The sequence below is a fragment of the Lactuca virosa genome, chromosome 7 (genome assembly GCF_052849685.1).
Source record: "Lactuca virosa cultivar CGN04683 chromosome 7, Lactuca_virosa_CGN04683_v6, whole genome shotgun sequence".
Classification (NCBI taxonomy): domain Eukaryota; kingdom Viridiplantae; phylum Streptophyta; class Magnoliopsida; order Asterales; family Asteraceae; genus Lactuca; species Lactuca virosa.
In genome coordinates, this window is record NC_136432.1 from 181,502,508 (window position 1) to 181,574,596 (window position 72,089).

Genomic DNA, 72,089 nt, shown 5'->3' on the forward strand with positions numbered 1-72,089 from the left:
GGGTTCATTTGTGCTCAAGACTCCAATTGACACCCGGCGATCCTATATCGATCTTTCATTCAAGTTACTCACTGCAGGTGAGTTCATACCCCTTAATCAACCTTTTAAATGATTTTAAATGCTTTTAGGGGGAATACAAGTTGAAACATTCTAGCCATTGTTTTAATCACATATGATTAATGACTAGAACAAACATAAAGATTTACTATTACTTTCAAGTTGTTATCAAACTTATGGATTTCAAGCATTTCAAAACCTTTTATTAAACTCTTCTAACTGCTAAAACTGTTTTCAAATTCTTTTAAACTTACATTCTTGCCAAACTCATATCTATACAATTATATTTATATAAGTAAGGTTTGAAGGACTTAGGACTGATAGCTCACCTTATTTCTTGTTCCTTGTTTGGTTGTGGACTTAGGGTATCCTGTTATTTGTCCGAATGTCGTTGAAATCTTAGTTACATATCGTATATACATGTGTGGATATAAAAGCTTTTACTACAGTTCAGTACCTTTGTGTAACAAAGGCATACCAACAACATTTCTATTTAACTATAATAGGTATAGTTAAGGGATTACTACTCACTATTACTATTACAACGACACATATGAGATTCAGCACAGTTATGAGTCATTACATACACATTATAATGAGAAACCATACTATACGCTATAGAAAGGAATATACTATATACTAGCAAAGAGAAAGCATCACTACACTAGGGTTTACTACACAAACATTTGAACACTATAAACAAAATATGACATACTACTTCTCGATACGACACTTCATTGTGGTATCACTTTGTAACCAGAGTCTCCTGGAGGGAGAGCGAGCATTGTGTGTATAGATCTATACGGGACAGACACTCCCACACCCTGACTGCTAGCTACAGTCCCAACCGATAAGGCCAATGGTTGACAGAATGTTACCTCACTACATATGACACCGGAGGGTCATCAGTTATTCAGCCGTCGATCAGCATGGTTACATACAAGTTCACATTCAAACCTTTAATTAACCAATTAAGAATTAAAGGCAAAACAGACTTTTCGAGGCGTATTGTTTATTTAATACCACCTGGAGTCTGCATTTTCATTTTCTTTAGACTCCCCGAGGTGTACTGTACATTTTAGTACTACCTGGAGTCTGTATTTCATCATCTTATAACCAGCAGTGTCACTGCTGAGGTAAAACGTTATTTTGCTATGACATTTACTTTGTGATCATGTCACTACACATTTAAGTAAACTGTATTTTCATAATGATAGTTAAACTTGGGAAAATACTCACTTTTGCGCGGAACAAAAATACAGAACATTGGTGCCTTGGTAGAAGGCTACTTTTAGTAGAAAATATAGGATTTTCTAGGAGATACTATTACTCACTGCAAACATTTACATTGAGAACTTACAAACATTTTCTTCAAACTTACAAGTGTTTCCATATAAACAATGACATTAAACACTTATGAACTCACCCGCATTTTATGCTGATACTTTCTTTCAAAATAACTTGTTTTCTCAGGGAACCAGTAAGGCAGGTATACCCATGCAACCTTTGAAGGACGAAGTGGATCCAAGACTCGTCTTTATTTTGATTGTACATTTTTGGTGTCATTTAAAACTTACAAAAGAACACAATTGTACTTAACTATTATATTAATGCAATGGATGTTGTTGCTTGTCTTTACTATTATGCTTTGTTATGATATTGTACATGACGTCCTCCACCCGAGAACGTTTCCGCCGTTCCGGTTTTGGGGTGTGACAATTGACTTGTATCTTGTCGAGAGGTACAACAAGAGTGTCATTGGATAGACATCTTTTGAGATTTGACACGTGAAAAACATCGTGTACATTGCTTAGCTCTTGAGGTAACTTGAGTTGGTATGCGACATAACTAATTCTTTCTAGAATTTCAAAAGGTCCTATATACCGTGGGTTTAGTTTGACTCGTTTCCCGAAAACGAATTACGGCTTTCCAAGGAGAGACCTTTAACATTACTCTATCTCGAACTTGGAATTCCAAAGGCTTACGTCTTACGTCAGCATAGCTCTTTTGACGATCACGTGCTGCCTTTAATCGATCCTTAATTTGCACGATCTTTTGAGTTGTCTCGTGGATTATTTCTGGCTCGGCACATAAGGTATCACCTATATGTTCTCTGGCCAATTATGTGTCTCCAACTTCTCAGTGCAAAAACTACAGCTCCCAATTCAAGGTCATAGGTAGTGTAATTATTCTCATGCACCTTAAGTTTTCAAGATGTGTAAGCAATAACTTTTCCTCTTTGCATCAACACACATCCCAATCCTTGATTTGATGCGTCACAGTATATGACTAAATCTTCTGTCCCAATCTGGGAGGGATAGGATTGGTGCACTACACAACATTTTCTTTAGTTTCTGAAAAGCAGTTTCTTGTTTGTCTTCCCAGTTAAACTTCATATCTTTCTGGGTTAGTGTTGTAAGTGGCTTGACTATTTTGGAGAAATTCTCTATGAATCTACGGTAATAGCCAGCAAGTCCTAAGAATTGACGCACTTCTGTTGGTGTCTTTGGTGCTTCCCAATTCCTTATTGCTTCAACCTTGGATGGGTCAACATGAATTCCTTCGTTGCTAACTACATGACCTAAAAATTGTACTTCTCTAATCCAAAACTCACATTCGTAGAATTTGGCGTACAACTTTTCTTTTCTTAGTAGTTCCAAGATTATTTGCAAGTGTTGACCGTGTTCTTCCTTGGTTCGTGAATATATCAATATATCAATCGATAACTACTATCACGAATTTATCCAAGTACGGTTTGCAAACACTATTCATGAGGTCCTTGAACATTGTTGGAGTGTTGGTCAATCCAAAGGCATAAATAAGAACTCTTAATGACCATACCGAGTCCTAAATTTTGTTTTCGGAACATCGTCTTCTTCTACTCCGAGTTGATGGTATCCTGATCTAAGATCTATCTTTAATCTTCGAGAATCTTCAGGTGTTTTAGTCTATCAAACACCGTATCCAATTTTAGTTGTGCATTGGTCTAACCATAATTAAACATAGGTGACCAGTCTACGTTTAGTCGTGGTTCGTCCCATGTATAATAAAACTCGACTAAGTAGTTTGACCTAAAATAGTGTGTTGTATAGTTATCGAGGGTTTGGGTTTTCTATATTTTTTTGGTTTATACATGTGTTCTCATCGTGGGACTGAGTTCATACATAACTCTATATCTTTGTGTTTGTTGTATTCACGGGTATTATTAATTAATGTTTGTTACTTCAAGTCTAGTTGATAAGGCACCGACCAGTCAGGACAATCGGTGGGCAGGATCATTTTAGCATATAGCCGTTCTGAAATCCAGCAACCCAACGCGACATGTCTATCTTGTCACTGCTCCCGTAAGTAGTCCCTTAGTAATATAATTAATAATACTTTATATTGTAGGCTAAGGGATATACCTAAACCTAACAGAGTAAGCCCTAAACTATAGTCGTGCTTTCCTAAGAAAGTACTAATTCATTATAGTTAATAGCTATGATACCAATCTGTCACACCCCGGCCGTCGACGGAAACACCGGGCGGTGTAACGTCATTTCTTGTATCATAGTTATCGACTTCCTGAAAAGACATGCATTTAAAATACGTCAACATAAAGTTGGTGAGTTAACAGGTTTTGACTCTTAGTAAAAATAGTACTATTTCCGAGTTCAAAAAGTATAGAACATAGTTTGAAAATATTATTCTGACTCATACTTGTTTCTATATAGTATATATAGATCCTAGGTATAATGGTTTACTTAGTAGTATACCTATGAGTTTCATATACTATGCATATAGGTGTTTTTAATTCCATACAAACAAAGGTTGCTACGTATAAATCTTATTTCAATTCTATACGAGTAAAAACAGCTACGTATAAATCTTTTTTCAATTCTATACGACTATGTAGGCTAGTTATAGTTGTCTACTTAATATACAAGTAGTATACCTACCAGTTTCTTGTACTTAGAGTATAAGTGTTTGGTAAACTTATACTTAACATTAATACTTGTATAACGACAAAGTATAATGCTTCTAACAATTTGCTACCATGAGTCCATAACTGCGGCTGTACGACTTAGTTTTATACTTGTGGTTATTGTTACAAGGATCACACCTTGTGGTAGTTACAAGGATCACACCTTGTGGTAGTTTCCGCACGCTTCATCGACGTCGGAAGGTAGTAAATTAGGCAAGTTCGTCACCCCGCCAAATATTGGTTGTAGCTAACAACCACGGGTGGGGTTGTCACGCTCACACAGGATTAACAGATAAAGGTCAGAGGACTTTCACTAAGATCCCCAATCTTAGTTGATGAATACAATAACTCATGTAGACTTTGTCGGCTTCCTATAGGTCTAACAGCAAAAAAAAAATTCGTGTCTAAAACCCTAAGTTACTAGACTATGCTTTTAAACATTACTCCTAAGTTCGCAATACTTTAGGCAGTACAACAAATATAATTTGAGGAAAAAAACCATGTTTTATCTTAACATAAAACCAATAATAACAACATATAACATACGAGGTTTTATCTTGACATAAAACCAATAACAACAACATATAACATACCTGGTTTTATCTTGACATAAAACCAACAATAACAACATGCTTATCAATTAACATATAGAACTTCCGAGTATAACTCTGGAACTATATCGCACATAACATATATATAGAACTCCCAAGTATAACTCAGGGTCTACATTAGTATAATATTATGCTAACAAGTTTACGATAATTGTATGTTTTCAAAATATCAGATTCGAAATAACTATATCCCGGTTAATATAACTATCTATGTTGATACGAACATACTATCATATAGACATAATATTAACTTAAATACAATATTTAGAATGCGTTTTCCCCCGAAAACATTTAAAAGTGGGGCCGTGAAACTCACCCTAGTAGCGTGATCTATAGAATCTAAATGGACAGAGGCTCGTCGTTGTCAGGCTCAGGAAGGGAAACGGCCTTCGAAAACGAGAGAGAAAGAAAGTAGAAGGTGTAAGGATTGAATGAAGTTTGATCGCTATTTATAGGCTGTTCTGGGCCCATTCACATCGTGAACATGATAGGTTCACGTCGTGAACTTCCATGAGTCACCCCGTAGCATTAACACGTGTTTTCTAGCCCCGATTAGTGTCCCTGACACGTTTCACGTCGTGAACTTCATGTTCACATCGTGACTTAAGGCGGCTAGGGTTTCTGCCACGTGTCATGTCCTTAGACAGCTGCATCTTCGGAAGGTCATAACTTTTGCATACGAGCTCCGTTTTTGACGTTTTTTATATCCACGCGTAGGTATTTCTGAGTACTACAACTTTCTTTCAGACTCCAATAGCTAATTCTAAGTCTATTTTAAATTCATATTTGTTATAGATATTTATAGTGTTAGGGTTTATCATAACTTCGTCACGCGAAGTCAGATTTAGACGTTCTCTATTTTTTTAGAATCGTATGGACGTATACTTTGAGTTGTATCATAAATTATGTATGAAAGTTCATACTTTAACATAAATTACATAGTAAGTTTATCACATTACTAGTTTAACAAAATCACATTACATGATTGGCATAATCATATGTGATTGTTATTGACCTATTTTGACTGGTGTTACATATTGCACCATTGGATTCTAATGATATGTTCATCAAAAGTCAAAGTGAGGAAACTTTAAGTCAACCATCTTTATCTTATTGATTTCACATCAAATTCTTATTTTTGCCAAATTGTTGATTTAAGTTCTAGTTTAATTCTAGTTTTAATTTAAGTATTTCAAAAAGATCAAAACCCCCATTTTTATTTTATTGTCATTTTACAAGTACTTTTGCAAAGAGATTTTCTATAGAGTTATAAATTGAACCAATCTCCGTGGATTGACCCCTTTACCACTATACACTATTTTAGTGTAAAAGATTTAGGGTTATTTATTTTTGTTGGCCTCGACAACCACCAAATTTTGGCGCCGTTGCCGGGGATTGGTTTATTTTTAATCAATTTGTTTCTCTATGCCCAGATCTCAACGTACAGGTGCTTTGATTTATAATTCGGAAATTGAAAAAGAAGCAAGTCGTTTGGCGAAGGAAAAGAGAATAGAACGTGGTCAAACTTCAAATCCTCACAGGGATCCGGAGGTTGAACCCGCTTCATCAAGTGACACGGAACCCGATTCTAGTCCCGACCCTCGCCAAGAAATTCCTGAAACACCACCTCTACAACAAAATCCACCCATTATTGAACCAATTGTAATGGCGGACGGAGGAGAAGCTCCCGAAAGAACTTTGAGGCAAATGATGGAAACTGATGTTACACAAACTCCAACCGGTATCAATTACCCTGTTTTGGAAGGAGGTTCGGAATTGAAGTCAAGTCTAGTCCATCACCTTCCAACTTTTCATGGATTGGAGAATGAAGACCCTCATAAACATTTGAAGATGTTCCATATTATTTTCACTAGTATCAAGCCACAAGGGTCAACCGACGCCACATACACTTTCCGCCGCCCGACCCTCCGATTTAGGTCATTTCCGCTCTTTCCTTAAACATTGAGGACAATGCTTGTTCTTAAGCTTGGGGTGGGGCATTTCCTTTTGCTTTTACTTTTTCATGCATTTTTTAGTTAGGTTGCATTTCATTTTAGTTTTAAGCTAATTTGCATTCATTTTATTTATTTATTTTTTCAAAAATTCCAAAAAGTTTTTATTTTCTTCTTTTCTACTTTCTATTTTTTGCATAACATTTAGCTTAGGGCATTAGCATTCATGCATTTTTGTTATATGTTTATTCTCACCCCCCTTGGATGTCATGGAACATGTTCACAGTTATTGTATCATTATTGGTCCAGGATCTTGTTGCTATCTCACCCATCGAATCGGGACCACTAGCTGCAGCTTGGGACTTCATACTTGGGATCAGATGCTGGAAGCTTAAAGGGGTAAATGATCATGACCAGGTAGTTTCATGAAGAATTATGCATGCAATACTAACAATTGCAGGATATACTATAGCAATGGATGTTCTTAGCCTTGCGGTCACTACCGCCGAGAGGATCACACTTGATCATGTTTGAACCATTAGGATGAAGCATTGGTGCTTGTCCCCGAGTAGAATCCATATCCAGTCTTTTTACATCACCATATTCTTTTTGCGATTTACTTAGGATTTTAGAGAGTCTTAGCCCACATTTGGGCATTTTCATTATTTTTGAAAAATCGCAAGTTTGAAAAGGAGCTTACATCTTTACGCTCCACACATGGTCATTTTCACATTTAGACCATTTGGATTATATTATTACCCCCCCCCCCTCGGTTCCACTTACATACTCTTGGGAACCAAATTTTGAGTCAAAAAGTTTTCTTGATAAAAAGCAAAAATTCAATATGTTAGTGAATTACCTTCAAGTTTACTAGTATATGTTAAAAAAAAAAAACTCAAGCAAATTCCAAGCGGCGATTATCTTAGATGGGTAACCGGTTCAATTATTGAACAAACTTTCCTACATTTTGGTCACCCGACGTTTGATATTCATTTATTTAGGTATGTTTTATTGTATATAGATCGACTTGTTTTTCGCAAATTAGTGATGTTAGGGAGACTGTTGAGTCGGATACTACGAGAGGTTTGGGCCAACACTAAGGTGTTGTTTGTTTTTTCTGATGCAAAATGTCTGCAGTCTGCGGACCACATCTATAGACCTCTGCAGTAGAAGAGGTGGACCAAACGTCTACAGTCTGAAAAAAGAAGACTGTTTATTTTTTTTAACATCTGCGGGATACTAAAATAAACTGAAATCTAAATAAACTGATTTTTTCAAATTTCAAAGTGATTTTTTAATATTTTTATGACTCTGTTATAATAATTAACGAATCTAGATCAACTTTTATGTATTATTGTATAAAAAATAAAAATAAAAATGGTATGAATTAACGTATATATTTGATAAAAACCAACAACTTTGGTTGCAAAGTTATAACTAAACATTATAATTAGTGATCAAAGAATTTGATACATAACTGGATGGAAATAAACTTCAATTTTTTCAATTAAATCCATTAAAAACGTATCATAAATATTTTCTCGAGAAATTGACGATACTGTATTAAATAATGTTTTACAAAATTTGGCAAAAAAATATACGCATATATTATGATTTTTTTTCATATTTATATAAACAACTTCAACGACTATTATTGTAATAAATCTTTATTTATAAATTTGTCAAAAATATCATGTTTGTATCGTCGAACGTTTTTTTTAAGTTTTGTAATATTTTTTTTCAAATTGTTTATCATTAATAAAGTTGGAAAAAATATAAATTAAAAAAAAACTTAAAAAAATAAAGATATTTATGTTTTTTTTAGGCTAGAAGATGTCTGAAGATGTTAGAAGACTCTGGTCCACATCTGCGCCAAGAAGAGGGCGCACAGACATTTTTAGGTCTGCAGTCTTCAAAAAAACAAACAGTCTGTGAAGGTTAATGTCTGCGCGTGGTCTGCGCGGCACAGACAGAAGAGGTCACGCAGATCTGCAAGCAAAAAACAAACACTACCTAAATGAACTGATTCCTACAATGTCACACCCCAAAACCGAGAACGGCGGAATACGTTCTGGGGTGGAGGACGTCATGTACAGTATCATAACAAAGCATAATAGTAAAGACAAGCAACAACATCCATTGCATTAAGATAATAATTGTAATACAAACGTGTTCAGTACAAATGTTAGACACCTAAAATACAATCAAAATAAAGTGGAGTCTTATGTGTGCTCCGCCTTCTCAAAAGCTGCATCCGTACCTGTCTACTGATGACCTGAGAATACAAGTTATTTTGAAAACGTTTATCAGCATAAAGTTGGTGAGTTCATAAGTATTTAGTGTCATTTCCTGTATAAAAATATTCACAATTATATATTGTAAAAGAAAGTTTCGGTGTTCGAAAATAGTATGAGCCCTAGAAAACCCTATGTTTTCCAGAAAAAGTAGTATTCACCAAGACCCGGTGGTTTGTTTGTTCCTTTGGTAATGTACAAGTTTTCCCAGTAGTTATCAGTTTGAAAATATAGTTTTAGACTTTATTCATGTATAGTAATGAGAAAAATGTTTTACCCCAACAGTATCACTGTCGGCCATATGTAATGAAATGCAGGCTCCAGGTAGTATTAAATGTACAATACTCCTCAGGGAGTCTGTTGCCTTTAATTCTTAAAGTATTAATTAAAGGTTTGAATGTGAACTCGTACGTAACCATGCTGATTGACGATCGAATCCCTTTGACCCTCCGAGTCATATGTAGATGTGACATTTTGTCACCCCTGGGCCTAGACGGCTCGGACTGTAGCTAGCAGTCGGGATGTGGGAGTGTCTGTCCCGTATAGATCTATACACATAATGCCCGCTCTCCCTCCAGGAGACTCTGGTTACGCGGTGATAGCACAAAGATGTGTCGTATCGAGAAATAGTATGTCACATTCTATTTTAGTAAGTTCTCTTGTATAGTATGTAGTGTTCTCTTTGTATAGTACTTAATGTTCTCCTAGTATAGTATATAGTGTTCTCTTGTATAGTACATAGCATATATTGACTCACAACTGAACTGACTCTAGTAGTTGTCATGGCAATAGTAGTAGTGAGTAGTATCCCTTAACTATACCCATTATAGTTAAATAGTATTGTTGGTTGCATGTCTTTGATATCCAAAGGCATTGAACTGATATGAAAACTTTTATATCTGACACAAATATATAAGATATATAACTAAGAATTCAACGAGAGTCGGACTAATAACAAAATACCCTAAGCCCACAATCAAACAAGAACAGGAAATAAGGTGAGCTATTAGTCCTAAGTCCTTCAAGTCTTACTTATATAAATATATTGGTGTAGATATGGTTTGAGAATAAAAATAGTTTAAACGAATTTTGGAAAATAGTTTTATAGTGATTTACACGAAAATGAATTTGGTAAGCATTTGAAAAAAGTTTAATTGGCAATATAGTTGAAAGTATAGAAAATCCCTTTTTGGTGGTAAAAACAGTTAATAGTGTAGAAAATCCTTTTGGTTGCAAGTTATAATTCACATGCGATTGTTACTATAACTTATTTGGTTCAACTTGTATTCCCCCCCCCCCCATAAAACAGTTAAAAACATTTAAAAAGGTTCATTTAGGGGTATGAACTCACCTGTAGTGAGTGAAGTGGATGGAAACGCCGGGTAGGATGCTAGGTGTCAAGTGAGGACTTGAACACACACACGGATCCTATGTAACATGTAGTGATGTATAAAGTATCTAATTAGTTGTGTAATCGCTAATTAAGGGAGTAAAGGCACTTTAATGTATGAAAACACTTTGTTTCAAGTGTTAGGAGTGCTAAAGGTTGTATCTAGGAGTGTATGGCCTCACTATGGAGTTTACACCTCACTTGGCCACACTTAAGTGTGTTTACGTTTGGGAGACCATTTCCCCCATGAGTTTACGGCCGTAAACTCATGGAAATGGTGAGTTTGTGTGTCTAAAGGTCTCATGCATCACAAGGAAGGCTCCTAGGATCAATTCGAGGGCTTGGGAAGTGATTAGGGTTCAATTGGGTACTCCCTTGGAGTTTACGGTCCTCGGACCACTCCTTGGGAGTTTACGGTCGTAAACTCTAGGGTTTACGGCCGTAAACCCTTGACCACTTCAACCATTTCATGTTTTGGGGTCCTAAGCTCATCTACACTAGTTTCAAGTTCATTAAACAAGCTAAGGAAGGGTTTAGGGGCATCAAAACACCATTTGAGGTGTTTACGGTTTTGGGTTTACGGTTCTTGAATGTTCAAGAACCGTAAACTCAAGTTTATGGCCAAAAGTCACGATTTTGGGTTCCTTAGTTCATGCATGCAAGTATCTAAGCTATATCTAAGCCTTAGAGAAGGTTTGGAAGTGTTTTGGGGCTTCAAAACCCGCATATAGGAGTTCACGGTTTTGGGAGGCTCCCCAAACCGTAAACACATGCATGTTGAGGCATTTGGATGATCCAACTCGAAATAGCATGAATACTAAGCTAGAAAATTTCGTTAGGAAGATTACCTTTGATTTTTGAGGCTTGAAAGTGGTGTTCTTGAGCCAAACCCGATTTTAGAGAGAGAAAGTAGAGAGAGAAAGCTCCAAGGTGGGAAAAGGCTCTAAAGGTGGACACTCCTCCTTTATATATGGCTGCCTAGTGGGGACCCACCATACACTGTCGTTTAAACGGAGCTAAATGTTTTTACCCGGTAAACTAACCGTAACCCGACTTAGATGCTTTTATTCCGTCATTAAATATATATTATTTTAATAACTCACAATGAATTATTTTAATAAATAAAAGTTAACGGAAAATTTTAATAGAACTAACTTTTATTAACGGAAACGGGTTACAGTGACGGAGTAAATTTCGGGTTGTCACATCATCCCCCCGTTAGAGGGAATTTCGTCCCGAAATTCAGAATTCAAGCGGTTACGTTATTACAACACAACTAAGCAAAGAGATGAGGATAGTTAAGTTTCATTTGATCCTCGCGCTCCCAAGTGAACTTTGGTCCTCGTTTGGCGTCCCAACGAACCTTCACAATCGGGATGCGGCTTTGCTTCGTTCGTTTGACCTCTCGGTCCATGATCTCCACAGGTTCTTCCACGAAGTTGAGGCTCTCATTGATCTCGATTTCATCGAGTGGAATTATGAGAGTCTCTCCGGATAGGCACTTTTTCAAGTTCGAGACGTGGAAGGTATGATGCACATTACTAAGTTCGCGGGGTAGATTGAGTTTGTAAGCTACGGGGCCGATTCTAGCGAGAATCTCAAAAGGACCTATGTATCTTGGATTCAGCTTTCCGCGCTTTCCGAAGCGTATCAAGCCTTTCCAGGGTGAGACTTTCAAAAGGACTCGGTCTCCCACCTGGAATTCCAAGGGTTTCCTCCGTTTGTCTGCGTAGCTTTTATGTCGGTCTCTCGAGGCTTTAAGTCGTGCTCGGATTTGTACGATCTTTTCGGTGGTTTCGCGGATGATTTCTGGACCGGTGAGAGTGCTGTCAGGAACTCGTCCCTTAGCTAATTGAGTGTCGCCTACCTCGGCCCAGCACAGAGGGGATCTGCACTTCCGGCCGTATAGGGCTTCGAATGGGGCAGCTTTGATGCTTGTGTGATAACTGTTGTTGTAGGAAAACTCGACTAGGGGTAAGTGGGTATCCCACGCCTTACCAAAGTCGATTACACAGGCTCGCAGCATATCCTCCAAGGTTTGAATAGTTCTCTCACTTTGTCCATCGGTTTGAGGATGGTATGATGTGCTCATATCCAGCTTAGTTCCAAGAGCCTTATGTAGTGACTGCCAGAACCTCGAGGTGAACCTGCTATCCCGATCGGAAATAATGGACACAGGTACACCGTGCAGTCGGACTACCTCTTGGATGTAAATTCGCGTAAGTCTCATTGAAATTTTCCTTGATAGGAAGGAAGTGGGCGGATTTGGTTAGCCGGTCGACAATTACCCAAATGGTGTCGTACCCACTCGGAGATTTGGGCAATTTGGTAATGAAATCCATAGTAATTCTCTCCCACTTCCATTCAGGTATCTCTGGCTGTTGGAGAAGACCCGAGGGTTTCTGGTATTCGACCTTGACCTTAGCGCAAGTAAGGCACTTATTCACGAAGGTAGCGATTTCCGCTTTCATGTTAGGCCACCAGTACGATTTCTTGAGATCCAGGTACATCTTATCTGAACCTGGGTGAATGGAATATCGAGTGTTGTGCGCTTCTTTCATGACCAAGTCTCTGAAGCCACCGTGTCGCGGTGTCCAGATCCGGTCCATGAGGTAGTAAGCTCCGTCATCCTTGACTACCAGATTCTTATCCATTCCTCGCAGGGACTCTCCCGCCACATTTTCCGGTTTCAAAGCTTCAAGCTGTGCTCCCTTAATTTGTGCGGGTAGATGCGAATGGATAGTCATGGTTAGGGACTTGACTCTTCGCCCAGAATATTCCTTCCGACTTAGGGCTTCTGCTACTACATTGGCTCTACCCGGGTGGTAACGAATTTCACATTCGTAGTCATTGAGTAGCTCGACCCACCGTCGTTGTCTCATGTTGAGCTCCTTCTGGTTGAAGATGTGTTGGAGGCTTTTGTGGTCGGTATAGATGGTGCTCTTTGTACCATACAGATAGTGTCTCCATATCTTTAGGGCGAACACGACCGCTCCTAGCTCGAGGTCGTGCGTGGTGTAGTTGACTTCGTGTGTCTTCAGCTGTCTTGAGGCGTAGGCGATGACCTTACCTCGTTGCATCAGAACACAGCCGAGCCCCTGATTGGATGCATCGCAATATACTACGAAGTTTTCTGTCCCTTCGGGGAGGGACAGTATCGGTGCGGTGCACAAGGCTCGCTTCAGGGTTCGGAATGCCTTCTCTTGTTTTTCTTCCCAGTCAATGGCCACGCCTTTCTGGGTCAATGCCGTAAGAGGCTTCGCAATCCGAGAGAAATTCTGAATGAATCTTCGGTAGTAGCCAGCGAGGCCCAGAAATTTGCGAATTTCTGTAGGCGTCTTCGGTGCTGACCAGTTCTCAATAGCTTTAATCTTGGATGGGTCCACGTGGATTCCTTCTTTGCTAACCACGTGTCCTAAGAATTCGACTCTTCGGATCCAAAATTCGCACTTTGAGAACTTTGCGTAAAGCTTCTCCGATCGTAGAGTTTCTAGGACCTGTCGCAGATGATCGCTATGCTCTTCCTCACTTCTAGAGTAGATAAGTATATCATCAATGAAGACGATGACGAACTGATCCAAGTAAGGACGGCATACTCTATTCATCAAGTCCATGAAGACTGCGGGCGCATTGGTTAGTCCGAACGGCATCACTACGAACTCGTAGTGCCCGTAACGAGTCCGGAAGGCTGTCTTCGGAACATCCTCCTCGAGCACTCGCAACTGGTGATACCCGGACCTTAGATCAATTTTGGAAAAGTAACTCGCCCCTTGCAGTTGATCAAATAAATCGTCTATACGAGGAAGGGAATAACGGTTCTTGATTGTCAGCTTGTTGAGTTCTCTGTAGTCGATGCACATGCGGAACGATCCGTCTTTCTTCTTTACGAACAAGACTGGTGCTCCCCAGGGTGAGAAGCTTGGTCTTATAAAGCCCTTGCTGAGCAGTTCGTTAAGTTGGCCGGATAGTTCTTGCATCTCAGCAGGCGCTAGACGATAGGGCGATTTAGCTACGGGGGTAGCTCCTGGAATTAAATCGATTCTGAACTCGACTTGACGTTTGGGAGGTAGGCCTGGCAGTTCCTCTGGAAAGATGTCAGGGAAGTCGCACACGACGGGGAAATCTTTGAGTTCTTTCGTTTTCTGGCTCGTGTCGACAACGTGTGCAAGGAATGCGCGATATTCCTTGCGCAAGTATTTCTGAGCTTGAATGCTCGAGATGATGCGAAGGCTCGTACTGGGTTTGTCTCCGTAGATCATCAATGTTTCATTGTTGGGCAAGTTCAAACGGATGGCTTTGTCGAAACACAGGATGTCGGTATGATGGAGACTCAACCAGTCCATGCCTATGATGACATCAAAGCTCTTGATCGCTACTGGTATGAGATCGATAGGAAACGAATGATTATCTAGCGTGAGGGTACAACCTATGTAGATTTCGTTAGAACTTTCCGTCTTGCCGTTAGCCATTTCTACGACGAAGGTTTCTTTCAGTGATTGTGGTGATTGTTTGAGTAAGTGTTTAAAGTTTTGATTTACGAAACTTCTTTCTGCCCCACTATCGAATAGAATACAAGCATAATAGTTATCGAGAAGGAACGTACCCGTGACTACGGTGGGGTCTGCTACAGCCTCATTATGGCCAATAGCAAGTAGTCTACCTGCTCCTCCCGCGTTGCCAGCCTTTGGACAATTCCTTTTGAAATGTCCGACTTCGCCACAGCCATAGCAGGCCTGGCTCGTTCCCGAACTGGGAATTTGGGAAATAGGTTTGGGAGGTGCTCTGCAGAACCGGATGGTGTGGCCCTTCCGGTCGCAATTGGTGCAGTGCATTTCACGGCATGGGCCGTTATGATGGAAGGCGCACTTATCGCACTTGGGTAGATTCCCCGCATATGTTTTGGTGGGCACAGGGGCAGTAGGAGTGGTGGCAGCATGGACAGCCACCATTTGCTGGTTACTGGAAGAGGATTTGACTGATTTACCCTTCTTTCGATCTCCCCGTTTTCTCTTGTTGTCGGAGGCGTGAGTTGGAGCAGTAGTGATGGTTGTAGTTGTTGATAGAGCACGGGGAACTTCATGATCGATAAGCATTTGGGCCAACTCCTTGGCACTTTCAAATGTCGTTGGTCTTGATGATAGAACGTTCCCACGATACGGAGGCACTAGGCCCCCGATGTATCGCTCAATCTTCTTGGCTTTCGAGGGGATCATGTTAGGGCATAGGGCTACCAGCTCGCAGTACCGGGTTGTGTAAGCTACTATATCGGAACCCTGCATTTTGAGATTCCAGAGTTCCTCCTCCAATTTCTGAATTTCTCCCTTTGGGCAGTACTCTGTCATCATTAGGTCTTTCAGTGTATCCCAACCCATGGCGTTAGCTGCTACCAGGGAGAGTGCTTTGACATGGCCATTCCACCATGTTAGGGCCCTTTGGGTAAGGGTACAAGTAGCAAACTTTATCTTGCTCCCTTCGGGGCAGGAGCACATTTCGAATACTGCTTCGGTTCTTTCGAACCATTGGGTTAGGGCGAGGATTCCCCCGGTCCCGTTGAAGTAGGTAGGCTTGCAACTGATGAAATCTTTGTAGGTGCATTCCCGAGCACGGGGGTGGGTTTCACCCTGGCTAGAGTTAGTTCCCAGTCCACCTCCACTGGCACCACCAGAATTGACTTGCGCCAGAGCGGCGGTCACGGCTGCAGTCACGGCTGTTTGGAACAACACCGGGTCAAACCGCGGAGGAACCGGCGGTGTAGGTGGTAGGGGTGGAGCTCGAGTTGCGGGGGTTCTCCTGGTTGGACGCTTGCGAGGCGGCATCCTGTACTGAAAGATTACGAAAATGATGACAATAGTAAGAATTGGTTTGTAAACAGGATAAGAGTGTTTCTTGGACTAAATCTCTATAGTCCGAAAAACAAAAGGGGAATGTACTACTAGGTTAGGGACACCCAAAAGCACAACTTCCCCATCGATTAGATACTGCCAATATTACTGGTATTACTGATGTATAATGAGTTCGGGAAAGAAAATGACCTAGCAGGAGGTCTTACATCAAACCATCAAGGAAAAATGTTGGCAGTTTAGTAGTCTGGCTAGAGTACTTCCAAAGTTAGGAATGTTTACAGGCATGTACTCTATTGACTATAGAAAGAAGGCTATTCCTTAATCAAAAGAGAGGGATGAGTTGGTCATCTTTTACTGGCGACGGGGATCCTTTGGGGCAAACCCTAAGATCAGCCAGTTGGCGCACAACTCCCTGAAGATGTCGCTCGTGCGTCCTCTGACGTGCTCGGAGTTCCACGGCTTCCGCTCGGGATGCGGTGATGCCATTTACGCGAGAATGGGGAAAGAAATTGATAGGCGCGCTAATCTAGATTACCTATAAGATGATCGTTATTAGTCGACCCAATATTTGCATAGTGCATACCAATTACATGTAATCGAAGCAGAATAGACCTTCGAATAAGTGACCCTAACTCCAAGCCCACAATCAAACAAGAACAGGAAATGAAGCAAATGTCACAGATTCTAAGTCTATAACACCTTAGTCACATGTAACCGTGGTGTATCCACTTAGCAACTATTGCCCTACTAGTAACGACCCTTTTAGTTCTCACATATGTTGTAACTAGAATGTAGAATACTCCTATAGTATTCTTGTTCTGATGTTCTTGTAGCAGTATTGGTAAGTTTTAGACTTGTTGCAACACCACAACCATTCTTAGGCACATGCTAGCCACTCCTAGGAAAATGTAGTTGATCAGGCTACATCCGCCTAGTTTTGGCCATATGTCTCTAAGCCTAACTGTGATGTTCAACAATCTTAATACTTTTGTTCTGTTCTAGTATGATACTGACCCTTTGTATGAATGAATGTATATATATACTTAGTTAAATATTTTATTATTTAAAAGTATATATTCTTGTCCAGAGTGTTTTAGTCCCGATGTGTTTATAGTTTGTATATCTTTTATGGGTTGATATACTTGATTCACTATAAACAGTGCTCTGATACCAATCTGTCACACCCCAAAACCGAGAACGGCGGAATACGTTCTGGGGTGGAGGACGTCATGTACAGTATCATAACAAAGCATAATAGTAAAGACAAGCAACAACATCCATTGCATTAAGATAATAATTGTAATACAAACGTGTTCAGTACAAATGTTAGACACCTAAAATACAATCAAAATAAAGTGGAGTCTTATGTGTGCTCCGCCTTCTCAAAAGTTGCATCGTACCTGTCTACTGATGACCTGAGAATACAAGTTATTTTGAAAACGTTTATCAGCATAAAGCTGGTGAGTTCATAAGTATTTAGTGTCATTTCCTGTATAAAAATATTCACAATTATACATTGTAAAAGAAAGTTTCGGTGTTCGAAAATAGTATGAGCCCTAGAAAACCCTATGTTTTCCAGAAAAAGTAGTCTTCACCAAGACCCGGTGGTTTGTTTGTTCCTTTGGTAATGTACAAGTTTTCCCAGTAGTTATCAGTTTGAAAATATAGTTTTAGACTTTATTCATGTATAGTAATGAGAAAAATGTTTTACCCCAACAGTATCACTGTCGGCCATATGTAATGAAATGCAGGCTCCAGGTAGTATTAAATGTACAATACTCCTCAGGGAGTCTGTTGCCTTTAATTCTTAAAGTATTAATTAAAGGTTTGAATGTGAACTCGTACGTAACCATGTTGATTGACGATCGAATCCCTTTGACCCTCCGAGTCATATATAGATGTGACATTTTGTCACCCCTGGGCCTAGACGGCTCGGACTGTAGCTAGCAGTCGGGATGTGGGAGTGTCTGTCCCGTATAGATCTATACACATAATGCCCGCTCTCCCTCCAGGAGACTCTGGTTACGCGGTGATAGCACAAAGATGTGTCGTATCGAGAAATAGTATGTCACATTCTATTTTAGTAAGTTCTCTTGTATAGTATGTAGTGTTCTCTTTGTATAGTACTTAATGTTCTCCTAGTATAGTATATAGTGTTCTCTTGTATAGTACATAGCATATATTGACTCACAACTGAACTGACTCTAGTAGTTGTCATGGCAATAGTAGTAGTGAGTAGTATCCCTTAACTATACCCATTATAGTTAAATAGTATTATTGGTTGCATGTCTTTGATATCCAAAGGCATTGAACTGATATGAAAACTTTTATATCTGACACAAATATATAAGATATATAACTAAGAATTCAATGAGAGTCGGACTAATAACAAAATACCCTAAGCCCACAATCAAACAAGAACAGGAAATAAGGTGAGCTATTAGTCCTAAGTCCTTCAAGTCTTACTTATATAAATATATTGGTGTAGATATGGTTTGAGAATAAAAATAGTTTAAACGAATTTTGGAAAATAGTTTTATAGTGATTTACACGAAAATGAATTTGGTAAGCATTTGAAAACAGTTTAATTGGCAATATAGTTGAAAGTATAGAAAATCCCTTTTTGGTGGTAAAAACAGTTAATAGTGTAGAAAATCCTTTTGGTTGCAAGTTATAATTCACATGCGATTGTTACTATAACTTATTTGGTTCAACTTGTATTCCCCCCCCCCCCCATAAAACAGTTAAAAACATTTAAAAAGGTTCATTTAGGGGTATGAACTCACCTGTAGTGAGTGAAGTGGATGGAAACGCCGGGTAGGATGCTAGGTGTCAAGTGAGGACTTGAACACACACACGGATCCTATGTAACATGTAGTGATGTATAAAGTATCTAATTAGTTGTGTAATCGCTAATTAAGGGAGTAAAGGCACTTTAATGTATGAAAACACTTTGTTTCAAGTGTTAGGAGTGCTAAAGGTTGTATCTAGGAGTGTATGGCCTCACTATGGAGTTTACACCTCACTTGGCCACACTTAAGTGTGTTTACGTTTGGGAGACCATTTCCCCCATGAGTTTACGGCCGTAAACTCATGGAAATGGTGAGTTTGTGTGTCTAAAGGTCTCATGCATCACAAGGAAGGCTCCTAGGATCAATTCGAGGGCTTGGGAAGTGATTAGGGTTCAATTGGGTACTCCCTTGGAGTTTACGGTCCTCGGACCACTCCTTGGGAGTTTACGGTCGTAAACTCTAGGGTTTACGGCCGTAAACCCTTGACTACTTCAACCATTTCATGTTTTGGGGTCCTAAGCTCATCTACACTAGTTTCAAGTTCATTAAACAAGCTAAGGAAGGGTTTAGGGGCATCAAAACACCATTTGAGGTGTTTACGGTTTTGGGTTTACGGTTCTTGAATGTTCAAGAACCGTAAACTCAAGTTTATGGCCAAAAGTCACGATTTTGGGTTCCTTAGTTCATGCATGCAAGTATCTAAGCTATATCTAAGCCTTAGAGAAGGTTTGGAAGTGTTTTGGGGCTTCAAAACCCGCATATAGGAGTTCACGGTTTTGGGAGGCTCCCCAAACCGTAAACACATGCATGTTGAGGCATTTGGATGATCCAACTCGAAATAGCATGAATACTAAGCTAGAAAATTTCGTTAGGAAGATTACCTTTGATTTTTGAGGCTTGAAAGTGGTGTTCTTGAGCCAAACCCGATTTTAGAGAGAGAAAGTAGAGAGAGAAAGCTCCAAGGTGGGAAAAGGCTCTAAAGGTGGACACTCCTCCTTTATATATGGCTGCCTAGTGGGGACCCACCATACACTGTCGTTTAAACGGAGCTAAATGTTTTTACCCGGTAAACTAACCGTAACCCGACTTAGATGCTTTTATTCCGTCATTAAATATATATTATTTTAATAACTCACAATGAATTATTTTAATAAATAAAAGTTAACGGAAAATTTTAATAGAACTAACTTTTATTAACGGAAACGGGTTACAGTGACGGAGTAAATTTCGGGTTGTCACATACAATGGTGCCCGAGCGATGAAACCCAATCACTTTTGAGAGTGGCCAACAGACGTGAGATCATGCAACTTTCGTGATAAGAGTGTGCACTTAAAGAAAAGCTCCACTCGAGCCCATCCAGCTGCTTTCTCCCTACTACAGATGTTCTTCATTGTATGCATGTTCCATTGGGGCTGCGACTGACCATCCCTCCTTACTCACCTAAAGGAGTTGTCCTAGCTGTGGTTTATGGTCCCATTGTCATCGGATGAAAAAGTAATGATATAATAGCAAGATCAATTTTGACCATGTTGACTAATGGTGATAAGGTTATGCGGTTCTATCCATTCTTTTTATTTTTCTTAGGATAGTTCATCCCGAGTTCATTTTAGTCTTGTCTTACTTGAGGACAAGTAAGGTTTAAGCTTGGGGTGAATTGATAGCTTCATTTTATTTACTTCTTTTAATAGTTTATTTTAGCACATTTCATTCGCATTTTAGTTAATTTCCATGCATATTTTCCTTTTTGTTATTTTATGACCATTTCGGGTACTTTCTAGTTTCTTGAGCATTATTGTAGATTTTTGGAGACTAGCGGAGCGGGATTTTTGGGAGGCGATTGGAGTTGAAGGGCAATGGGGATTTCGAGCTTGATGGCTATGGAGGTGATTCATGGAGTGGGCTTGTCAATTGCTTGAAGGCTTGGAAGATTTGAATTTTAAATTTGCAAGGCGCGGAAGGATTTTCGAGTGTGCGGAGATCGATAATTGGGAGTTTTTGGAAGCTATGAGTGATTTGGAGAAGGCAAATTGGGCTCAAATTGAAAAAATCTTGAAGAAAAATGGGCTAGAGGCTGATTAGACTCGAACTGGGCCAATGGAATAGTTGTGGGGGCCCAAGACTTGAAGAAGCCCAAAATCTGTCACACCTCACGCGGCCTGCGTAAGGTTTCCACACGGCCCGCGTGGATTCCTGAAGGGGCAATTTTGGGATTTTGTTTTGAGCTCTATATTGGGAAGGTTGGTGTGCCTCTTTTATCTTATCTTGAACATCCAATTTTGACACATTCTCTCTGGAGTTTTGGAGGACTTTGAAGACCAAAAACCTTGAAGAACTTCATCTTTTCATCTCTTGATTCTTATCAAATGTTTGGTACAATCTTATCTAACTTTGTTTTCTTGAGTTTAGCCATGCTTGGCTAAACAAATCTTGGTTGACTTTTGTTGAATCCATTGAACTTTTGTTGAATGTTGAAGATTCCATGAACTTGTGTTTGAATCTTTATGAGAATGTTTTGAGTTTTAACATCTTGTCACTACTTATATGTTTTTATTCATGAGTTTAAATGTGTTTGTGGTGATTAGTTGGCTTATTTCTTTATTAAGTAAATGATCTCCAAATTAGCAAGCAACAAGTGATTTTTGTGTTGGTTTTACTTCATACAATCATAAAAACATTTTCTCCAACATGGTAGTGGAAGTTTTTGACTCCTCTTGGATTTGGTGACTTTTTGGTTCTTAATGCTAGTTGACTTTCACTAATTACATGCTTAATGGAAATTGTGACTTTGACTAAGGAAATTGTTATGAGCTTCTCTAACCATTTTAGCAATTAAGAAAAGTCTAGGTAATCTCAAGCTTCTTGGATTACTATAGCCAAATTAAGGGTTTAAAACAAGTATTGCACCATTGGATTCTAATGATATGTTCATCAAAAGTCAAAGTGAGGAAACCTTAAGTCAACCATCTTTCTCTTATTGATTTCACATCAAATTCTTATTTTTGCCAAATTGTTCATTTAAGTTCTAGTTTAATTCTAGTTTTAATTTAAGTATTTCAAAAAGATCAAAACCCCATTTTTATTTTATTGTCATTTTAGAAGTACTTTTGCAAAGAGATTTTCCATAGAGTTATAAATTGAACTAATCTCCGTGGATCGGCCCCTTTACCACTATACACTATTTTAGTGTAAAAGATTTAGGGTTATTTATTGTTGTTGGCCTCGACAACCACCATACATGCAAACCTATGTGCTTTGGATCTTTGTTTTCTCTATTATACATGCATACATTCAAAACTCCAAAGCATCATCCTAACTAGCATATTATGAAGCAACTATACTACAAAAGTCTAGTTAGATGACATACCTTTTGATGGAGCTTGAAGTCTTGAACCTTTAAGAGCTTAGTGCCCCAAGTGTTGCACCTCAAATGGTTCACACAACACCACCAACAATTGGAATAACTTAAGAGAAGGTTATTTGGTTCACCCTTTATGAAATTCGGCTACCCTCTTTTTGTGTATGCACTAGTGCCAATTTCATGAACCATGGGGTCCTTTATATAGTGTGGCGCATTAGGTTTACACCATGTAAACCCATGACTTTCCATTTCCTTCATGATCCATGGGTTTTAACCTCCATGGAGTATCCATGGGTTAAGCCCAACATGAAGGACAATGGATCACAAGCCCACATATATAAGAATGAATGATTTACATAATCAATCCCCATATATTTAATTAGTCTCTTTTGATCACAAAATTAATTCCAAATTAATTCTTGATCAATACTAATTAAATAATATGATTTCATATTAATATATTAGAACTTATAATATATTAATATAAATCATAAATAACCTTTTCTCATTTGTCTATCCAATTGTTCTGATGCCATGCAACCCAAATGGACCATGCTACTCTCGGGTCGAATACATACCAATAATAGTTATGGGCTTAGACATCTAATCCAACAGTTCTATCATGTTCTCAATCCTCTTTCTAATGGAGGGGCAGATTTCCAAGTCCCACTTTTTCCCTTTAAGCTTTTGATTGTACATCCTCTCCATCACGTACACCTTGATTTCTTCCAGCATTGTTATTATGGGTTTCTTTTGGGCTTCTAGGATTGCTGCATTGAAAGATTCAGATATACCGTTCTCCAAGACATCGCAACACCTCTCGGGTTCAAAGAATGCCCTATACCATGTATTCGGGTCTCTTTCTATCAGGTGTTTATAAGCTTCTATGGACATTGCACGAATATCCCTCATGTAAGAGTGAAAAGTAGAGTCAATTGTAGCCTTGGAAGCTCTCCAAATTAACTTCCTAAACTCGACACCCGTGAACCACTTCTTCTAAAGTTAGAGAAGATGTGTCGGGGATAATTCCTATGCTCGCATGATGGTTCCCTTTCTTTAACAGCCACCATCAAACCATACAAGGTGAAAATATTAGAGTTTTAAATTACATAAAAAAAATATATAAATTACTAAGTAAAAGTAAACTAAAACACACCTTATGCTGGTCCAAAATAGTAGTAAGACTCGTACCATCTCCCATCTCAATGTCCTGAAGTAGAAGATCTATGAACAACTCCCAAGTTTCCTTGTTTTCTATTGCCACAACAGCCCATGCCAGAGGGTACATTTGGTTGTTTGCGTCCCTACCAACAGCTGTTAACAACTCACCTCTACAAATACCCTTCAAAAAATAGCCATCAACACCGATCACCCTTCTACATCCTTCAATCCAGCCATCCTTGACAGGCTTCAGGCAAACATACATCCTTTTGAAGTAGTGTGTACCATCATGCATATGATTTGTCTCAATTATGACTATTGAACTAGGATTAGCTCTCAATAACTCAACACCATAAGACCATAGTTTCTCATAATCGGTTACCAAAGTGCCTGAAATCTCATCTAGTGCATAGTACTTGGCATTTCTACACTGCCCAAGACTTACCTTCAGACCAAAGTTTTTCCTAACTACTTCTGCTATTTTTCTATAGCTAAAACGAGGCATTTCCAAAATGTCAAGTATTAACATTTTTCCAATCCACTTATAAGTGACAAGATACCCTAATTTTTGTTGTCTAGTACAATTATGTTAATCAATTAGTGACTTTATCTTAAATGAATTCTCTTTATTCATGGGAGTAGCGCATAGTCTAAAAGGGCATGATGGCTTCCCTTTTTCATTTTTACTGCACCGCACTAACAGCTTAGTTGACTCATTTTTTCATACCACAATGCATAACCCTTAGACACAACATAATTTGTTAACATGTGTTTCAGTTCGTCTCGATTAGAGAATCTTATACCTAATTCAGGCTTCATTGTGTCCCATTTTTGGTTAGGATCGTGAATAAGATGTTTCTTTTTACCTTAGCAACAGCTTCTTCTTCCATCCCCCCATTTGGAATAAGATTCGTCTAGGACAAAAAATGATCAATATATTCTGATCACTGGATGTCCTCATCATCAGCTTCATGGTCCACCGATAGATCATCTAACAATACCGAGTCCACGTTATCTTCACATGTATCACTACCATTGTCCCCTTCTTCAGCTTTCTCTTCTTCAATCCAATCCAGTATGGGCTTGTGATAGTCATCAATGTAGATGCTGATTTGATTATTGTCATCATTAAACCCAACATCAAGGAGCCTTACGTAATCATCTTCATCCCTGAGCTCCTTCAACCCATCTAAGAGGAACTGATTTCTAAGACAGTAATACACATCCCAACATCTATTGTTGATCAATTTTCGGAGGTAGGTCTTGAACTCCTTGAAATTCATGTTACATAAATCTAACCCCGTAACATATACTTTTTGAGGATGGAAGTAAACGACGGGGTTAAGAGAAAAAAAAATACCTTTGTTGTAGACATCAATGTTAAGGGAGTCACCATCTGTTGACATGCTTGTTGCATACTCATCGAACACTCCTTCACTTTCTGTAAAACCAATTTCACATTCACCTTCTGTAGAAACAATTTCATACTGGTGTAGAAAACGATTTCACCCTTGTGTAATAAACGATTTCACCTCCTGTAAGAACCCTAGATCGCCTTTGTTCCGTTCCGATTTCACTTCGTTGGGTAATTTTAGTGAGTGTGTGGGTTCCAATTTCACCTTTGTTGGATAATTCTAGTGAGTGTGTGGCATTTTTAATTCCACATAATAAAAATAATAAGCCATGCCATCTTTTAACTTTGGTTGACTTTTATTAACCGGTAAACAAATACATTTAATCCACAGATGCCGATTGCCTTTAACGACAATTGAAAAAAATCATAACTTAGTTTGACTTTTTTAGACAAAACGTCAATTTCATTGTTGTTTATTGAACAACAAAACATAATTGGTGTTTTTTGAACAATTTGGAAAGTTCGTTGGTCTTTTAAGTCATTTTCTCAAGTTTTTTTTTTATATATATACATGTGCAATCTGTTGTGATTTTCTGATTTTGACCTAAAAGAAAACATATTGAGAAAAATCAAACATCTCAATCGGTTTATGACCTTTAGATTATCTTAAACAAGTTTGAACCATCTATTACTCTTTAATCGTAGAAATAAATTAATTAAAATTTGTCGAACACGTACAAGGCTGGAAAATTTAAAAGGCAATATACATAACTTATGTAACATAAGTATAAAATTCATACCCAGACTCTGTAAGATTCCCATATGACCACTTGACCAGACAATTGAAGGCCACGAAAGTAGTAAGTAATGTGTACAAACAAGAAGTTAGATAAAAATCTCTTATCCAAGTTAGACATGCCACATGTGCTAACCTCATTGGAACAAAAGATCCCAAACCTCATCTCCGAATTCAGGTTGCCTCAACACAAACCACAAACTCACCTACCCCACACCCTTCACCCTCCCCTTATGTTTCCCCTCTCCCTTCTCCTAATGCAGCCACACACGATCATCTAATCTTCTCAAGGAAAATGGCTACACAGGCTTTGGTCTCATCGTCTTCGCTCACCTCCTCCGTGGAGTCTGCTAGGCAAATCCTAGCAGCCAGGCCACTTCACACAACATCTTCAAGAAAGGTCTCCTTTGTTGTCAAAGCTGCTTCCACCCCTCCTGTTAAGGTACACCCTTTTCTCCTATATATTACTGAATAAAATTAGATCGATTGTTGTCAAATGATGTTTTATGACATGGGTTTTTGGTGTTATGATGTGTTCTTCCTCATATTTGTGTGTGAGTTTGATCATGACTTGATGGGTTATCGTATGTCTACCAGCAAGGAGCTAACAGACAGTTGTGGTTTGCATCCAAGCAATCTCTCTCTTACCTTGATGGAAGGTAATTTCATCGTTCCAACAAAAGAAAGATACAGTTTTTCTTTTGAAGTCAAAGATAAGTGTTACCAACTTAAAAGATAGGCATGAATTGTAGTGGTTTTTGAGAAAAAATAAATAAATATATAATATAACAACTAGAAAGCGAAGAAGTCTTGATCAAACAAGTTCTTTTTCACCTGAGACTTTGAATTTTACAGTCTCCCAGGCGACTTTGGGTTCGACCCACTTGGTCTCTCAGACCCAGAAGGGACCGGAGGATTCATCGAACCCAAGTGGCTAGCATACGGCGAGGTTATCAATGGACGTTTCGCCATGTTGGGTGCAGCTGGCGCCATTGCACCAGAGATCTTCGGCAAGCTTGGGCTCATCCCACCGGAAACCGCCCTCCCTTGGTTCAAGACCGGTGTCATTCCCCCAGCCGGAACATACAACTACTGGGCAGACCCTTTCACCCTATTTGTATTGGAAATGGCGTTGATGGGTTTCGCAGAGCATAGAAGACTCCAAGACTGGTATAACCCAGGGTCAATGGGGAAGCAATACTTCTTGGGGTTGGAGAAAGGTTTTTCAGGGTCGGGTGACCCGGCATACCCAGGTGGGCCGTTCTTTAACCCACTCGGGTTCGGGAAAGATGAGAAGTCAATGAAGGAACTGAAGCTAAAAGAAATCAAGAACGGAAGATTGGCTATGTTAGCAATCTTGGGTTACTTCATTCAGGGTTTGGTGACCGGGGTTGGACCTTTCCAGAACCTGCTGGACCATTTGGCTGATCCTGTCAACAACAATGTCTTGACTAGCCTCAAGTTCCACTAGACTCCATTTTCTTTCCTATATCATATGTAATATCATGTGCAGATCTATTTCTTCGGAATACTATTATTAATTTGTAACAAAATTAATGATATATAACGGAAACCTTGTTGCTACTAAATAAGCCCTACTTACATTATATGCTTGTGTTGGAAAATATAGGATCAATTGTATGCTCAAATCAGTGAAGCCAAACTTGGTTTTTGGGGCTGTGGAAATTAGGGGAAAAAGAGGCTGTATTCTGTAGCCAAAAACTGATTTTTACTCTTTAATTTATAGTTTTCTTTTACAATAAGAAATTAAAGACTAGAGATAATCAACTACAAATCTAGCCTATAGCGCCCCCCCCCCCCCCCCCCCCCCCCCAAATACTTAAGAACCCCTTCTTTTAGAATGCAAGAGATGATCAAGTACATCCAAGGTTGTAGAACTCGCTACTCGGTACCTGCTCGGCCGATTGGGGAGTAGGGAGTACTCGGATTCGGTAATTCATGTAGAAACATTTTTAGGAAAATTATATATGTCAAAATCATAAGTTAAAATCATAATTTGATTGAAATATATAACAAAATTAGATACATGTGAATACATAAAAACTGAAATACACACAAATGTCTCACTTCATAAATAATTACTGAAAATTTAAGATATATATGTAGTAATAATCACATGTGTGTGTTAAATAATAAATCATTAAGTGTATTATACATATTAATCTTGAAATTATTGATTTTTTTCTCTTTTTATGACAATTTTGACCGAGTTGGCCGAGTTTGACCGAGTAGGCCCGAGTAATACCGAGTAGGCCCGAGTTAAAGAGATGTTGACCGATTTTTGACCGATTTTTGACTGAGTTTGACTTAATCCGAGTTTTTTTGCCGAGTTCACATTACTCGCCTCGGTGGAGGGCCGATTCCGAGTAATCGGCCGAGTAGGCCGAGTTTTGCAACACTGAGTACATCCCCCTCCCTCTTTACACCGGACCAATTTAGGTGTTTATTATGTTGAACATGGTTAACATGTGCAAAAATCTTGGTATGCTTGATGATCTTTCCATTTGACATGTTTTACTGCAGTTTGCCTACGTTCAACAGACTCATGTATGAAGTGAAAAGAGATATCAATGTGTTTTCTTCGACCATGAAACACAAGATTTTTCCTCAACGAAATTGTCGACACAGAAAGTAAATGGCATAATAGAATGTCATGTTAATTCCTTCACGAGGTTTCCAATCCAAATGGCTTGGTACTGTCGTTGCTGCCATGAACTCAACTTCAAACGTGCATAAAAGAACAATCTTGTTTGGATAGGCAATTGATAAATCACACAGAACATGTAATTAAAGATGCAAAGAAAATAAGGAATTCAAGAAGTTAAAGTGGTTCACTCGATCAAATTTAATCGAGCCATGTCTACCGACAAACTAGAGAAATTTTATTGATAATGTCCATCACACAAACTTTGTACATTATGGTTGCAATCGTATACATAATATATATTTACGAAAACGCTTATCCTAAAATTGCTTTTGGTATGGGCCCACGAGCCCATGATGTCGCCATTGATATGGCCCGTAGGTAGTGCACCACAGTTGAGGTGTGCCAATTATTGCAACTTTTTCATCGATCACCATAACTTTTCTGTCGAGAATTACATCTATGGTGCCAAGTAACATGGACCTTGTTTAGGACACCGTAGCTTGCAACACAATTGCACCCCCATGCGTAGTCTCAGTAGCGACAATTAAGAAGATCATACTTCATAAATCAACAATCTCTCACGTGGAGGCTATCAACAAATTTGCTACCATCTAAGCTCTATAACCTTATTTCCCTTTAATTTGTGTCCTTCTCTTCAAGTATATTGAAGACCGTTTGAAGCCATACATAACTTCAACTTCTGTATCTTCATTAACTTGGTAAACTTGTTAGCTTGATTCTTTGTATCAAGGATCTTCTTCAAGTTTAGAGTATTCTACTTATCAAATTGTTAATGAGATGATACCTCATCTAAATATGTTTCATTTTACGGTGATGTCAAAGGAAAGATCATGCTCCACAACTCAATGAGTTTTTTAGATTGCAAATGTGATCGTGTTCCTTTTGAGGTAAAAAAGCATCATACTTATATGTTCATTACCAACAATGTTGCATCAAAGATCATTATTGGTAAACCGACCAAGTATTTGATTTCTCGACCTTTTCAATTTTAAGCCCATACATAACACTTATTGTTTACATACGGTAAGATACAATTTTCAACGAGGAAATGCGAAGTTGTCTAATGTATCATAAAACAACATGCAATTCTAATAAAAAAATAAAAGTTCGGTAAAGTATTTGTGGTTGGACATATATGTTTTATAGTTGTCTAAATTTGATGGATTTGATTGTTGGGGTGTATGGTTTTCAGGAAGATATTTACAAATTTACATTGAGGTGCATTATGGTTGATGTAGAGTTAAATTCTACATGTGGTGTAAAAACCAAAATAGTTCCCCTTTTAATGATATCACACATATTGTCTAGATGAAAGAATAATGATTAAGTGATAACTTAATGGACTAATCAACATCACAAGAACGACTATGACATGTCTTAAAACCTAAAGAAAAACTATTTACAATATCTAATTTCATCATGGGTAAATCATCTTTTGAATATCATACCATAAGCCATAAGGGTTAAGCCATATTTCCTCGGACCATGCCACCATGGTAGGCTTTCCTTATGGAAGGTGGGAATTGTGCCAGTCCTAGAAATGCCCAATTTGGTCTCTTTCAAGTTTCCAACATTTGTAATCTTTAGATATTAGTTTCTTAGAACAATTTTAAGGTGTCATATTTGTCATAGTATTAATCCATTGAAATCCTTTACTACTTGTTCTAGTTGTACGATCCAAATTCAAATGGCAATAGTGATAATGACTGCAAGTTTTTCTTATGCATACACTCTAACAATGTTCCATTTGTACAATACATCAAGTCCAATAATGCAAGAAAAAAAAATGATAGTGTCTTGCAAGTTGCAATGCATCCTTTTCCTACCCAAACCACATGAATGTAAGTCACATGTGAAATTTAGTAAGGCTATGGGCTATGGTCACAAGATGTTCACTAGAAAAGTGATGTCACATATGCACCACATCATCTCCACTACATGTTCACTAGCTCTTGGAAATGGTTACAACTACACCTTATTTATCCTTTTTTTTTGCCATTACATTACTTAAAACAGAATTTAAAAAACATTACTTAAAAAACATAGAAATTTAAAAAACTAAATTACTAAAAAAACATAAAAAGTAGAAATTTAAAACCTAAATTATTAAAAAAAACATAAGAAACATAGAAAATATTACTCGTTGTCATTATCGTCCTCGTCGTCATCGTCGTTCTCATCATCCACGTACTCATTCTTACCGCCGTTGTTATTATTGTGTTGTTCGAATTGCCTTTGCTATATGTGCTCAGTCAAATCGTGACGTAGATTGTGATGTGTTTCATTATTTTGTATTTCCAAAAGCCTTATGAAGTATGCTGGACTGGCGACTTGTATTACTGCAGGTAGATTAAGTATATCGTTTGGACTATACGTACACATAGCCATACCCTCTTCTTCTATTATCATGTTATGTAAAATAACACAAACTTTCATCACCTTCAACATTTTTACCCTATCCCATGATCGTGTCGGATGTTTGATTAGGTGTCACTTTTGTTTGAAGACTCCAAATGCCCGTTCCACATCCTTCCTTGCAGATTCCTATGCTAACTTGAACAATTTTCGTTTTTCATCACATGGATATGAGTATGACTTGACAAACGTGGTGTAATCTTGATATATCCCATCACCAAGGTAATACCCATATTTATATTCATTTCCATTTATAACGTATGACAAATTTGGTGTTTTACCCTACAAAATGTCGTTTAATAACGAAGATGCTCCAAGCACATTCAAGTCGTTGTTTGACCCCGTTATACCAAAAAATGCATTCCAAAACCATAGGTCCTGTGAAACAACTGCTTCTAGTATAATAGTCGGCACGCCGTGATCACCTTGCGTGAATTGACATCGCCCATGCATTGGAACAATTTTCCCACACCCAATGTGTATAATGAAGACTACCAAGCATGCCTGGAAATCCATGTTTAGCTTTATGTGCGACATACAACTGTTCGCCATCACTTCTAGTCGGATTTTACAAGTATATGTCACCACAAAACTCTATAACATACTAAAAAAAAGATATTAAGATTCTCGACTCGCCCGCACAGACATTTTCAAATATTCATTTGAACCGTCTATGGTTATTTCGTATGCCAATTGTCTAAGAGTTGTTGTTCATTTTTGAAATGTAGTAAAACCACCCTCTAGCATCCCATCTCAATTGAAAAAACTCATAATTTTGTTTGTCAAATCTATAGCTATACGTAAGAATAAATTTCTACTAATACGAAAACGATCTTCAAATTATGATAGGTCGTATATAGGTGATGTTTGAAATTAAAAAAGAATTTTTTTATTATTATTAATGTTAACAATCCCAAATTGAATGCCCCAAACGGTTGAAATTTGAATAGCCAATCAAATCGTTGGTGAAGGTCCCTGACCAGCTCCAATCCGCACCACACTTATTCCCATTGGGGGGGGGGGGGGTGTTCACGCGTGAACAACCCCTCCACCTAGATCTTTACGCGCAAAGATACCCCCATACCCGATGGCCTAACAAGCATACTTAATGGTAGAATTTAGTAAGGTCACTACGTTTCCCTTGATATGTGCAATGTCGGATGTTGAACATAAGTGATAATATTTCTCAATCTAAGTTGAATATTTAAGACAAGTTTCACTATCATTGAGCGAGTAAATTACACGAATGGTCCCTATGGTTTAGGTTAATTTGCACGTTTGGTCCCTAACTTATTTTTTTTAACTCGGAAGGTCCCTACTGTTTGTTTTTGTTACACACTTGATCGCTGTCCTACCTAAAAAGACTATTTTGCCCTTGATTTTTAATTTATTTAAAAAAAACACACCTTCAACCCCACCTCTCTCACCTTACCTTACTTACCCCACTATTTTTTCTTATTTAAATAATAGTCTTTTTAGGTAAGACATGGACCAAATGCGTAAGAAAAACAAACAGTAGGGACCAAATGCGTAACAAAAACAAACAATAGGGACTTTCTGAGTTAAAAAAATAAGTTAGGGACCAAGCGCGCAAATTACCCTAAACCATAGGGCCATTCGTGTAATTTACTCTCATTGAGCACATCCATGCATTTTCTTTGGTTTCAATCAACAAGGGACCCTAAAGACATCTCTTCTGCATGAAGAATAAATTACTTCTTTAGTTCTTGACTACTTACACCTTGAGGGATGATTATGTATAAACATACATATTGTGAATCATCTAACACTAACGAAAATTATTATGAGAACATAAAACTTTAAAGTATATATATTCATGTACATATTAGAATTTTTTGTTTTGTTGGATCGGACGAGGGCCGGTCCGTTGATTTTGAAGGCTCTGTACGAAACATAAAAATGGGCCATATATATATATATATATATATATATATATATATATATATATATATATATATATATATATATATATATATATATATATATATATATATAAGAATGATGAACTGTTATGAGAAAAATTAAAATATAAATTAAATTAATTAAAAAGGGTCAAATGCAAAATTATAAAACTTTAGAGGTTATATATATACATTTTGAAAACTAGTTCCCTAAGAAAAACTAAGTACTAAAGGTGAAGGGGTAAAACTAAAACTTATAAAAAAAAATAACGCAACTTTTAAAATGGAGTACGAGAAGAATCGAAACGTCGTAACATATGTCAACAAACAAGAGCACATAGTCAAGAGTTTAAACCAACTGAACCACAGCCAATTACATTTACATTTTGTATACAATAATATATATTGGGATATTAACTATATATAATTTTGTTAAAATCGGGCCCTATTTTTCTCGGGGGCCCTGTGCGGCTGCACACTTTGCACACCCTTAAGACCGGCCCTGGATCGTACCGTTCGTCTATGCGTTGTTAGGCAACTATTTTGTACCCAACATAATCCAAATTTAGGTGTCATTTAATCATGTTTATGTAGAAACAATGACTACAATCCTTGGTTTTTCATGCATGGCAATAACCAGCCATTTTAATTTTTATCATCAAAATCTCATAAAATAATTTGATAAAAATGGTTACTTATACCTATCCTTATATTTATCGGTCTATTTCACAAGTCTTTCACAAAACTACATAAAGGCCAAGATATTTCACAAAACTAAATAAATGGTCCCTATGATTTACAAAATTGCAGAAAAAAGTCCTTCCCTAATAAAAAAAATTACCGAAACAGTCATTGTATTTCATAAAATTACAGAAATGTCCATTCCTAAAAACGAAATAAAAGAAAGACACTGTCTAATAACGAATTTACAACAATGGTCCATATGTTCCATGGAAACTACATAAATGATCCTACATACAAAAATAATATCGATAATACATTGATTACCAACTGAATTACAAAATTCGATGACAAACTGAATTACAAAAATATATCAATAATAACGAATTTACAGCAATGGTCCATTCCTAAAAACGATATAAAAAAATAAACACTTTCTAACAATGAATTTACAACAATGGTCATATATATATATATATATATGTTCCACATAAACTACATAAATAATCTATATAGAAAAATAATATCGATAACCAACCGAATTAAGAAATCAAAAGAAAAAAATGATTTATAATGTCTCAAAAGAATATTAAAGGGCTTAGGTAACTCATACACGACGTTACACACAAAACAAAAAAAGAGATCTCATCTAGAAAACACAGTGACACCGACCATAGTTCATTCCCTCCGTTTACAATCATCGTCTCCGTCATTAAACCCTAAGGAGGAGTTCAACCTCACCTGCGGTGTAATTGCTCTGAGCTTTCCTGATCTACAAATGGTGCATTTTTTATCACCCCATCTCCTACTCCGTTTTTTCACAGTACATGTTTATGCAATTATACGCCCGGAAGTAGAATGAACTAGGTTTTGTTGCACCTTTGTGTTATTGTCCACGATTTCGATACCATTGGAGTTCTTGACCTATCTATTACTACTCCAGATTGTTTGGTTTTTCTTTTCGAGTTTGAAATCAGTTAGATCTGTTAATATGAATTTGAATATGAATGCCTCTATGCTCATTTTCTAACTAGTCGATTCAGCTTCTAAATGTAAATTTATTATCAATCGTACACAATTTGCAGACGAAGCTGTAAGCATTTGTGATTTGTGCTCGTTCCAAAATGTAAGAACACATTTATCATCGTCTATCGAACAGAGGCATGTTTGATGTATCAACTAATTGAACTGATTTGGTATTTAGAATTAATACGCCTGATGTTTAGTCTTTTCTGCTTGCGACTGCTGCTGTAGGTGTTTATTTGCTGGATAATTGATTACTTTAAAAGGAAAAATTCTCAAGGTCTATCTTTTTTTTTCTTCCATATCTAGTTTATTCTCATAGAAAATGACACCACTGAATTCTTTACACAAGAAATACTGATCTTGTTTTTTTCTCAATATCCTAGTATGTGATTAGTTATTACATTTCAATTCTATTTTGGTTCTATATGTGAAGACTGAACAATTCAATAGTTGCTATTTGCTAAAAGCTTGTAGATATGATTATAACAAGAAGATATCTGTCATCTACTCATCTGATTATCAATTTCTGTATATCTTATAGGTTTTGTGATAGCATTTGTGGCTTTGATTAAGACATCATTCTGGTGTTCCTTAAGACCAATGGCTATGTCATTGATCTCAAAAGGGACTTATAGTTATTGGCTTCTTTTCACTTACACAGTTTTCACCTCACATCTTTGCAATGGATTCTATCTACCTGGAAGCTACATGCACACCTATTCAACACGCGATGAAATATATGCCAAAGTCAACTCTCTAACATCAATAGAGACAGAATTACCCTTCAGTTACTATAGTCTCCCATACTGCACACCTCCAGGAGGGATTAAAAAAAGTGCAGAAAATCTTGGAGAACTTTTAATGGGCGACCAAATCGATAACTCCCCTTATCGTTTTCGTATGAACATCAATGAATCAATCTTTTTATGCACAACACACCCGTTGACCGAACATGAAGTCAAACTTCTTAAACAAAGAACCCGTGATTTATATCAAGTCAACATGATTCTTGATAACTTACCTGCAATGAGATTCGCAAACCAAAATGGTAACAAAGTTAAATGGACTGGTTTCCCAATCGGATACACACCTCCAAATAGTGACAATGATTACATCATCAATCACCTTAAGTTCAAAGTCTATGTACATGAATACGAAGGCACAAGCGTACAAATCTTTGGCACAGGGGAGGAGGGTATGGGCGTAATTTCATCCACAAATGACGAAAAGAAAGCTTCCGGATACGAAATTGTCGGGTTCGAGGTTTTCCCGTGTAGCGTTAAGTACGATGAAAAAATGTCGAAACTTCATCAATACGATGACGTGGCGTCCATGGATTGTCCGATGGACATTGAAAAGCTACAAGTTATAAGAGAACAAGAGAGAGTTTCTTTTACTTATGAGGTTGAGTTTATAAAAAGTGACATCAAATGGCCTTCGCGATGGGACGCGTATTTAAAAATGGAAGGATCGCGTGTTCATTGGTTCTCGATTCTTAATTCATCAATTGTGATTGTTTTTTTGGCGGGAATTGTTTTTGTTATATTTTTAAGAACTGTGAGACGCGATCTTACGCGATACGAAGATTTAGATAAAGAATCACAAGCGCAGATGAACGAAGAGTTATCCGGATGGAAACTCGTGGTAGGCGACGTGTTTCGCGAACCAACGAATTCCAAACTTCTCTGTGTCATGATCGGAACCGGAATCCAAATCACCGGAATGGCATTCGTCACGATCGTATTCGCCGCGTTAGGATTCATGTCTCCGGCTTCACGTGGCATGCTTTTGACCGGAATGATAGTTCTCTACCTCTTCTTAGGAACCGGAGCCGGCTATTCCGGAGTTTACCTATGGCGTGTTATAAAATCGACATCGGATGGATGGCGAGGGGTATCTTGGTCAATTTCTTGTTTCTTCCCCGGAATCGTCTTTATCATTCTAACCATTTTGAATTTCATTCTATGGGGGAGTAATAGCACGGGTGCAATTCCGATCTCGTTATACTTCATTCTTTTTTCGTTATGGTTTTGCATATCGGTTCCATTGACTTTATTGGGCGGGTATTTAGCGACCCGACCCGTTAACATACCCGGTTCGGACTAACCAAATAGCTCGTGAAATTCCCGAGAGAAAATACCCTTCGTGGCTACTTGTTTTGGGGGCGGGGACTTTACCTTTTGGCACTCTTTTTATTGAGCTTTTTTTTATTCTTTCGAGTATTTGGCTCGGGAGATTTTACTATGTTTTTGGGTTTTTGCTTGTGGTGCTTTTGTTGTTGGTTGTTGTGTGTGCTGAGGTGGCGGTTGTTTTGACTTACATGCATTTGTGTGTGGAGGATTGGGGGTGGTGGTGGAAGGCCTTTTTTGCTTCGGGTTCGGTTTCGGTTTATGTTTTTTTGTATTCTATAAATTATTTGGTTTTTGAGCTTCAAAGTTTGAGTGGGCCCGTGTCTGCGATACTTTATCTTGGGTATTCTTTGATTATTGCGGTTGCGATTATGTTGTCTACTGGGACAGTTGGGTTTGTCGCGTCTTTTTATTTTGTTCATTATCTTTTTTCATCAGTTAAGATTGATTAGACCGATTTGTTCATTTATCTTACAAAAACACACATGGAAGATTCTTAGTGTTATATTCTAATCTTGTTTGTTTTTGTTCCATTGTATTTTTCATGATTTAAATGAAATGTAGTCTGAATGGCTGGCAATGGCATGGTGTTGTTCTGTGATGCTTTTTGTTTGTTTTATTGATTAAAGCTGTTGTGTGTGGTTATTGGGTTTATTTGTTTACACTTATTTCGTAAAGGCATTGTGTTTGGGTATTAATTTGGAATCATATTATTGGGTAAATGACAACTCTTTAAGCACATTTACTAATATGTTACAAATTCCCCAATTAGGAATCACTCACGTCAAAAGTGTCGATTGTTTTATTGAGCTCAAACCCAGGTTTGAATTGAGACTCGAGTCGAATTTCAAGCTCAAGGTTTTTTAGTCGAGTCAGATTTTAAGCTTGACAACATTTGATTCGACTCAACTTGATTACCCTTAAGTCACATCACCTGTTACCTCGTCACCTATTGTACAATTAAATGGTTAGTAATTTAAACCACACGTCAATAGTACATGGTTGCAATTTTATAACATTAATCTTTTAAAAAGTTAATTGACAGAAAACAATTTGATATTATCAAAATGCCATAACATAACACGCACAAGGGACTTGATTTTCTTACATGTTATACATGTTAATGTACGCGATTAACTTTATTTTGTACCAAAAGTAAGCAAGTGAAATTAGTTAGGGACTAAATGCAAAGCAATAGGAGCTACTTATTTAGGCTGTCCGGTGTGGGCAACGTTTTTAGGATGCTGATTCATCATCTTTTCTCCATAACATCTCCAAGGGGATAGTGTTATTTTTTTAGAACGTCGTTGAGAGAAAGAAGAAAAGCAAAAAAAGAAAGGGAGGAAGAAAACAAAACGGGCGTTGCCCTTTGTTACCGGCACCACGGGAAACAACATAATACCAAAAAACGGGTGTCCCCCTATGGTCACGGTGTTTTTAGGATGCCACCTCAAAAAAACGATTGCGGCCATTGTCCTCTTAGGGTTTCTTAAACAAACCCCGTTAATCTTAGAAAAACTTCTTAACCACTTTATACCATTTCATTCAAATCAATATATAATTATTATGTTTTTTTTAATATAATTTAAACTAATTTCTTTATTGTAATTTTATTATTTATTATTGGTTTTATTTAATTTATTAATTTATGTATATATATTTTTATTTAGAGAAATTTTAATTTTGATATATTATTTGAATATACCGTTTAATGTTTTTTTATTTGACATTTTGTACGTAACATTTATTTTTGACGTTTTGCTCGAATAATTATTTCTATTTTTTTGATGTTATATTTGAATACATTTTTAATATTTTTCTGATGTTTTGTTTGTTTACATTTGTTAAAAATTTTATCGTCACTTAATCGTGGTTCGTGATCTAATTCAAATATTTAACTATATAACATATAATCAATTGATGGTTCATCGATAATCTAATATAACTTGATCATGGGTACAAATGTAACGCTTGATTTTCGGTATGAATTTATTTCCAATATGTTTATGCTTTTCCTTTGGGACACAGCGTGTTGGAGCCTCAACACGGCGTGCCGAGATGTCCTTGGCCGCAGACTTTAATGAGCCCATACGACGTGTTGAGGTGCCTCAACACGGCGTGTTGGCGGCTGGGAAGGAAACCCTAATTTTTTGTATGTTGCATCCTATTTGAAGGCCTTAAGTCCCCTTGACCGACCTCCTTACCAGCCCCCTTGTTACATGAAACCCTAAACCGAGTTTTGAGCTTTCTTGGTGGTGTTTTTGAGATTCTTGTGGATTCTTGTGCTCATTTGAAGGAGTTTTGGGAGTTTGAAGGTGCCTAGCTTGGAAGGAAGGTTTTAGATCCAGAATCTTACCACTTGTGGCAGTCTCCTTGAGGTATCAAGTTTGAACCTTGATCTTTAGATGTTTAGATCTCCTTATTCCATGTTTTGGTCCTTTTTGGGTGGTTGGAGGAGTTTGGTCGTTTTGAGGACTTTTCATTTCAGATCTGAGTTTGTCTTGGCCTTCTTATGCTTAAAGTTGCAAGCTTTATGTGAAGAATTGGTCCCATACATGCATTAAGTTTCTTTTTGAGCTTAAGAGCTTCTTTTAGGCATGCACAAACGTAAAGTTGGCAACTTTACGTGATTTTCTAGCTTAATTAGGCCAGATCTGTGTTTTGGGGCTTGGACAAATGAGTTAAGTGCTTATTGGATTAAGCCTTGTGCTTTTAAGACTTAGGGTTTGGGTTTTGGATCCTTTTTAGTGATCCCTATGGGTAAAGTTTGAAACTTTACCCTTCTAAGTTTCCATTTGAGTCCAGATCTGAGGTTGGGAACTCTTGATGTTGAAGGAAATTGCTTAATATATTAAGTTGTTAGAGCTCGACGAAACACAACGTGTTTTTGAGCAAACACGGCGTGCTGGATGGGATTTTCCCGCTTGTATCGATAAAGAGGAAACACGACATGGTCAAAGGGAACCACGGCGTGTTGGGTCAACATGGGTCGTTAACCTTGACTTTTGACTTTCGTCTCTGACCAAGTTTGACCTATAAGGGGGGGGGGGGTGTTGAGGCATTTGGAGTTGTATCTAAGGAATTGTTTCTGTTTAGGAGTTGGGTATAGCTGATATTCGGAGCCGGGACCTATTCAACTATCATTCAACATTCGAGGTAAGTTTCCTCACTGGTTCAGCGGGTCTAAGGCACCAAGGCCGACCCTCGTTTGGTTATGTTATTATACTTGTTGTCTGTGTGATACTTATATGTACTTGTATATGTATGTTTATTGGGCGAGGCCCGTTACTCGAGCTTGGGCGGGGCCCGTATCTCACTATTATATGAGTGTGAGTAGGGCCCGTATCTCATTATTATCCGAGTGTGGGAGGGGCGCGTATCTAATTGGGCGGGGCCCGTTATTTGAGTGTTGGCGGGGCCCGTATCTCACTATTAGTCGAGTGTGGGTGGGACATGTATCTCATTTGGGTGGGGCCTGTTATATGATATATATATATATATATATATATATATATATATATATATATATATATATATATATATGTATGTATATATATATATATATATATATATATATATATATATATATATATATATATATATATATATATGGTATGTGGTATTTTGGAAAACTAACTAAGCTTTGTGCTTACGGTTTTAGTTTATGTTTCAGGTACTTCCGGTTCCAAAGGGAAGAGCTCGGGTTAACTGCATCTCATACACCATATGGATTCTGTTTATGCGGCATACTCTGGTTTTCATGATGTTTGATATATTATTTTATTGGGTTCTATGAACCATTATTTGGAATATTGTTTTTACTTAAATCAAAATGATATTTTTGGGTCATGATTTTTGGATGTTACAACTTGGTATCAGAGCCTTGGTTTGAGGGATTCGGGTACGCTCTTGGGTGTGCCTGAACTCAAACTGAGGATTTGTACAAGTTTTCAAAAAGAAACATATGTTAAAGGAAAGGTTTTTCTAAAATAAGAAAGGATGTGGTGCATGCAATCAGCCAAGCTCAAGTAAGTTTACCCAAAATACCCATACATGTTTGTGATATGTTTTGAATTGTGAATCTGTGAATCGCATGCTAGATTAGGGCTAAGGATCTAGGAGAGATGTCTTTGTATGCCTGCTAGATGAGCTTATATACTTGCATGCTAGTACTAACAAGTCAGTAATAGGATGGCCTGATTAGGATATGCTTGGTCCTGGTTACTTGATGCTCGAATGTTGCTTGCTTTGTCCTTTTAGGAGTTCTAACTAGCTTCAGCTAACTGGTAAACGAATACGCTAAGTTACATATTATGGGAACTAAATAATTTTAGAAGGTTAGGTTTTAACCCTATTGCGTAGCTCTTGTTTGAGTCCAACCGTTGTAGTGTGAGACCTCTCATTCGAAGAATTATCTAGTTTTTGTAATATGTAATTGTATTCGTGGGCTAGTTAGAGGAAGTTAGAAGGAGTTCCTTCTGCGGCTGATGACGGAGAGTGGTGTGGAGTTTGCCGTAGGAAAACCTATGATAAGATTTAGTGCTAGGAGCCTTAGATGTGAGGGAATTGTTGGAAATAAGGTAACTTGGCTGAGTTAAGGCACTTCTTGAGGAAAGTATGGATAGATGTGGAAGGTAGTATGGGCCTGTACTACTGGAAGCAGAGGATCCGTACTCGATTCAAGAAGGGCTGAGATAAAGTCGGAAAGCTTGTGGAGTTGTGATTCCCCAATCTTTATATTTTGATGCTTAATCTGATAGTTTGCATTGGACTATTTTCAGTATGGTGGTATTGCGAGGCAGACCAGTTGGCAGTTCCGGTATTGGTGAGGGCTCGGCCTCGGGTTCTGGAGCCAGGCAGCTTGATTACCAGACGAGGGAGTTCATCTCGTCTGAGATTACATGCAGTATCCTTGAGTAGACTCTTGTGATCTTTGGCACGGTCAAGGAGGGTATTCTATAGATTTTTGATGAGCGGTTGAGCGCCTTTTGCGCTGAGATTGTGGCTTTGGTCAGGACGCACTCTTTGACCTTCAGGGAGTTTCGGGCATGTGGAGCACCATATTATCATGGGGCGAGGGACCCCATTGCGAGCAACAGGTGGTTACCAGATGTTGCTAACACCTTTCGTACCAGCCGTTGTCCCGAGGGGGACAAGGTTAGGCTAGCTTCCTGCCTCTTGAAGGATAGGGCATGTGATTGGTGGGAGGAGGTAGAGCGTGATATTGGAGATGATGCTGCTATTGATTCGAGGACTTGGAGTGATTTCTTGACCAAGTTCCGAGCCGAGTTTGCACCGGTGATTGAGGTGCAACAACTAGCGTGAGAGTTCCAGGATCTCTGCCAGACTACTGAGATGGTGGTTGAGATCACCTCAATGTTTAGGGAGAGGACACTTACGGTTCTGCAGTATGTGGCGGACGAGGAGATAAAGAAGGCCCGGTACCATGAGATGTTGAGGAGTGATATTCAACAGTTTGTTAGCCGATCAAGCTGCAAGACGCTGGAAGACATGATAGCGAGGGATAGAGAGAGGGAGATTGATCTGGAGATGGAGAAGAAGAGGAAGCCAAATTCTGTGTCTAGTGTTGAGGGTTCGGGCAAGAGGCCCAAGGTGGTGGATTCGAGAGGGGAGGGCCATCAGGCCCGAGGCCGCTGCAGAAAGTGCCGCAGGTCGCACGAGGTGACGTGCAGGGTGGGTGGTTCTGGCTGCTTCACGTCTGGCCGGACTGGTCATGTCAGCAGGGATTGTACTGCTACCACCACCATCACCCCGATATCTGATCTGATTTGCTTTAAGTGCAATTAGAAGGGCCACAAGAGGGCCCACTGTACGAGTGTGGCTGCAGCAGGACCGGTGTTAGCACCCGCTCCTGCGACTCTTCGGATTACTGACGGCCGCCAAGTGTAACACCCGGATTTACGGGTATGCTATTTTAATTATTTATTTTTGAGAATCATTGATCTACTCGACGAGTTGGTGCTATAACTCGTCGAGTAGAAGTGGGGTGGCCACGTAAGTTTAATGAACTACTCGACGAGTCTAAGAGTTGACTCGCCGAGTAGGCGCTGTAAGTGGAAACCCTAAATCTGTGGGCCTGTGCCCTATTTAAGGGACCTTATGGCCCTCATTTGCGGCTACCAGTCCAGAGAGAGAAACCCTAGTGAGCTTGAGTGTGTGGTGTGAGTAGAAGGGCTATTTTGATCCTTGTTGGTGTGGTTTTTGCAAAGAAGAAGGATATTCCAGCAAAAGAAGGTCAAGGGGGTTGCTATTCTGTGGTTTCAAGCAAGGAAACTTCATCTTTGAGGTATTAGATCGAACCCTCTTCTGTTTTGGTGTAGAACCCTTGAATCTAGGGTTTTCTCTACCCTTTATTGGCTTGAATTGATGCATATGTTGTCCCTTTGAGTATTAGACTCTGGATCTGGACCTTTAGAGGTCCAGAGAGCATATTCTATCCTGCTTTATGCTATTCTATTAGAGATATGAACCTAGATTTCCATTTTAGAGGCTATTTCGCCAAAAGAAGCCTTGGGTGCGTTGCATGAGTGTCAAGATTTGACCTTTACGTGATTATTGGACATGGGGAGGTCAGATCTATAGGTTAGAGAAGCGGATCTGACCTCAGAAGGTCATTTGAGCGTTGCTATGAAAGAAACTCACCGAGTGCATGAGGGAACTCGACGAGTCGAGTCGGGTTGCCCCGCGATCCGTTTCCAGTGGTAACCCGTCGAGTGAAAGGTTAACTCGACGAGTCGAGTGAGGATATGAGGATTAAAAGGACACGCTTGGACTCGCCGAGTCACACGAGTGCACTCGACGAGTCTGGTCAAAGTTTGACCGTTGACTAAAGTTGACTTTCGTTGACTTTTAGGGTTTGGTCAACACTTGGACTTTTGGACCATTAGAAGGGAAAAATGGTCTTTTAGCCTTCTGAGAGGACAGTGGAAGGGACTAGTCTAGCCTGGGGAGCCGTTATTGATTTGAGATGATTGCTTATGTGTTTAGGCGGGGCTAGGTCATTGTTACAAGGTTCAGGGATACCGAGCACGTGAGTTACTAGACAGCATACGAGGTGAGTCTTCTCACTATACGTTACCTAGAGTGGTATTTATGTGTGACCGGAAGGTCTTATGTGCTAAGCAGAGTATGTGATATGTGTTGATAGATGATATGTGATATGTATGTGCTATGTTATGTTATGAGCAGTATGTTATGGACCGGAAGGTCATCATGTTAATGACCGGAAGGTCAAAATGGGTATGGACCGGAAAGTCATTACGGGTAGGACCGGAAGGTCTACCGGGGTTGGGACGGAAGTCCCCTGAGACACATGGGCTAGAAGGTCCCATTGAGCTATGGCCTAGAGTGGCGTATGTGTTGTATGTGGTATTTTGGGGAACTCACTAAGCATTTATGCTTACCGTGTATGTGATATGTGTTTCAGGTACCAGCGAGGATCGCAGGAAGGCGCCGACATGATCCGTACACACTGGCAGATGATTTTATTCTATGATCTTGGGATATGTTTTTATCATGATGACATTTGTTGAACATGAGATTTGAGAATGTTGAATGAAGTTTTACGTTGTTTGAAAAACGAAAAATTGTTTTAAATTTTACGTCGTTACAAGTTGGTATCAGAGCCCTGGTTTGAGGGATTCGGATACACCTTCGGGCGTATCTGAACTCAAACTGAGGATTTGAGAAAGTTTTTCATAAAAGAAACAATTTTTCTAAAAAGAGTAAAAGATTTTCAAGAGAAGCAGAAAGAGTAGTGTGTACGATCAGCCAGCGCCCGAACGGTGATTTCCCAAAATACCCTTACCTTATGTGTAATGAGATGTGATGTGATATGCTATGCATGCTAGAGTAGGCTAGGTATTCCTATTAGGACTAGAGTGGCCTGATTTGTGATGCCTTAGCCTAGGAGATTTCTGCTGCTATTAGATGCTTTGAGAGTGAGTATGTAGCAGTGAGGAGCTTATAAGTAGTCTACCGAAGGGTAGCCTATGCTTAGCGAGATGTAGAGTACTTGCGATCTAGGATCCTAGGAGGAGGACTTGGAATGAATGTTGATGCGCTGTGGAAGGTAGTATAGGGCCCGTACTACTGAAAACACCCGACCAATGCGCAGTCCAAGTAAGAATCCTTAGGGTACTAAGGAACAAGTAAGGTTGAGTTATCGAGTGCGAGTATACTCGAGCGAGTCTCTGATTTTTTATGTTGTATTTCAGAGACATCATGGTTGGGACACGCCACAGAGGAGATACCAGCGGCGTGAGTGACGAGGAGCTTCGTCAGATGATCCACGATGAGGTGGCTGCGGCTATCCGCGCGGAGATATCGGAGATGTTTGGGTCTATCAAGACCACTATGATTGAGATGTTTGACGAGAGATACGCAACGGTCACTGAGGATGCGGCTGCTGCTAGACCTCAGGGGGGTGACTCATTGCTGTTCCGGGAGTTCAGCAACACGAAGCCACCAGATTTTGATGGGACGCAGGATCCGATTGTTGCGATGAGATGGATTTCTGATATCGAGGGATGCTTCTACACCTGTTCGTGTCCGGAGCATCTGAGGGTTCGGTTTGCACTGAACCAGCTTCGCTTGGGGGCGAAGGACTGGTGGAAGTTCATGACGGCGAACTTCAGGCTTGCAGAGATTTCGTAGGTGACCTGGGAGAGGTTCACCACCATGTTCAGAGACGAGTATGTTCCCCCGGTGGAGAGGGAACGGTTGGCGCATGAGTTTTTGTCCCTCAAGCAGGGGATGGAGTCCGTGACTGTGATTACACGGATGTTCCACGAGAGGGCGTTGTTTTGTCCTGAGCACGTGTCGTCTGAGCAGGCACGCATGAGCCGGTATTTGAGCATTCTGAGGAGGGACATCCGGGAGTTCGTGGTGAACTCGACTTACCGGAAATTTGCTGAGCTCCAGGCGAATGCCCGGAAGAGGGAGATTGAGCTGGAGACTCAGGCTAGGGAGGAGGCCGAGCCTCATGGGAAGGATAGGCGGCCGGTGCAGTCTAAGCCGGCAGCCAAGCGGGCTAAGCCCGTCGATACGAGATCTGGAGGCAAGAAGGGCCGCACCTGTGGGAAGTGCGGTAAGGGACATGATGGAGTTTGTCGGTCGGGTGCTTGCTACAAATGTGGCAAGGAGGGGCATATAGCCAAGGACTGCCCCAAGGGATTTATGGTTTGCTTTCATTACAACCAGACGGGCCATCGGAAGGCCGAGTGTCCGCAGCTGTCACATGGATCAGCGCAGGGATCTGCCCCTAGTACTGCACGAGCTATCGAGGGTCGGCCAGTGAAGGCCGAGGCACCGAAGGCTCATGGGAGAGCCTTCCAGTTGACAGCGGAGGAGGTCCGCGCAGCGCCCGATGTCGTGGCTGGTACGTATTCTTTCATTTATTTATGCTGAGTTGAGATATTGTACTTATTTTATGATATGCGTAGGTACTTTTCTTGTGAATTCAGTACCTGCTTTGGTGTTATTTGACTCGGGTGTGAGTCGATCATTTGTGTCATTAGCGTTTAGTCGGCACATCAGTATTCGACGAGAGGCGTTGAGTCGACCTCTACGAGTTTCCATAGCTAACGAGCGAGCGGTGTATGCTACTGATATGGTTTGAGGATGTATACTTGAGATCTTCGGCGTTGAGTTCCCGATAGATCTGGTCCCGATTGCGATGGGGGACGTTTGCGTTATAGTGGGCATGGATTGGTTGAGCCGATTTGGGGCGGTTATAGACTGCGAGCGGCAGATAGTGACGATACGAGACCCTAGTGGGGGAGTGCTGACTGTGTACGACGAGGGTACCCGATGTAGGTCAGCATTTTGTTCGGCCGCCAGAGCGAGACAGAGTTTACAGCAGGGCTGCAGCGGGTTTGTAGCCTATGTGGTGGATACACGAGTGGCCGCAGAGAGGCCGAGTTCGATTGATGATGTTCCGATAGTGCGTGAGTTCCCAGATGATTTTCCCGAGGAGTTGCCGGGTGTGCCTCCCGAGAGGCAGGTAGAGTTCCGCATCGATTTGGTTCCGGGGGCAGCGCCTATCGTCAAGGCGCCTTATCGCCTTACGCCGCCTGAGATGCAGGAGTTATCCTCGTAGCTCCAGGAGCTGCTGGGAAAGGGGTTTATTAGATCGAGTAGCTCGCCGTGGGGAGCGCCGATCCTTTTTGTCAAGAAAAAGGATGGTTTGCACAGGATGTGCATTGATTACCGGGAGTTGAACAAGTTGACGGTCAAGAACCGTTACCCATTACCGAGGATCGATGATCTGTTCGATCAGTTGCAGGGAGCGTCTTGGTTTTCCAAGATAGATCTGAGGTCTGGATATCATCAGATGAGAGTGCGGGATGAGGATATCCAGAAGAAGGCATTCAGGACTCGTTATGGGCATTACGAGTTCGTGGTGATGCCTTTTGGGCTCACCAATGCACCGGCAGCGTTCACAGATCTCATGAACAGGGTGTGCAGGCCGATGTTGGATCGGTCGGTGATCGTGTTCATCGACGATATTCTGGTATATTCGAGATCTAGAGAGCAGCATGAGGAGCATCCGAGAGAGATTCTCGGAGTATTGAGGTCGGAGAGGCTTTTCGACAAATTCTCCAAGTGTGATTTCTGGTTACGAGAGGTCCAGTTCTTGGGACACCTCGTTAATCAGAATGGGATATTGGTCGATCCGGCCAAGATTGAGGCGGTTATGAGATGGGAGGTGCCGAAATCCGCCACCAAGATCAGGAGTTTTCTGGGATTGGCCGGCTACTATCGGAGATTTATTAGGGATTTCTCCAAGATTGCCGTTCCTCTCACCAGGTTGACCCGGAAGGGTGTGACTTTTAGTTGGGGTCCAGAGCAGCAGGCCTCGTTTGAGACGCTTTGCCAGAGATTATGCGAAGCCCCGGTATTAGCCCTTCCGGAAGGAATGGAGGATTTTGTGGTATATTGTGACGCATCGACATCGGGGTTGGGTGCGGTGCTTATGCAGAGAGGGCACGTGATAGCGTACGCATCGAGGCAGCTGAAGCCTCACGAGGCGAGGTATTCCACCCATGATTTGGAGTTGGGGGCCGTGGTGTTTGCCCTCAAGATATGGCGTCATTATTTGTATGGGGTTCAGTGTATCATATACACGGACCACAAGAGCTTGAAGTACTTGATGGATCAGCCCAACCTGAACATGCGCCAGAGGAGATGGTTGGATGTGGTAAAAGATTATGACTGCGAGATCCTGTACCACCCGGGCAAGGCTAACTGATGATATATGGTCCATTGGCATGGCCTAGACGGCTCTAGCGCGCCAGCCTAGCCTGGCGCGCTCCTGCCAACCTTGTCGGGGACCCCCTTGCTAGCCTCGCTGGGGACTCTCCTATTGGTTTATACGACTTAGTCCAGTCCGGTGTCATTGGCCGCGTACCAATAACACCAGACTGGGGGGACTTGATGATATATGGTCCATTGGCATGGCCTAGACTGCTCTAGCGCGCCAGCCTGGCCTGGCGCGCTCCTGCCAGCCCTGGCTGGCGTTCTCCTGCCAGCCCTGCCTGGCGTTCCCTTGCCAGCCCTGCTAGGGACTCTCCTGCCAGCTCGGCCAGGCGCTCCCTCGCCTGGCACTCCTTGCCATCCTCTCCTGGTGCGCGCCCGCCAGCCACGCCCGACGCCTTCGGGCGTCCTCGCCCAGCTCCTTGCTAGCTGGGCCTGAATTGGGCTGGCCCAAGGCCTGACCTAATTGTCCCCTATATAATGAACAGTACCTCCTCCATGAAGGAGGACTCTTTCCCAGGTGGTTCAGCCACCACTAGATCTTCCCTTTGGCTCAGCCGCTGCCCTATACTCCGGTCGGGTGGCTCAACCGCCACCCGCCGCCGTCAGCCACCATACACCACCACTAGCACCAAGATGGTTCCCTCCAGCTATGGAGAACCATCTCAGATCTTTCAGCTGATCTAACTTGACCGTCGGAGTCCGCTCCCAGGGCACAGTCCCTGGGACGACTCTAACGACTTTGCACTATGATGTCAGATCTCCGCCGCAGCAGATATCCAGAAGACTCGCCGGAGGTCGATGTCGCATCACTAACGTTGTAGCCGATGTCCTGAGCCGTAGGGCGGAGAGTGCCCCGATACGAGATATTTGTATGAGGATGACGGTGATGACTCCGGTGTTGGATACCATCCGAGAGGCCTAGACAGAGGCTGTGAGACCAGAGAACCGCAAGAGAGAGCGGGTGATTGGGCAGGTATCGGAGTTTGTTACCGATAGCTGAGGGCTTATGAACTTCCAGGGTCGGATTTGGGTGCCGTTTTCAGGAGGTCACGTACCATCCTGATGGAGGAGGCGCACAGATCGAGGTTCTCGATCCATCCCGGGGCCACTAAGATGTATTTGGACCTGAAAAGAGACTATTGGTGGCCCTGTATGAAGAGGGATGTTGCATGGTTTGTTGAGAGGTGCTTGACCTGTCGCAGGGTTAAAGTCGAGCACCAGCGCCCGCATGGCAAATTGCAGCCGCTCGAGGTTCCCCAGTGGAAGAGGGAACAGATTTCCATGGATTTTATCACCAAGTTGCCGCGGACCGCGAGGGGTGTCGATGCAATTTGGGTGATCGTTGACCGGCTGACGAAGAGCGCTCACTTCCTTGCTATCAGCGAGAGCTCTTCTGCAGAGAGACTGGCAGAGATGTATGTGAGAGAGGTGTTATCGCGACATGGATTTCCGATATCGATTGTGTCAGATCGAGATGTACGTTTCACTTCCAGATTCTGGAAGAAATTCCATGAGGAGTTGGGTACGAGGTTGCATTTCAGCACCGCTTACCACCCACAGACGGACAGACAGAGTGAGCGGACGATTCAGACGCTCGAGGACATGCTTCGAGCATGTGTGTTGGACTTCGGAGGAAGTTGGGACACGTACTTACCATTGACTGAGTTTTCCTATAACAACAGCCACCATTCGAGTATTGGTATGCCTCCCTTCGAGTTGTTATATGGGAGGAGGTGTCAGACTCCCATCTGTTGGGGAGAGGTAGGGCAGCGAGTGATGGGTTGCACTGAAATAGTGCTTCAGACGACGGAGCAGATACAACAGGTCAGGCAGAGATTGCTGACAGCCCAGAGTCGCCAGAAGAGTTATGCGGATAGGCGACGATCCGAGCTTGAGTTCCAGGTTGGAGACTTCGTACTCCTGAAGGTATCTCCTTGGAAAGGAGTGATCCGATTCAGGAAGAGGGGCAAGCTGGGGCCCCAGTACATTGGTCCTTTCAGAGTGACCGCGAGGGTGGGCAGGGTAGCGTATCGTTTAGAGCTACTTGTGGAGTTGAGCCAGATACATGATACCTTCCACGTGTCTCAGTTGAGGAAGCGTATAGCCGACAAGTCGGCGGTAGTGCCACTAGAGGATATTCAGGTGGATGCGAGCCTGAATTATGTCGAAAAGCCGATCATGATCTTGGATCGGAAGATCAAGGTTCTAAGGAACAAGGAGGTGCCCCTGGTTCAGGTCCAGTGGCAACATCGGAGAGGGTCCGAGTTGACTTGGGAGCCGGAGGCGGAGATGCGGGAGCAGCATCCTGAGTTATTTGCGAAGCGAGACTTCAAGGGCGAAGTCTGATTCTAGTGGGGGAGAATTGTAACACCCGGATTTCCAGGTATGCTATTTTAATTATTTATTTTTGAGAATCATTAATCTACTCGACGAGTTGGTGCTATAACTCGTCGAGTAGAAGCGGGGTGGCCACATAAGTTTAATGAACTACTCGACGAGTCCAAGAGTAGACTCGCCGAGTAGGCGCTGTAAGTGGAAACCCTAAATCCGCGGGCCTGTGCCCTATTTAAGGGACCTTATGGCCCTCATTTGTGGCTACCAGTCCGGAGAGAGAAAGCTTAGTGAGCTTGAGTGTGTGGTGTGAGTAGAAGGGCTATTTTGATCCTTGTTGGTGTGGTTTTTGCAAAGAAGAAGGAGATTCCAGCAAAAGAAGGTCAAGGGGGTTGCTATTCTGTGGTTTCAAGCAAGGAAACTTCATCTTTGAGGTATTAAATCGAACCCTCTTCTGTTTTGGTGTAGAACCCTTGAATCTAGGGTTTTCTCTACCCTTTATTGGCTTGAATTGATGCATATGTTGTCCCTTTGAGTATTAGACTCTGGATCTGGACCTTTAGAGGTCCAGAGAGCATATTTTATCCTGCTTTATGCTATTCCATTAGAGATATGAACCTAGGTTGCCATTTTAGAGGCTATTTCGCCAAAAGAAGCCTTGGGTGCGTTGCATGAGTGTCAAGATTTGACCTTTACATGATTATTGGACATGGGGAGGTCAGATCTATTGGTTAGAGAAGCGGATCTGGCCTCAGAAGGTCATTTGAGCGTTGCTATGAAAGAAACTCGCCGAGTGCATGAGGGAACTCGACGAGTCGAGTTGGGTTGCCCCGCGATCCGTTTCCAGTGGTAACCCATCGAGTGAAAGGTTAACTCGATGAGTCGAGTGAGGATATGAGGATTAAAAGGACACGCTTGGACTCGCCGAGTCACACGAGTGCACTCGACGAGTCTGGTCAAAGTTTGACCGTTGACTAAAGTTGACTTTCGTTGACTTTTAGGGTTTGGTCAACACTTGGACTTTTGGACCATTAGAAGGGTAAAATGGTCTTTTAGCCTTCTGAGAGGACAGTGGAAGGGACTAGTCTAGCCTGGGGAGCCGTTATTGATTTGAGATGATTGCTTATGTGTTTAGGCGGGGCTAGGTCATTGTTACAAGGTTCAGGGATACCGAGCACGTGAGTTACTAGACAGCATACGAGGTGAGTCTTCTCACTATACGTTACCTAGAGTGGTATTTATGTGTGACCGGAAGGTCTTATGTGCTAAGCAGAGTATGTGATATGTGTTGATAGATGATATGTGATATGTATGTGCTATGTTATGTTACGAGCAGTATGTTATGGACCGGAAGGTCATCATGTTAATGACCGGAAGGTCAAAATGGGTATGGATCGGAAGGTCATTACGGGTAGGACCGGAAGGTCTACCGGGGTTGGGACGGAAGTCCCCTGAGACACATGGGCTGGAAGGTCCCATAGAGCTATGGCCTAGAGTGGCGTATGTGTTGTATGTGGTATTTTGGGGAACTCACTAAGCATTTATGCTTACCGTGTATGTGATATGTGTTTCAGGTACCAGCGAGGATCGCAGGAAGGCGCCGACATGATCCGTACACACTGGCAGATGATTTTATTCTATGATCTTGGGATATGTTTTTATCATGATGACATTTGTTGAACATGAGATTTGAGAATGTTGAATGAAGTTTTACGTTGTTTGAAAAACGAAAAATTGTTTTCAATTTTACGTCGTTACAAGTTGGTATCAGAGCCTTGGTTTGAGGGATTCGGATACACCTTCGGGCGTATCTGAACTCAAACTGAGGATTTGAGAAAGTTTTTCATAAAAGAAACAATTTTTCTAAAAAGAGTAAAAGATTTTCGAGAGAAGCAGAACAGAGCAGTGTGTACGATCAGCCAGCGCCCGAACGGTGATTTCCTAAAATACCCTTACCTTATGTGTTATGAGATATGATGTGATATGCTATGCATGCTAGAGTACGCTAGGTATTCCTATTAGGACTAGAGTGGCCTGATTTGTGATGCCTTAGCCTAGGAGATTTCTGCTGCTACTAGATGCTTTGAGAGTGAGTAGGTAGCAGTGAGGAGCTTATGAGTAGTCTATCGAAGGGTAGCCTATGCTTAGCGAGATGTAGAGTACTTGCGATCTAGGATCCTAGGAGGAGGACTTGGAATGAATGTTGATGCGCTGTGGAAGGTAGTATAAGGCCCGTACTACTAAAAACACCCGACCAGTGCGCAGTCCAAGTAAGAATCCTTAGGGTACTAAGGAACAAGTAAGGTTGAGTTATCGAGTGCGACTATACTCAAGCGAGTCTTTGATTTTTTATGTTGTATTTCAGAGACATCATGGTTGGGACACGCCACAGAGGAGATACCAGCGGCGTGAGTGACGAGGAGCTTCGTCAGATGATCCACGATGAGGTGGCTGCGGCTATCCGCGCGGAGATATCGGAGATGCTTGGGTCTATCAAGACCACTTTGATTGAGACGTTTGACGAGAGATACGCAACGGTCACTGAGGCTGCGGCTGCTGCAGCTGTGGCTGCTGCTAGAGCTCAGGGGGGTGACTCATTGCTGTTCTGGGAGTTCAGCAACACGAAGCCACCAGAGTTTGATGGGACGCAGGATCCGATTGCTGCGATGAGATGGATTTCTGATATCGAGGGATGCTTCTACACCTGTTCGTGTCTGGAGCATCTGAGAGTTCGGTTTGCACTGAACCAGCTTCTCTTGGGGGCGAAGGACTGGTGGAAGTTCATGACGGCGAACTTCATGCTTGCAGAGATTTCGTAGGTGACCTGGGAGAGGTTCACCACCATGTTCAGAGACGAGTATGTTCCCCCGGTGGAGAGGGAACGGTTGGCGCAGGAGTTTTTGTCCCTCAAGCAGGGGATGGAGTCTGTGACTGTGATTACACGGATGTTCCACGAGAGGGCGTTATTTTGTCCTGAGCACATGTCGTCTGAGCAGGCACGCATGAGCCGGTATTTGAGCATTCTGAGGAGGGACATGCGAGAGTTCGTGGTGAACTCGACTTACCAGAAATTTGCTGAGCTCCAGGAGAATGCCCGGAAGAGGGAGATTGAGCTGGAGACTCAGACTAGGGAGGAGGCCGAGCCTCAGGGGAAGGATAGGCGGCCGGTGCAGTCTCAACCGGCAGCCAAGCGGGCTAAACCCGCCGATACGAGATCTGGAGGCAAGAAGGGTCGCACCTGTGGGAAGTGCGGTAAGGGACATGATGGAGTTTGTCGGTCGGGTGCTTGCTACAAATGTGGCAAGGAGGGGCATATAGCCAAGGACTGCCCCAAGGGATTTATGGTTTGCTTTCATTGCAACCAGACGGGCCATCGGAAGGCTGAGTGTCCGCAGCTGTCACATGGATCAGCGCACATATCTGCCCCTGCTACTGCACGAGCTATCGAGGGTCGGCCAGTAAAGGCCGAGGCACCGAAGGCTCACGGGAGAGCCTTCCAGTTGACAACGGAGGAGGTCCGCGCAACGCCCGATGTCGTGGCTGGTACGTATTCTTTCATTTATTTATGCTGAGTTGAGATATTGTGCTTATTTTATGATATGCGTAGGTACTTTTCTTGTGAATTCTGTACCTGCTTTGGTGTTATTTGACTCGGGTGCGAGTTGATCATTTGTGTCATTAGCGTTTAGTCGGCACATCAGTATTCGACGAGAGGCGTTGAGTCGACCTCTATGAGTTTCCATAGCTAACGAGCGAGCGGTGTATGCTACTGATGTGATTCGTGGATGTATACTTGAGATCTTCGGCGTTGAGTTCCCGATAGATCTGGTCCCGATTGCGATGGGGGACGTTTGCGTTATAGTGGGCATGGATTGGTTGAGCCGATTTGGGGCGGTTATAGACTGCGAGCGGCAGATAGTGACGATACGAGACCCTAGTAGGGAAGTGCTGACTGTGTACGACGAGGGTACCCGATGTAGGTCAGCATTTTGTTCGGCCGCCAGAGCGAGACAGAGTTTACAGCAGGGCTGCAGCGGGTTTGTAGCCTATGTGGTGGATACACGAGTGGCCGCAGAGAGGCCGAGTTCGATCGATGATGTTCCGATAGTGCGTGAGTTCCCGGATGTTTTTCCCGAGGAGTTGTCGGGTGTGCCTCCCGAGAGGTAGGTGGAGTTCCGCATCGATTTGGTTCCGGGGGCAGCGCCTATCGTCAAGGCGCCTTATCGCCTTACGCCGCCTGAGATGCAGGAGTTATCCTCGCAGCTCCAGGAGCTGCTGGGAAAGGGGTTTATTAGACCGAGTAGCTCGCCGTGGGGAGCGCCGATCCTTTTTGTCAAGAAAAAGGATGGTTCGCACAGGATGTGCATTGATTACTGGGAGTTGAACAAGTTGACGGTCAAGAACCGTTACCCATTACCGAGGATCGATGATCTGTTCGATCAGTTGCAGGGAGCGTCTTGGTTTTCCAAGATAGATCTGAGGTCTGGATATCATCAGATGAGAGTGTGGGATGAGGATATCCAGAAGAAGGCATTCAGGACTCGTTATGGGCATTACGAGTTCGTGGTGATGCCTTTTGGGCTCACCAATACACCGACAGCGTTCACAGATCTCATGAACAGGGTGTGCAGGCCGATGTTGGATCGGTCGGTGATCGTGTTCATCGACGATATTCTGGTATATTCGAGATCTAGAGAGCAGCATGAGGAGCATCCGAGAGAGATTCTCGGAGTATTGAGGTCAGAGAGGCTTTTCGACAAATTCTCCAAGTGTGATTTCTGGTTACGAGAGGTCCAGTTCTTGGGACACCTCGTTAATCAGAATGAGATATTGGTCGATCCGGCCAAGATTGAGGCGGTTATGAGATGGGAGGTGCCGAAATCCGCCACCAAGATCAGGAGTTTTCTGGGATTGGCCGGCTACTATCGGAGATTTATTAGGGATTTCTCCAAGATTGCCGTTCCTCTCACCAGGTTGACCCGGAAGGGCGTGACTTTTAGTTGGGGTCCAAAGCAGCAGGCCTCGTTTGAGACGCTTTGCCAGAGATTATGCGAACCCCGGTATTAGCCCTTCCGGAAGGAATGGAGGATTTTGTGGTATATTGTGACGCATCGACATCGGGGTTGGGTGCGGTGCTTATGCAGAGAGGGCACGTGATAGCGTACGCATCGAGGCAGCTGAAGCCTCACGAGGCGAGGTATCCCACCCATGATTTGGAGTTGGGGGCCGTGGTGTTTGCCCTCAAGATATGGCGTCATTATTTGTATGGGGTTCAGTGTATCATATACACGGACCACAAGAGCTTGAAGTACTTGATGGATCAGCCCAACCTGAACATGCGCCAGAGGAGATGGTTGGATGTGGTAAAGGATTATGACTGTGAGATCCTGTACCACCCGGGCAAGGCTAACTGATGATATATGGTCCATTGGCGCTAAATGACATAATTTATGGAAATTTGGGATCTTTATTGTAATATTTGGAATTGAATTGTAATAAATTGTGGGAAGCAAGGGCTAAAGAGTAAAATGGGGATTTAGAAGGTAATGATTAGAGAAGGGATGAATATGTCATAATTGAGATTTTGGGGGGTTAAAAGGGTAATTTCCGAATTGGCTTTGCAAAGAATTTCAAAAGCTACGGGCTGTTTGGTAAATTATGGTACTTAAGTTGAAAAGAATTGACATGGAGGGGCTAAAGGTGTCAATATGGCCACCTGTTTGAGATGGGACGGACACATATAATCCGTCACCCTTACTTTCGTAACCCTAACCCTAAAACTATACTCAGCCACCACCTTATGCCTCCATCTGTCACACCCCCAAACCAAGGATGGCGGAAACGTCCGGGGGTGGAGGACTTCATGTATAGTATCACAACAACGAATATCATAGTGCTCAAAGTAAATACAACCATCATAAATATAATTAAAAAGGTTACACCATAGAATAAGTTTACATGTTTCAAAATCAATTACATTATTATGACAAAATGAACTGTTTGACGATTTATCGTCCCATCCTCAAAATGCTGATGTTTTCCTGTTTCACTGATTTCCTGAGAATACAAGTAGTTTTGAAAAGTGTCAACAATTAAGTTGTTGAGTTCATAAGAGTTTTGTTTGAGAAAGAAACCGTTTTCCTTGTAAAAGCGATAGAGTATGATTTCCAGAAAATCCAATATTTTCTTAATTAAGTGTGAAATGAATGCTCCTATGTTATGCGATAATGAATCCTAGAAAGACCCATAGATTCCTTCTATAATCATCCAACGTATATAAGTTATATAAAATTCAAGTTAAATAAACCGTTGAATATAATGGGTCTGCCCTAGGTCCACAAGCAAACAAGGAACAGGAGATAAGGCGGGCCCACCAATTCTAAGTCGATTTCAATTCAATTTTATATAACTCTAACATGTACACTTAGCAATTATAGCTGAAACTCACATTTCTAACGATATGTAGTTTTAATATCATAAAAACCATTTTTGTGTAAACCCAATACTTTGTATTTGTACCCTTTTTTGTATAAATCTGGTACTTTGTATTTGTACCCCTTTTGGTGTGAACCCGGTACTTTGTACTTGTACCCCTTTTTGTGTGAACCTGATACTTTGTATTTGTACCCCTTTTTGTGTGAACCTGGTACTTTGTATTTGTACCCCTTTTTGTGTGAACCTGGTACTTTGTATTTGTACCCCTTTTTGTATGAAAACCCGGTAATTTGTATTGGTACCCCTTTTTGTGTGAACCGAGTACTTTGTACTTGTGCCCCGTTAATGAAAATCCTTTGTAATGAGTTTGAAATGTAAATGAAACATAACCTATACCTATTATAGTTTATCAAAATGTTTGTAATGTATATGCAACCTAACTATACCTATTATAGTTCTAGCATGTTTGTTTATGGTGTATAAAGACCCATTTCTATGTAAGTCGAATGTATAGCAAAAATATAACTATGTTTATCATGCCTTATTTTGTACTAATGGTAATGATGGAGGATTCTTCCAATTCAGTGAGTATTTTCTGTTATATAATTATACCACAACAAGAAACACATGTAAAATATGAAATCTTCAAAGATTAACACTTTGCTCAACAAGTTACAAAGTGTGATGAAAGTTATAAGCTGTTATCTAGATTTTTGACCTTTCTACACTGTTTTAGAAAAATCATAGAAAAATCATACGAAGTCGAAAACTGATTCCATAAATTATGAGAGTTCATAAAATGTGTCTAGTTTGTACATAATTTTTATTATGATTTTTAGAAGTCTTTAACTTGTGTCAAAATGTTCATATTCACAGACTAGTCCGAATTCGTTTCTGAAATGATAGGCAGTTTTGTACAAATCACCATAAATCGTAGAAAAATCGTATGGAGATGTGCAAGTAGTCATTTTAAAGGTATGAACCTGAACTATTCGCATATTAAACATTTTTGAAAGATATTAAGTTTAAGATAGTCAAAACAGTCCGTGAATAAGACTCAACTTTTCTGATGAAAGCTGTTGTTTGAGTTTAGTTGTGTTCTTGGTGTTTTAACTTGTATTCCCCCCCTAAAACTTGAAGAAAACATGAAAAAGGAGGGGGATGAACTCACCTTGAGTGGTTTCAGTAGATGGATGATGGAGAAAAGAAGTGTTCAACTCAAGAACACTTAGAAGATGCTTGATGATTCGAAGATCTAACAACAAATATGACGATATTTGTGTAAGGAACTCATGATTTGAGTAGAAAGGAGTGAAATAATCATATGGAGGATGATAATACTTACCAAAAGTAGAAGAAAAGCTTGGAGAATAGCCTTGAATCTCGAAATTTAGAGAGAGAAAGTGAGAGAGAATGAAGTTTGTTCTTTGGTGGAAAATGAGAGAAATATGAGAAGAGAGGGGAGTTTCTAGCCTTTGACCAAGAGTGTGGCTGGAAAAATGGTGGGAAAGGACAATGAAATGACCAGGTATGGTGGAAGGACAAGGGCTGGTCATTGAGTGGGTATGGGGTGGTTGCTTGTGTCATACACTAAGGCAAAGTCAACACTCCACCCAAAAATCTTACTTACTAGATTTTATTCTTAGGCAAGAATTTTCGCCAAAATATAATTAAAATATGAATATTTAGGGTTTATTATGTTAAAATACGAGTTTGGGTGAAAATCCCGCGTTAAAATCACGAAAAACGGGCTCAAAACGCTAAAAATATTGAAAACCGGGAAAGGAAGCGAAATTCCGAAGTTCAGGGCCGAAGGTGCGAAGATTCGGCTCCTTAGGAGCATTGAACCGAAGGTAAGGTTCAGTTGTGTGCCGGAACCGAGAGTAGAGGGAACCGAAAGTGGAGTAGGAGCCGAAAGTAGCAATCTCGGAGCGAAGGTCAAGATCTCGGACCGAAGGTGGCCTCTCGGTCCCTTAGCAGGTTCGGTTCTCAGGAGATGGTTTCGGTTCTTAGGAGGTTTCGGTTCCTTAAGGGAGGTTCGGCTCCTTGAGAGGGTTCGGCTCCTTAGAAGGGTTCGGCTCCTTGAGAGGGTTCGGCTCCTTAAGAGGTTTCGGCTCCTTAAGGCTGTTTTTCGCGTAGACTTCCATTTTCGAGCGGTTTTCGACTAAGTCGAGGGTCGGGATGCCCCAAGTGATTATAAGAAGTTGAGAGAGATTTCGAGAGAGATTTGGGAGAGATTTGACATACTTAGAGAGATTTGACATACTTGGAGAGATTTGGGAGAGATTTCACATAGTTGGAGAGATTTCTCGTACAGAGAGAGATTTGGGAGAGATTTCACACACTTAGAGAGATTTTTCATTCAGAGAGAGATTTGGGAGAGATTTCACATTCTTGGAGAGATTTCTCGTACAGAGAGAGATTTGGGAGAGATTTAACATTCTTGGAGAGATTTCTCATACAGAGAGAGATTTGGGAGAGATTTCACACACTTGGAGAGATTTCTCATTCAGAGAGAGATTTGGGAGAGATTTCACATTCTTGGAGAGATTTGGGAGAGATTTCACACACTTGGAGAGATTTCTCATTCAGAGAGAGATTTGGGAGAGATTTCACATACTTGGAGAGATTTCTCCTACTTAGAGAGTTTTGGGAGAGTTAGAGTGAAAGAGATTGGGAGAGACTTCTTTTGTGACCTTTTTGAGTGTTTGGCTTCGCAACGCAAGGTTCTTACACTCTGTTAAGCCTTGTTATGAATGTTATACGCTCTCGAGGGGTATGGAATAATGTTTTATCGAGTAGATTCATCACTTACCCTGATTAGGGTTTAGAATTTCCGAACACGTGAAAACTCTAAGTGATACTTTATATTAAGATTGCGAGTAGTACAATAAGAATCATAATGGAAACCCTAATATATAAGGGTTAGATGAGTTGACCGGTTTGACTTGTTGACTTTAGTTGACTTTGACTTGGCCAAAAATTGACGGTTGTCACATCATCCCCCCGTTAGAAAGAATTTCGTCCCGAAATTATTGTTTCGACTGGGACTTCAAGAATTTGGAGGAAAGATGGGGGAACTTTTCGTAGTATAAGAAATTGATTATGGTGGGGAACAACCCGCCTGATGTTAAATGACGACCTTGGAATTTCTTGTTGTAACTTGAGCCGAGTCGATATAAAAGGAGTTATTGTTTTGGGAGGATAGTGTGTTCTATGTGTGCCTTTATGCTCCCCGCTTTATTCTTGATATTACTACTCCGAATATTTTATAACGTAGTTAGCGAGTTCCAGCATTACGAATGCTTCAACAATTTGTGATGAAATTTGCAATATAAGTCCTACCAGATCTTTTATAATCGCTTGGTGTAAGCTAGTCATATATCATTTAGATTGCAAGGGCATTCGAATGAGTGACTCCGCCTTAAGCCCACAACCAAACAAGGAACAGGAAATAAGGCGAAATTACACATTCTATGTCCATAGAATCTTAATGATATATGGCCACAATGTTTACACTAGCCATCATAGATTCACCAGTAAAAACCCTGCTTTTTTATATAGATGATAAGACTTATTCGGGTTTCGCCGTGTTCTCGAGGTTTATGGTTGATATACTTTAATCGATGCTAGTTTTAGTAATAAAAAGAAAATTTAAAATTTAAACGTCGATGTTAGAAACACGTACTGATATTTACGGGCGGTTCCGGGGTGGTCTCTCCTGCGGTGATCGCAAGCACCCTTCCACCATCACCAGCATTTCTTGCTCTTGGGCAGTCCCTTTTAAAGTGTCCCGTTTCGCCGCACTTGTAATAGGCTGGGCTTACTCCAGTGCCAGGGACCTGGTTGATGGGTTTTGTTGGTGCCTTACAGAAACGGACAGTGTGCCCTCTCTGTTGCAATTTTTGCAATGCATCTTGCGGCAAGCCCCAGTGTGATGGAAGTTACACTCGTTGTATTTTGGAAGGGTTCCAACGTATTGTTTTATGGGTGCTGGCGTGGCGAGGGTTGTGGCAGCATGAACAGCAACAATCTGTTGCTTCTTAGTGAAGTCATGGGCTGGTTGGTCCTTCCTGTTGTCCCAGAACTTCCTTTTGTTGTTTCCTCCTCTTGCTTGATCAGGGGTGGTTGTCGCAGTATCATGGCTGGCTCGATGGTCAATGAGTTGTTGTGCCAATTCCTTGGCACTGTCAAAGGTAGTTGGTATTGAGGCCAACACGCTATCTTGAATTTGGGGGGACAATCCCCAGAGGTATCGCTCCAACTTTTTGCCTTCCGGGGTGACCATAGCGGGACAAAGGAGTGCTACATCACAAAATCGGGCGGTATAAGTCGCAAGATCAGAGCCTGTCATCTTAAGATTCCACAGTTCTTGCTCTAGCTTTTGCACTTCGCCCCTTGGGCAATATTCTTTCAGCATCATCGTCTTTAAGTCCTCCCAGCTTAACGAGTTAGCCACTACAAGCGTTAATGACTTAACGTGTCCTTTCCACCAAGTGAGGGCCCGGCCAGAGAAAGTGTATGCTGCAAATTTGACCTTGCTTGCTTCGGGGAATGCACAAATTTCGAAGACCGTTTTGGTCTTTTCGAACCATTGCATCAATGTGATGACGCCCTCGCTTCCATTGAAAGAATCGGGTTTGGCACTAGTAAAGTCCTTGTACGAACATTCCCTCGTACGTCCTGTACTGTCCCCATGGTTAGAGTTTGTGGCTCCAGATCCAGCACCACCGATACCATTCGTACCAATTTGTGATATTGCAGCTGCCACGACTGCTGTTACTGCAGCTTAGAACATTGCAGGATCAAACTGTGGAGGTGGTGGTAGAGGTGGTGGTGCTGCTGCGCTGCCTGAAGGTCTGGAATTTTTCTTCGGTGGCATAGTTCTGTCATAAGTTTGTAAAGATGAACAGACGGTAAGTTCCTAATAGCAGTGACAAGTCGGATGTTATTGAACTAGATTTTTCTGTATTATGTTTGACTTAATAGTATCTTGCTTGCAATTTATAACGAAAATCCATATGAATGAATTTAGTAGCAGTGACTCGAATGTAATCTTGTGATTTGTTCCATGCCTGATCTACTCCTAAGATCACCCAATGTATACCAGTTGTGTGTAATTAAGGTCCAATAGGCCGTTGAACTTAATGAGTCTGCCCTAAGCCCACAACCAAACAAGGAACATGACCTAAGGCGGACTTACCATTTCTAAACCGATCGTCTCTTAATTATACATAACCTTGAGGTATACATTAAGTAATCTTAGAGTTACCATAAGTAATTCGTTTGTAATAACAGGTTAGGAGATATGTGGTAAATTCCCCATGAAATAAAATGCATGCTAATTTTTTTTTGATATGCTCTAGTTATATCCTTACCATTTATATACACACGTATAAATTTCGCACTTTACTGAACTATTCTCGGTGTTTCTGCTAACGTCCCTGAGACGGAGTTATGGTAGTGGGTAGAAGTAGGTTTTGTACGGGCGTTAAAATTTACTCATCACGTTGCTCGTGCGAGAATAGGGGTAGAATAGATAATTAATAGACGTCTAATCCTATAATTACTTATAGGGGTGATCCTTATTAACCACGTCTATAATCACATAGTGCATACCAGTTATACATAATCTGAGATAGAATAGACCTTCGAATAAATGACTCTACTCTAAGTCCACAACCAAACAAGGAACAGGAAGTAGAGCAATAGTCATAGATTCTGAGTCTATAATATCTTTAATTATGTATAACCTTAGTGTATGCACTCAGTCATTATAGACCTACTAATAGGGGTCTTTAGTTTTTACATAAGTTGGTTATAGTAGCACAAAATACTTCTATAGTATTTTAAATGTTTGACTTATGTTTTTAATGTTTCTTGGTAGGTAGAATTGGTAAGTTTTTAGACTTGTTGCAACAACACAACCATTCCCGGGCATATGCTAATCACTTCTGGGATAGACATAGTTGATCAGGCTATGTCATTCCCAGACCTGACCATACATCCCCAATCCTACTTGTGCCATTCAACAATCACAACTTTTGTTTTGTTCTAGAATGATGCGGACCTTAGTATGTATGCATGCATGTATACTTTTAACAAGGAACTATTTATTTCTAAAAGTATAGTTATTTGAAAATGTTAAATCAGAGACCTTAGTCCCAATGCATTTATAGTTTGTATATCTTATGTGGTTCGATATACTTAGTTCACTATAAACAATGCTTTGATACCAATCTGTCACACCCCCAAACCAAGGATGGCGGAAACATCCGGGGGTGGAGGACTTCATGTATAGTATCACAACAACGAATATAATAGTGCTCAAAGTAAATACAACCATCATAAATATAATTGAAAAGGTTACACCATAGAATAAGTTTACATGTTTCAAAATCAATTACATTATGATGACAAAATGAACTGTTTGACGATTTATCGTCCCATCCTCAAAATGCTGATGTTTTCCTGTTTCACTGATTTCCTAAGAATACAAGTAGTTTTGAAAAGTGTCAGCAATTAAGTTGGTGAGTTCATAAGAGTTTTGTTTGAGAAAGAAACTGTTTTCCTTGTAAAAGCGATAGAGTATGATTTCCAGAAAATCCAATATTTTCTTAATTAAGTGTGAAATGAATGCTCCTATGTTATGCGATAATGAATCCTAGAAAGACCCATACATTCCTTCTATAATCATCCAACGTATATAAGTTATATAAAATTCAAGTTAAATAAACCGTTGAATAAAATGGGTCTGCCCTAGGTCCACAACCAAACAAGGAACATGAGATAAGGCGGGCCCACCAATTCTAAGTCGATTTCAATTCAATTTTATATAACTCTAACATATACACTTAGCAATTATAACTGAAACTAACATTTGTAACGATATGTAGTTTTAATATCATAAAAACCATTTTTGTGTAAACCCGGTACTTTGTATTTGTACCCCTTTTTGTATAAATCCGGTACTTTGTATTTGTACCCCTTTTGGTGTGAACCCGGTACTTTGTACTTGTACCCCTTTTTGTGTGAACCTCGTACTTTGTATTTGTACCCCTTTTTGTGTGAACCTGATACTTTGTATTTGTACCCCTTTTTGTGTGAACCTGGTACTTTGTATTTGTACCCCTTTTTGTATGAAAACCCGATACTTTGTATTGGTACCCCTTTTTGTGTGAACCCGGTACTTTGTACTTGTACCCCGTTAATGAAAATCCTTTGTAATGAGTTTGAAATGTAAATGAAACATAACCTATACCTATTATAGTTTATCAAAATGTTTGTAATGTATATGCAACCTAACTATACCTATTATAGTTCTAGCATGTTTGTTTGTGGTGTATAAGGACCCATTTCTATGTAAGTCGAATGTATAGCAAAAATATAACTATGTTTATCATGCCTTATTTTGTACTAATGGTAATGATGGAGGATTCTTACAATTCAGTGAGTATTTTTTGTTATATAATTATACCACAACAAGAAACACATGTAAAATATGAAATCTTCAAAGATTAACACTTTTCTCAACAAGTTACAAAGTGTGATGAAAGTTATAAGCTGTTATCTAGATTTTTGACCTTTCTACACTGTTTTAGAAAAATCATATGAAGTCGAAAACTGATTCCATAAATTATGAGAGTTCATAAAATGTGTCTAGTTTGTACATAATTTTTATTATGATTTTTAGAAGTCTTTAACTTGTGTCAAAATGTTCATATTCACAGACTAGTCCGAATTCGTTTCTGAAATGATAGGCAGTTTTGTACAAATCACCATAAATCGTAGAAAAATCGTATGGAGATGTGCAAGTAGTCATTTTAAAGGTATGAACCTGAACTATTCGCATATTAAACAGTTTTGAAAGATATTAAGTTTAAGATAGTCAAAACAGTCCGTGAATAAGACTCAACTTTTCTGATGAAAGCTGTTGTTTGAGTTTAGTTGTGTTCTTGGTGTTTTAACTTGTATTCCCCCCTAAAACTTGAAGAAAACATGAAAATGTAGGGGTATGAACTCACCTTGAGTGGTTTCAGTAGATGGATGATGGAGAAAAGAAGTTTTCAACTCAAGAACACTTAGAAGATGCTTGATGATTCGAAGATCTAACAACAAATATGACGATATTTGTGTAAGGAACTCATGATTTGAGTAGAAAGGAGTGAAATAATCATATGGAGGATGATAATAATTACCAAAAGTAGAAGAAAAGCTTGGAGAATGGACTTGAATCTCGAAATTTAGAGAGAGAAAGTGAGAGAGAATGAAGTTTGTTCTTTGGTGGAAAATGAGAGAAATATGAGAAGAGAGGGGAGTTTCTAGCCTTTGACCAAGAGTGTGGCTGGAAAAATGGTGGGAAAGGACAATGAAATGACCAGGTATGGTGGAAGGACAAGGGTTGGTCATTGAGTGGGTATGGGGTGGTTGCTTGTGTCATACACTAAGGCAAAGTCAACACTCCACCCAAAAATCTTACTTACTAGATTTTATTCTTAGGCAAGATTTTTCGCCAAAATATAATTAAAATATGAATATTTAGGGTTTATTATGTTAAAATACGAGTTTGGGTGAAAATCCCGCGTTAAAATCACGAAAAACGGGCTCAAAACGCTAAAAATATTGAAAACCGGGAAAGGAAGCGAAATTCCGAAGTTCAGGGCCGAAGGTGCGAAGATTCGGCTCCTTAGGAGCATTGAACCGAAGGTAAGGTTCAGTTGTGTGCTGGAACCGAGAGTAGAGGGAACCGAAAGTGGAGTAGGAGCCGAAAGTAGCAATCTCGGACCGAAGGTCAAGATCTCGGACCGAAGGTGGCCTCTCGGTCCCTTAGCAGTAGACCTGGCAATTCCAGACACGAATACACGAATCTGTGAGAGACACGACACGACACGAATACACGACACGAATACATCTTAAAAATTGAGATAAAGCTTATTTATCATCGTGTAATGCTATCGTGTCAAATTCATGGCTGACACGTTTTCATGACACGAATACACGAATTGCCAGGTCTACTTAGCAGGTTCGGTTCTCAGGAGGTGGTTTCAGTTCTTAGGAGGTTTCGGTTCCTTAAGGGAGGTTCGGCTCCTTGAGAGGGTTCGGCTCCTTAGAAGGGTTCGGCTCCTTGAGAGGGTTCGACTCCTTAAGAGGTTTCGGCTCCTTAAGGCTGTTTTTCGCGTAGACTTCCGTTTTCGAGCGGTTTTCGACTAAGTCGAGGGTCGGGATGCCCCAAGTGATTATAAGAAGTTGAGAGAGATTTCGAGAGAGATTTAGGAGAGATTTGACATACTTGGAGAGATTTGACATACTTGGAGAGATTTGGGAGATATTTCACATAGTTGGAGAGATTTCTCGTACATAGAGAGATTTGGGAGAGATTTCACACACTTAGAGAGATTTTTCATTCAGAGAGAGATTTGGGAGAGATTTCACATTCTTGGAGAGATTTCTCGTACAGAGAGAGATTTGGGAGAGATTTCACATTCTTGGAGAGATTTCTCATACAGAGAGAGATTTGGGAGAGATTTCACACATTTTGAGAGATTTCTCATTCAGAGAGAGATTTGGGAGAGATTTCACATACTTAGAGAGATTTCTCCTACTTAGAGAGTTTTGGGAGAGTTAGAGTGAAAGAGATTGAGAGAGACTTCTTTTGTGACCTTTTTGAGTGTTTGGCTTCGCAACGCAAGGTTCTTACACTCTGTTAAGCCTCGTTATGAATGTTATACGCTCTCGAGGGGTATGGAATAATGTTTTATCGAGTAGATTCATCACTTACCCTGATTAGGGTTTAGAATTTCCGAACACGTGAAAACTCTAAGTGATACTTTATATTAAGATTGCGAGTAGTACAATAAGAATCATAATGGAAACCCTAATATACAAGGGTTAGATGAGTTGACCGGTTTGACTTGTTGACTTTAGTTGACTTTGACTTGGCCAAAAATTGACGGTTGTTACACCATCCCTCCAACCACCGCCACCACCTGACTCCCTCTTGTCTTTCCGATCAGTCGAAGCTCCAAGCCACCAAACGTACACCGGCGGTTCATGTTGCCGACAATGACGAAGACTGCCAGGAATCCGGGGACGTCGCAGCAAGTGAAGATCGAAGAACCAGGTATCGACGTCATGGTCGCCACCGCTGTCGGAGTCGGGAACCACCAGTCGGGTGCCACTGTTTTGTTGCCAGCGAAACCAAGGATTGCAAAGCCGATGTTCATCTGGTGGGCAGTGAAAGATCGAGCTAGCTAGCCCAATTACGGTTGTTTCCATTGACGGATAACAACCACCTCCCTGCCGTAGTCACTCCTTCTTCCTCTTCTGTCCCGTTGTCCCTATCTTTATGATAATGAAACCATCCGGTCAAAACCAATCCAATAAAGAAACAAATTTATTTAACAAGCAAAAAAGGTGAGAGAGGGATTCGAACCCTCGATAGTAAACTATACCGGTTTTCAAGACCCGGGCTTTCAACCACTCAACCATCTCTCCGAAAGACAATTTTATTTTATTCCTCCGAATAGAACATGGCCATATGAGTGGATACCGCTACTATCAAAGATCTCGGGTGTGATGGTCAATCTATCTATCCCGATATATGGATAGATATATGATCCAGCATGCCCATTTGTAAAATAAAAAAAACCAAATTCCATTCTGCCCCGACTCCATGTACGAATAAAGTGGTAAAGGGGTAGTAATATAATAAATCATATTGAATCAATGGATTCGTGTTAAAATCCATGTATGATGTATTTTAGTATTATTTTTGGCGGATATAGGGATCAAATAGTATAGTTCATTTGTTGGTAGCTTGGAGGATTAGCCACACCACCGGTACCGCCAAGCATTTACGCCACCACCGTGCTCACTGTTGTTGCCGTTGTTCATACCCCTGTCGTCGCCGTACGCCACCGTGAGGTGGGTGGTTGCGTTCCTGTTATGGGAAAAGCGTGTGTGTGTTTCTTCTGTTAGTGTGTGTCATGTGTAGTGTTTGCTTGGTCAAATATTGAAAGAAAAGCCATCACCACCACCGTGAGGTGGTGGCTGTCACCTCCAACCACCGCCTGCCGCCACAAGGGTGGCTGAGTGGGTGTGTATATGTTATTTTGTGTGTGTTCATTTGGATATTATGTTGTATAATCGTATTTTGGCCGGAATAATCAAGAAAATTAGTCACCACCACCGTGAAGTGGCCGCCGCCACCGTGAGCCGCCGTTGACCACCACTACCCGAGGTGGTAGTGCATGGTGCCCGACTTAATTAACATTAATTAACCTAAAAGCTTGACAAATGGACTAACTGGAACGCGATTGGGTTGGAAACCCTAATTAGGGCTTAGAAAACCCTAATTTTGGGATATGTTAATTTGGAATTATCGGGACCCGCATGTTTGGACCATTGGATTGGAAATTATGAATTAATCTCGACTACATTATATGGTTGACCTAGTAGAGTGATGGAATTAATGGATTAAGTTCTTAATGGGTTAAACGAGAAAACTTAACCCTAATCGTCATTTTATGAGAAAAATCCTAATTAAGTTTGGGTTCTTGTTGGGCCATTTCTTGGACTAAGTTGCTGTGGGCCAAGTGGGAACAGGTTTATGGACTAAGGAAATTATTGGGCTTTAGGATAAGGCCCGTTAGAAAGGCTTGGGCCCAATTTTGAAAATTGGACCATAGATGGGCCATAATTGGGCCTTGATGATTATGAGATATTGGACCATCGAAATGCCAAGTGTTGGGATTAGAATAAATGGTTGGGCCTTATGGTAAGACCATGTAGAGGTTTGGGCTCAATTTGGAAAATTGGGCCATATGTTGGGCTTTGATTTATTGTTTGACTTTTGGGCCTTGGAGTATGAGTTTCGGCCTAGGGCTTGAATCAAGCTAGTTTGAGGTTAAAGTAGTCTTTTACTCCAAGCATGGATTTATGGCTATGTATTGGAACCCAATTATTAATTGGGTGTTGTTTTGATGTTGACAGTTCGGAAATAAGTCATCCAGCAGCTAGGGTTTTGTCCGCGGGACTTCAACAATGCGAGCTCAGTTACCCTCCTATATGAGTGGGTCGAAGGCACCAATGCCAGCCCACTAGTAGTTTATATTCGATATGATTGTCTTTGTGATAATTGTCTGGTATGCCATTATTTGTTATGATTTATGAGCTTATTGCTATGTTATTATTGTTGGATTAGGTGTCTAAGCCCATAACTATAATCGGTATGTACTTGACCCGATAATAGCATGGTCCATTTGGGTTGTAACACTCTGGAATAATTTGATAGGATGTATACTTTGAGGAAAAGGTTATTGTGATTTATTAATATATTATAAGTATAATATATTAATTGAGAAATCACATTATTTAATTAGTATTGATGAAGAATTAATTTGGTATTAATTTAGTGATCAAAAGAAACTAATTAAAGTTACAGGGACTGATTAGGTAAATCAATAATACTTCTAGTTGGGCTCATGAATCATGTTGATTAGAGTTGGACTAAACCTATGTGAAAGTTAAAGAAGGTTTAGCCCAAAAGACTAAGAGATATGAAGAGTCATTAGGGTTTGCATGGTGGTAATCCTAAGTTGTATAAGAAGTCCCTAACACCCTAAAATCGATCCCCCATGCACACTAGAGTTGTAGCTAGCCGATTTTGATCTCCCAAACCTCTCTCTCAAGTCCATTCTCTTGTTCTTGGTTTGTTATAAGACATTTGAGGCATCACACTTGAGGTGCTAGGCTCCTAAAGGTCAAAGACAAGCAAGCTACTACACAAGGTAATCTTCTAACTGTTTTTATGATTTAAATGTTACCTTGCATGCTAGTTTAGGCTTATGCTTTGGAAAACAATGTTGCATGTATAATTAGAGAAAACTTAGATCCAAAGCATTAGGGTTGTATGTGCACCATAGGAATGTTAGAGTACATAAAACCCATCAGTGGTATGAGAGCCATGGGTGTTTTCTATTATATTGATGCAAATGTTTGATTTTCAAAGTTGGAAAAATGACTTTTCTTGACACTGCCTGATGAACTCGACGAGTCCATAGATGGACTCGACGAGTTGGATGACTTTTGCCATGAACTCGACGAGTCCAAAGCCTGGCTCGACGAGTTGGCTCATCAGATGGCATAATTTTCGAGTTTTTGGCCTGTTTTGGATTTGGATCATTACCACAAACTATTTTTGTTCATAAATTTTGATTTTACTAATATGTAATGTTTATCCCCATCCAAAACATGAAGTTTGTCAAATTTTAAGATAATTACTTGATTTTGTGAAAAAACTAATTATTGAAAAATTTAAAACTATCTTGAATATGAACTAGGTCAAATTGGTAAATTATGAATTATATGATAATTGGATTAGTTTAATTTGATCTATGTGTTTCTTGAAAAGTTCCATAACTTGTCCTCAAGTTATGGAATATGAAAAGTCTTTATTTATGAAACTATTAACTATTGTAAGTTATAGAATTCAAGAGATATTGAAAGGTTTTGTTTGGAATTTGAAAGGTCTCATTCATGGAACTTTAAAATCCATAAATTATGGAAATCAAAAGTTTTGACAAGTTACAAAACTTGCCCTCAAGTTTTTGAACTTGAAGAGTCTCATTTATAAAACTTTAATTCCAAACCCTAGAATTTTAAAAGTTTAAAATTCAACCCTTATACTATTATAATATTGAAGTTTAATATATATATATATATATATATATATATATATATATGTATGTATAAGACAAGTCAGTCTTACCGTTAGTAGGCCTCATTCACGAAGCCAGTCTATAAGGGGGGTATACGGTTACTGCCTATAAAATGGTGGTTTAATGGGTGTCCACTCTCACCCACCACTTCCTTGACTGGTGGAGGGTCGTTAGTCGAACGGGTAGGATATGACACTAATTCTCATTAATAAGTATAATGATAATTATTAAAGTAACTAAACTTTTATAAATTCCTAATCTTAGTTACTTTAGAAAAAATGTGAAATGGTGCTATTCCATGAAATTGCACTTTACACCTTGTTAGGTCGTTAGTGGAGCGTGTGTGGTTAACCGGCACACTAACTTAGGACTGACAATGTGTGGCAAAGGGTAGCTTGATGTTAATCATGGATCAATGGAGTGTGTGTGGTTAACCGACACATTGATTGGATGATTTGTAACATTAAGTGTACCAAGCTAATTAGCATGGTTATTCACACCTTGTTTGTGATCCTCGGTATCCCAATCATAAACTTGAATGGCATAATCGAGATTTAAACATGCCGTTGAAAAGTTCAATGAATCTCAAAAGAATCTAGGAATTTCAATCCAATTAAAACTTAATAATCAATTTTGTTTTTCATGGTGGAAATTGGTAAATCGTCATTTACCTACCTTCAAATATTTTGCATTTGGATTACGGGATCCCTCTTCCAAATTGTAAAATATTGTGTTGGGTCCTAGCCTTAATATTCCATTTGGGTGCTATATTAAGGATCATTATCTAATCTAAACTTTGTCTTTGTTTTCAGATGTCTTCCAACACTGCTTCAAACCCAAACCCTTCAGGCTCTTTCTCCCTCATGAACTTATGTGGGAGGGTCATATTTTGTGGATCAAACTTCAATGATTGGATTCGAAACATCTGAATGGTCATTCGCTATGAGGACAAAGAATATATCCTAGATAAAGAGCTTAAGGAGATGGATGAATCTACCGCTACTCCCGAACAGATTGCTGAATACAAGGCCCATGAGAGGGATGCGACCAAAGTGTCGTGTATTATGATTCCTACCATGACTGGTGAGCTTCATAAGTCTTATGAGGGCTTTTGGCCTTATGAAATGCACCAAGACTTGATGGAAAGGTACCATCAAAGTGCAAGGTAGGAAAGGTATGAAATCATAGCCTCCATGATTACAACCAAAATGAAGGATGGAGAGTCCATCATGGACCACTTGCAGAAGATGTAAAGATTTGTGGACCATTTGCTGAAGTTGAATGTCAACTTCGATGAAGAGTTGGACATAGATATTATTCTACACTCTTTGCCTCCTTGTTATGATCAGTTTCATATGACCTATCATATGAACAAGGAGGAGGTCGCTCTAAGCAATCTTCAAGGCCTTTTAAGGACTACTGAAAGTAGTCTTAAAGGAAAATATGTTGTTACTACTCCTACTGCTGCTGCCCCTGTCCTGGCAATTGGACATGGGAAGGGAAAGAAAAGGAAGACTCCTTCCAGGAGCCACAAGGGAAAGTCCCATGATGGATCCTCTTCTAGTGGGACCAAAGTTGGTTCTCCTAAACCCTCTTCCAATCCAAAGGAAGCTGAGTGCTTCCATTGTCATGAAAAAGGGCACTAGATACGAAGCTGCCCCAAATACTTGCAGGACATAAAGGATGGGAAGATCAAACCCTCCTTTGCAGGTATTTATACTATTTTGTCTAATAACTTATCACATGCTAATTCTTGGGTCCTTGATACAGGATGTGTTTTCACATTTGTTCTGATTTGCAGGGACTAAAAAGAAGTAGGGATGTGGAGCACGAGAAGATGAACTTGATCATGGGGAATAGGAAAAAGTCGCCTGTCACCAAGAATGGGGT

At 40.5% G+C, this 72,089-nt stretch overlaps 2 protein-coding genes and 1 pseudogene across 3 annotated transcripts; 2 read left to right on the plus strand and 1 right to left on the minus strand.

The window, feature by feature from the left end:
- Positions 1 to 22,865: 22,865 nt before the first annotated feature.
- Positions 22,866 to 24,242, minus strand: LOC145127366 (uncharacterized). Its single transcript, XM_079062581.1, has 3 exons — positions 24,151 to 24,242; positions 23,419 to 23,914; positions 22,866 to 23,258 (listed from the first exon to the last, which is right to left on the minus strand). The coding sequence occupies exons 1-3, from the start codon at positions 24,240 to 24,242 to the stop codon at positions 22,866 to 22,868; spliced, it is 981 nt and encodes a 326-aa protein (XP_078918707.1).
- Positions 24,243 to 25,806: 1,564 nt separating this feature from the next.
- LHCA3 (PSI type III chlorophyll a/b-binding protein) lies at positions 25,807 to 27,165 on the plus strand. Its single transcript, XM_079059334.1, has 3 exons — positions 25,807 to 26,015; positions 26,171 to 26,232; positions 26,429 to 27,165. Exons 1-3 carry the CDS (start codon positions 25,869 to 25,871, stop codon positions 27,042 to 27,044), a joined length of 825 nt encoding a protein of 274 aa, XP_078915460.1. The 5' UTR covers positions 25,807 to 25,868; the 3' UTR covers positions 27,045 to 27,165.
- Positions 27,166 to 33,909: 6,744 nt separating this feature from the next.
- Positions 33,910 to 37,054, plus strand: LOC145125850 (transmembrane 9 superfamily member 12 pseudogene; annotated as a pseudogene). Its single transcript, XR_013716177.1, has 2 exons — positions 33,910 to 34,061; positions 34,848 to 37,054. The product of XR_013716177.1 is annotated as a transmembrane 9 superfamily member 12 pseudogene (transcript).
- The last annotated feature ends 35,035 nt before the right edge of the window (positions 37,055 to 72,089 follow it).

What these genes read in the sequence shown, in the direction of transcription:
- LOC145127366 (XM_079062581.1), bottom strand. Translation starts at nt 24,242, where the DNA reads ATGAAGCCTGAATTAGGTATAAGATTCTCTAATCGAGACGAACTGAAA. An exon ending in TCTAAGGGTTATGCATTGTG is followed by an intron (nt 23,915 to 24,150) that starts GTATGAAAAAAT and finishes GCCTCGTTTTAG; the next exon opens with CTATAGAAAAATAGCAGAAG. An exon ending in CTATTTTGGACCAGCATAAG is followed by an intron (nt 23,259 to 23,418) that starts GTGTGTTTTAGT and finishes CTCTAACTTTAG; the next exon opens with AAGAAGTGGTTCACGGGTGT.
- LHCA3 (XM_079059334.1), top strand. Translation starts at nt 25,869, where the DNA reads ATGGCTACACAGGCTTTGGTCTCATCGTCTTCGCTCACCTCCTCCGTG. An exon ending in CTTCCACCCCTCCTGTTAAG is followed by an intron (nt 26,016 to 26,170) that starts GTACACCCTTTT and finishes TATGTCTACCAG; the next exon opens with CAAGGAGCTAACAGACAGTT. An exon ending in CTCTCTTACCTTGATGGAAG is followed by an intron (nt 26,233 to 26,428) that starts GTAATTTCATCG and finishes TGAATTTTACAG; the next exon opens with TCTCCCAGGCGACTTTGGGT.